This window comes from Ovis canadensis, chromosome 12 (assembly GCF_042477335.2).
Source record: "Ovis canadensis isolate MfBH-ARS-UI-01 breed Bighorn chromosome 12, ARS-UI_OviCan_v2, whole genome shotgun sequence".
Lineage (NCBI taxonomy): Eukaryota > Metazoa > Chordata > Mammalia > Artiodactyla > Bovidae > Ovis > Ovis canadensis.
Window position 1 is genome coordinate 74,335,379 of NC_091256.1, and position 58,340 is coordinate 74,393,718.

General features: G+C 44.2%; 2 protein-coding genes and 1 long non-coding RNA gene across 6 annotated transcripts; 1 reads left to right on the plus strand and 2 right to left on the minus strand.

Moving 5' to 3' along the window:
* Positions 1–10,270: 10,270 nt before the first annotated feature.
* On the minus strand, positions 10,271–21,155 carry GLUL (glutamate-ammonia ligase). 3 transcript variants are annotated; one of them, XM_069546221.1, is made up of 8 exons: positions 20,662–20,929; positions 19,536–19,894; positions 17,859–18,037; positions 16,356–16,517; positions 13,647–13,793; positions 13,126–13,253; positions 12,725–12,924; positions 10,271–12,191 (listed from the first exon to the last, which is right to left on the minus strand). In XM_069546221.1, exons 3-8 carry the CDS (start codon positions 18,022–18,024, stop codon positions 11,873–11,875), a joined length of 1,122 nt encoding a protein of 373 aa, XP_069402322.1. In that variant the 5' UTR covers positions 18,025–18,037; positions 19,536–19,894; positions 20,662–20,929; the 3' UTR covers positions 10,271–11,872. The 3 variants fall into 3 exon arrangements, with proteins under 3 accessions (XP_069402322.1, XP_069402321.1, XP_069402320.1); XM_069546220.1 differs by having other exon boundaries at positions 19,536–19,652; positions 20,662–20,918; XM_069546219.1 differs by lacking the exon at positions 19,536–19,894 and having other exon boundaries at positions 20,662–21,155.
* On the plus strand, positions 21,042–24,181 carry LOC138416660 (uncharacterized). Of its 2 annotated transcripts, XR_011247799.1 has the most exons (3): positions 21,042–21,148; positions 21,491–21,713; positions 22,818–24,181. It is a non-coding gene; the product is annotated as an uncharacterized lncRNA (long non-coding RNA). The 2 variants fall into 2 exon arrangements; XR_011247800.1 differs by lacking the exon at positions 21,042–21,148 and having other exon boundaries at positions 21,232–21,713.
* A 3,755-nt stretch (positions 24,182–27,936) lies between these two features.
* Positions 27,937–28,839, minus strand: TEDDM1 (transmembrane epididymal protein 1). Its single transcript, XM_069546222.1, has one exon. The coding sequence runs from the start codon at positions 28,837–28,839 to the stop codon at positions 27,937–27,939; it is 903 nt and encodes a 300-aa protein (XP_069402323.1).
* Positions 28,840–58,340: the final 29,501 nt, after the last annotated feature.

The following is a 58,340-nucleotide window of genomic DNA, read 5'->3' on the forward strand; positions in this document are numbered from 1 at the left end:
TAAGAACATAGAGGTTTTGGGGGAGTTCTCAGTCTGTATTTGTTCTGCTGAGGATTTGCTTTTTTCCCCTAAGTATCAATCGGGAGAAAGGATGACCTTTATAGGTCAGTTTTTAGGATTAGACAGGAACTAGGTTTAGTGGGAACCCATCTTACTGTGTATATATCTTCTCCAAACATTTTAACCCAGGTGAAATGTGGATTACAATGACCATCAAGGGCATCTTTGACAGGAAGGAAACCTCTCCCAGAAGGGCATGAAGGTTTGGGCTTGTAGTGGAGCTAATATGAATACAGGGGTTGCACTTGACTTTAGAAAGCCTATAGGAGCCCAGTCTGGGAATTCACTTTATATGCACATACACACTCTGGGGCTTTTTTGGTTCCTGAAAATGTTGCTTGTATCTTCTTGCCTGCTCCAGGTTCCCTGTATGGCTCCCAGAGTACCCGTGTGCTGTTGGGGATGGAGAAAGGGAAGGATGTGACCATATCACCCTTCACTCCCAATTGAGTGCAGACATTGAACGGGAAATCCTTGATTCCACTCTGTGACAGACAAGTGGGAATAATGAAAAACAGGAATCAAAGGAAGGAAACAAAAATAAATAAATAAAACACTTGCTCCCCAGGTAATACTTACTATTGTCTCAGGGCCGAAGTTGCCCATCCTGATATATATAAGGATTTGCCCACAAAGTCTTTGATACTCCTCCCCTCAAGAGCTGGAGCTTTTCCTTCTAAGCGTGGACCAAATTTATTTTATGTTTTATTTTATATATTTATTTGGCTGTGCCAGGTCTCAGGTGCTGCATACAGAGTCCTTAGCTGTGGCAGGTGGGATCTAGTTCCCCAACCAGGGCTCCAACCTGGGTCCCCTGCACTGGGCATCTAAGCCACTAGACCACCAGGGAAGTTCCAGGTGTGGAACAATTTTAGTGATTCACTTCTGGCATACAGAGCACGGCAAAAGTGATGGAATATCACTTGCAAGATTAGGTAATAGAAAGAGCATGTCTCCCATCTCCCTCTCTCTTCCACTTTCTTTTTTGCTTTACTCACTGTGAAGAACGACACGTCACGAGTGGCACTGTGGAGAGGCCCGTGTGGGAAGGAACTGCGGCCTCCTGCCCAGTCATGTCACTGAGTTTGGGAGCAGATCCTACAGCGCAGTCAGATCTTCACAGACTGCAGCTTGGACAGCTTGACTTAGCCTCCCAAGAAAGTCTGAGGCAGAACCACCCATCTAAGTCACTCCCAGATTCCTGACCCCAGGAAACTTGTTCAGTCACTAAGTCATGTCCTCCTCTTTGCGACCCCATGGACTGCAGCCCGCCAGGCTCCTCTGTCCATGGGATTTCCCAGGCAAGAATACTGGAGCGGGTTGACATTTCCTTTTCCAGGGGATCTTCCCAACCCAGAGATCAAACCCACGCATCCCCTGCTTGGCAGGTGGATTCTTTACCACTTAGCCTCCTGGGAAGCTATTGAGACAATGATGGGTAATACACTTCAATACTTTCAAAGTGGAGAGTCCCTCAGGGGTGGAGAGTACTGGGCTGATCTCCCTGGGGAAGATTGTCATCTGCTTTAAGACTCCTACACATAAGCCAGAGTCTTCAAACAGAGAGAAATTCTTGAACCTAGAAAAATGAGTTTTAAATAGGTTAAATATTCTTATTATTACTCATACTAAAACGTTGTCATATATTTTTCCTCCCCAAAGAAATGCTGTGTCAAGGTATGACTTGTTCGTTTCTTTCAGACTTCTCCAACATCGCTAACTTTTTAAATTCAGCTGTGAACATTGATCACAAACAAATAACTGTCAGTTGAAATCACTCGTCTCCCAAGAAAGCAAATTCAGCCCTGAACTGCTTCATTTCACTGTTGGACATGGTTTGCTGCACAGAATGATAAATCCAAAAGGAATTTCAGGGTTGTGCATAGCTTATCTCAGGCCAATTCTATTAGGATGGTGCCAATTTATGTACAAATGAATCATTTAATGCCAGATAATCTAGAGATCAAATTGCCAACATCCGTTAGATCATCAAAAAAGCAAGAGAGTTCCAGAAAAACATCTATTCTGCTTTATTGACTATGCCAAAGCCTTTGACTGTGTGGATCACAATAAACTGTGGAAAATTCTGAAAGAGATGGGAAAACCAGACCACCTAACCTGCCTCTTGAGAAATCTCTATGGAGGTCAGGAAACAACAGTGAGAACTGGGCATGGAACAACAGACTGGTTCCAAATAGGAAAAGGAGTACATCAAGGCTGTATATTGTCACCCTGCTTATTTAACTTATATGCAGAGTACATCATGAGAAATGCTGGGGTGGATGAAGCACAAGCTGGAATCAAGATTTCTAGGAGAAATATCAATAACCTCAGATATGCAGATGACACCACCATTATGGCAGAAAGTGAAGAAGAACTAAAGAGCCTCTTGATGAAAGTGAGAAAGGAGAGTGAAAAAATTGACTTAAAGCTCAACATTCAGAAAACGAAGATCATGGCATCCGGTCCCATCACTTCATGGGAAATAGACGGGGAAACAGTGGGAATAGTGGCAGACTTTATGTTGGGGGGCTCCAAAATCACAGCAGATGGTGATTGCAGCCATGAAATTAAAAGATGCTTACTCCTTGGAAGCAAAGTTATGACCAACCTAGACAGCATATTCAAAAGCAGAGACATTACTTTGCTGAGTAAGGTCTGTCTAATCAAGGCTCTGGTTTTTCCAGTGGTCATGTATGGATGTGAAAGTTGGACTATAAGGAAAGCTGAGTGCCGAAGAATTGATGCTTTTGAACTGTGGTGTTGGAGAAGACTGTTGAGAGTCCCTTGGACTGCAAGGAGATCCAACCAGTCCATCCTAAAGGAGATCAGTCCTGAGTGTTCATTGGAAGGACTGATGTTGAAGCTGAAACTCCAATACTTTGGCTACCTGACGCGAAGAGCTGATTCATTTGCAAAGACCCTGATGCTGGGAACGATTGAAGGTGGGAGGAGAAGGGGACGACAGAGGATGAAATGGTTGGATGGCATCACCGACTCGATGGACGAGTTTGGGTAAACTCCGGGAGCTGGTGATAGACAGGGAGGCCTGGCGTGCCGCAGTCCATGCAGTCGCAAAGAGTTGGACATGACTGAGTGGCTGAACTGAACTGAGTGTAGGTGTGTTCCCAACTGTCCCCTCCTTAGGGAAGGGAGGAGCCTGCAAGCCTCAGCTGCTTCCAGGATACAGATGATCATCCTTGAAGGCCTGCCTTTGGAATCAGGGAGAGGAGAAGATTTCTGGACCAGGTAATTAGGGGTTAACTGCATGAGTGAGGAAGCTCATATATAAATTATTAATGTCTAAGCTTAGTGCCCTCCCACCCCCAAAGTCACCCTCCACCCTAGGCTCCTAGCCACTTCTTTTAGCTACTGACTGACACTGGAAATGACCTTTCTGTTAATTCAACAAACATTTACCAAAGGCTTAGATGGCTAAGTGCCCTAAGTAGACTAGGCCAGAATGCACTTATGTAAAGATGTTAATAGGGTGGGAGTTTCTGATTCCTAAGCCTACCTAGGAATGAGTCTGGAGATAGGTTGTTTGGGGAGGAAGAACCCAGTACTTTCACTTTTTTATTTTTAAAAATATTTATTTATTTGCCTGCATCGAGTCTTAGTTGTGGCACACGGGATCTTGTGGATCTTTCGTTGCGGCACACAGACTCTCTCCAGTTGCATTGTGAAGGCTCCAGAGCCCACGGGCTTCAGTACTTGCAGTGTATGGGCTTAGTTGCTCCCAGGCATGTGGGATCTTCCTGGACTAGGGATCAAGCCTGTATCCCCCGAACTACAAGGTGGATTCTTAATCATGGGACCACCAGATCATACATTCATTCTATGATCCTCACTTGTAAAGAAAGCCCTGGGGAAGTGGATTCTCCTACCATACTGCCTCTCAGACTCCTTATCACCAAATTCAGACTTAAATTGAAGAAAGTAGGGGAAACCACTAGACCATTCAGGTATGACCTATATCAAATCCCTTATGATTATACAGTGGAAATAAGAAATAGATTTAAGGGCGTAGATCTGGTAGATAGAGTGCCTGATGAACTATGGAATGAAGTTCGTGACATTGTACAGGAGACAGGGATCAAGACCATCCACGTGGAAAAGAAATGCAAAAAAGCAAAATGGCTGTCTGGGGAGGCCTTACAAATAGCTGTGAAAAGAAGAGAGGCAAAAAGCAAAGGAGAAAAGGAAAGATATAGGCATCTGAATGCAGAGTTCCAAAGAATAGCGAGGAGAGATAAGAAAGCTTTCTTCAGCGATCAATGCAAAGAAATAGAGGAAAAGAACAGAATGGGAAAGACTAGAGATCTCTTCAAGAAAATTAGAGATACCAAGGGAACATTTCATGCAAAATGGGCTCGATAAAGGACAGAAATGGTCTGGACCTAACAGAAGCAGAAGATATTAAGAAGAGGTGGCAAGAAAACATGGAAGAACTGTCCAAAAAAGATCTTCACGACCCAGATAGTCATGATGATGTGATCACTAATCTAGAGCCAGACATCTTGGAATGTGAAGTCAAGTGGGCCTTAGAAAGCATCACTACGAACAAAGCTAGTGGAGGTGATGGAATTCCAGTTGAGCTGTTTCAAATCCTGAAAGATGATGCTGTGAAAGTGCTGCACTCAACATGCCAGCAAATCTGGAAAACTCAGCAGTGGCCACAGGACTGGAAAAGGTCAGTTTGCATTCCAATCCCAAAGAAAGGCAATGCCCAAGAATGCTCAAACTACCGCACAATTGCACTCATCTCAGATGCTAGTAAAATAATGCTCAAAATTCTCCAAGCCAGGCTTCAGCAATACGTGAACCGTGAACTCCCTGACGTTCAACCTGGTTTTAGAAAAGGCAGAGGAACCAGAGATCAAATTGCCAACATCTGCTGGATCATGGAAAAAGCAAGAGAGTTCCAGAAAAACATCTATTTCTGCTTTATTGACTATGCCAAAGCCTTTGACTGTGTGGATCACAGTCAACTGTGGAAAATTCTGAAAGAGATGGGAATACCAGACCACCTGACCTGCCTCTTGAGAAATCTGTATGCAGGTCAGGAAGCAACAGTTAGAACTGGACATGGAACAACAGACTGGTTCCAAATAGGAAAAGGAGTACGTCAAGGCTGTATATTGTCACCCTGCTGATTTAACTTCTATGCAGAGTACATCATGAGAAACACTGGACTGGAAGGAACACAAGCTGGAATCAAGATTGCCGGGAGAAATATCAATCACCTCAGATATGCAGATGACACCACCCTTATGGCAGAGAGTGAAGAGGAGCTAAAAAGCCTCTTGATGAAAGTGAAAGTAGAGAGTAAAAAAGTTGGCTTCAAGCTCAGCATTCAGAAAACGAAGATCATGGCATCTGGTCCCATCACTTCACGGGAAATAGATGGGGAAACAGTGGAAACAGTGTCAGACTTTATTTTGGGGGGCTCCAGAATCACTGCAGATGGTAACTGCAGCCATGAAATGAAAAGACGCTTACTCCTTGGAAGAAAAGTTATGACCCACCTAGATAGTATATTCAAAAGCAGAGACATTACTTTGCCGAGTAAGGTCCAGCTAGTCAAGGCTCTGGTTTTTCCTGTGGCCATGTATGGATGTGAGAGTTGGACTGTGAAGAAGGCTGAGCGCCGAAGAATTGATGCGTTTGAACTGTGGTGTTGGAGAAGACTCTTGAGAGTCCCTGGGACTGTAAGGAGATCCAACCAGTCCATTCTGAATGAGATCAACCCTGGGATTTCTTTGGGAGGAATGATGCTAAAGCTGAAACTCCAGTACTTTGGCCACCTCATGCGAAGAGTTGACTCATTAGAAAAGACTCCGATGCTGGGAGGGATTGGGGACAGGAGGAGAAGGGGACAACAGGGGATGAGATGGCTGGATGGCATCATGGACTCGATGGACGTGAGGCTGAGTGAACTCTGGGAGATGGTGATGAACAGGGTGGCCTGGTGTGCTGCGATTCATGGAGTCGCAAAGAGTTGGACACGACTGAGCGACTGAACTGAACTGAGCTGAACTGAACTGCCTCTCAATTCAGCTCCTAATATATCGCAAATTCCTTTCCAGAGACCAGACAAGCATTCTTTTCTTCCCCACTCTCACCGCCCTCTCTCTGTCCCATATCCTATTTCCTCCCTTCTCCCAGTATGATGCTGTACTTTATTATATAGCATTATTTGAGTAGTTATCAGAACAGCTCAAAAAATCATGAGGATCATATAAGATAATCATAGTATACATAGCAATAGGCCCATACCAGAAGTCTCATACCAGTCTCATGATGCTAGTGACGCTGTTAGCTGTAAGAGGGAGGGGAATGAAGAAGATGAATAATTTCTATTCACTTGACCCCCTCATTCCTGTTTCCACCAAAACACCGAAAAAAATAGTGCCTGTTTGGTCCCCATCAATTTTGGAGGTATCTTGAATGCCTCCCCATTTAATGTCAATAGAGCAGAATAGCGACAAAGGAGGAGTTATTCTGTACTTTCATTGAAAAAGGCAAGTGCAGAAAGGTTGCCATGGAGATTTTAGATTTGTTTTTTTGCAGCACCATTTGACTTGTGGGATCTTAGTTTTCTGTCCAGGGATCAGACCCATGCCCCTTGCATTGGAAGCACAGAGTCTTAACCAGTGGACTGCTAGGGAAGCCCCAGAGTTTAGATTTGATGAGTGTGCACCCACTGGAGTTAAGTCTGCAGATGTGCTGACTATGCCATAAGGTGAGCTGAGAGGAAGCTGAGACAGCAACAACCTCAAGATGATGCAAGTAACTTAATCTGAAATCCATGAGAAAAAGGATAGCTTGCTGAGGTCCAAGGCCCTCCTAAAGCAAGTCATCAAGTGAGAATAGGAACAACACAGGCACTTCCTCTGTAACATGGGGCTAGGTAGGACAATACCCGGTTCATATCAGGCAGTGAATTACAGATAATCAATTAGTTGACAGTACCCAAGAACCTCCTGTCCGTTAAGCACAGCAGAGGGTAGAATTAGAAAGGGTTGGCAGTAGAACTGTGCTTTGGGAATGATTATGGCCTGTGTGTCTTGACTCCCTACTCCTGGTGACAGTTTCTCAGACCAGTGAACCCGCTTGAATGTATACTACTACTGGAAGAGATATTCATAAATTCCTGTCTCCTTTGTAAGGTGCTATAGTTTTTGCAAAAGGTTTGTGTAGGATGCTTCTATTGTGTATCTAATGTGTACATATATGCATATGTCTCAACATGGTATATGTCTATATTTTGTATATGTGTGTATATCTATTACAAAATCAAGTTGATTTTTTCTTTTTTAATGAGTGGCTGGTGACTGAGCTAAAGGCTATAAAATGATGGGGCTCTAGTCAAGTCAGATTATTATAGTAGCAATTTACCTGAAGCCTTTGGAATGACATGATGAATTGCCATGACTCATAAAACAACATGAGGCTCTTGGCAGCCTGACTCCAGCCAGAATTAACCAAGCCAGCAGTCATTAAAAATTCAATAAAACGGAACTTCATCTTAGTGTCATGACCAGAGTTAAAACATAGCTAAGCCACCAAGATCTTATGGGTTTAACACCACCCAATAGAGCTATGGGCTTAGAGCTTCCAAAACTGATACTTGAAAAATAATTCATTAGACAAGTCCTGCAGACAACATGACAGGTAAGGATACAGTCCTGAGAAAGAAACAGGATCCTTGCCTGTTTTTTCAAGTTTACAGGCACAAAAGCTGTGTGAGTGACAGGCTTTCTTTGGGATAGCAAATTACTTTTCAGACTTTGCACTTCTGTCGGTGTAAGGGCCAACGAGTAGATGAAATTAACCTCAGCGAAGCCTTTGGTGAGATTTTTGAAACCCTGGCACCAAGTGTTTGTTTAGGAAGTTCTTTTATCTACTGGGTGTTCCCAGGTGGCACTAGTGGTAAAGATCCCACCTGCCAATGCAGGTTAGACATAAGAGACGCCTGTTTGATTCCCTGGGTTAGGAAGATCCCCTGGAGAAGGGAATGGCAATCCACTCCAGTTTTCTTTCCTGAAGAATTCCATGGACAGAGTAGCCTGGCAGTTTACAGTCCATAGGGTCACAGAGTTGGACATGACTGAAGCGATTTAGCACAGCACTACCATCCTACCCAGTAGCACAGAAATGATCCCAGTAGTAACCATCCAAGGAACTCCTTGGAATCCTCTATTAGCTCCTTACAGGCTTCCCAGGTGGCTCAGTGGTAAAGAATTCTGTCAATGCAGGAGACAAGGATATGATCCCTATGTCGGGAAGATGCCTTGCAGAAGGAAATGGCAACCACTCCAGTATTCTTGCCTGGGCAGTCCCTTGGACAGAGTAGCCCAGTGGGCTGCAGTCCATGGGTTCATAACAGTCGGACACAACTTAGTGACTAAACGATAATAATTCTTCTGTTAGCTTGTGTTGTCATTCAGCTCCTGTCCAATCACCGACAGGAAGAAATTAAGGGAACTCATCCTTTTGTGAATACTGGCCTGTCTCTTTAAGGCTGAAGGCTTGCCCATCAGTCTCCATTTAATCTATCACTGATAAAGTTATCAAGTAACCTAGTGTCTGCTAAATGAGCTATAAGAAAACACCTTAGAAATACAAAGGGATTGCACTGTAACGTGTAGGCCAAAGCTAACTCTACCTAAGAGGGTGGAGAAGGAAATACACTGGTTGTTTCCACCTAGATCCTGATGACATTAATTTAGAATTCCTTTTCTGCCCTTTTGAGAATTGGTTACAGTGAGCACAAAAACAGCATGCTTGGCTTATTTACTCAATGTAGTGCTTGCGCTGTACAGAGTATGCCAACCCTCCCACTGCTCCCAAGAACCGTGGGGTGTGTGTGTTGGGGGGTGACCCAGGGAAGGGAAACTGACTTTGGCTGGGGAGAGGGAAGCAGAGTTTCAGTTAAAATAATTATCAGCAAAACCTGGAAAATGCCGAGCAAGAGGGCACTCTTAATAATCATGCTGCAACATGGTGCCAACTGGGACCACACCCAACAAACAAATAGGTAAAGATCATCCTACTTTGAAAATTAGGTGAGGACCTAACCTTCCAAAGGCTTCCTTCATAGCTCAGTTGGTTAAGAATCCACCTGCAATGCGGGAGACCCCAGCTCGATTCCTGGATTGGGAAGATCCACTGAAGGGACAGGCTGCCCACTCCAGTATTCTTAGGCTTCTCTTGTGACTCAGCTGGTAAAGAATCCACCTGCAGTGCAGGAGACCTGGGTTCAATCCCTGGGTTGAGAAGATCCCCAGCAGAAGGGAAAGTCTACCCATTCCAGTATTCTGGCGTGGAGAATTCCATGGACTGTATAGTCCATGGGGTTGCAGAGTCGGACATGACTGAGCGAACCTTCCAAAACAAGAAAAATGTCTAGGATTATGTAAGACTGGAGTGATACACACTTGCACAAAGAAAACTCATGTCTAAATCTGCTGTTAACAGGCTGCAACTACCTCCAAACTGATAGAGGACACCATCTTTTTAAAAGGTAATTAATTACTACTGCCTACAGTACCTGGCACCTTACAAAGTGAAACTGTTGGATGAGTGTTTTTGCTGGAGGTATGTGCACCACAGAGGATGGAGCTCCTACCCAGCTTGATATGGAAATAAACTCAGGTAGGAAGAAGCTGAAGAATTTCCAGGGAAGGGGACAAAGAGCAGAGGCATACAGGTGTCTCCAGAGCCTTTGGGGGCATCGTGAACAGCTCACTAGTGGAGGGAAAAGCGTATCAAGGGATATCTGGGGCTGGCTCACCCTCAGAGCTAGGTCAGCCTCGGAAGGTTTTAACCAGCGTAGCAACGTGGTCAATATTTGCTATTTAGATGAATCACTGGCAGCTGGGCAGAAGATGAAATGAAGTAGGGACAGTGAGACCAGTTGCAAACAGACTAGGCTGCAATAAAATCAAGCCAGTGCTCAAAACGTGATAGTGTGATAGGCCAAAGGCAAGCTCTGGAGCACACACAGGGAGAGGGGGGTTGGGGTTTGTACACTGCTGCAAACTTTTAGGGCCTGGATAGGCCTTAACCCAAACACCCCAGATTCCCAAAGCACAGGATGGAGCTGGTTGGCAATAAGCCTCAGGAAAGATTCTTTAATTCCAAAAACAGGTATACCATGAAGTGGCATATAGGGACTTAAAAGAATCACAAGTCAGGAGAGATCTTATAAATCAACCTAACATTTATAAGAGCTGCTCTGGGCAGTTAGCACAGTTTGTTTACAATGAAGAGTTATCTAACTCTGAACATACTGTACATGGCAATTACAAATCGTCATGGTTAAGAAAAAAACCACTGCCCACTTTCCGCACCCAACACAAAATAGCCAGAAACAGTAAGGAAAATGTAAGGACAAAGGTGGGGTTTGTTTTTATTATAAAAGAGAAAAAAAATAGTAACTCCTCAGGAATCTTAATTTCACACTCAGAGAACAGACACCAAGATACAAAATTACAACTGTTTGGACTCCAGACTTGTCCCATCTCCTCCAGAGCAGAGATGGGGAGGAGACAGCTGAAGCAAACAAGCAATTCTGTAAAACAAAGACTTAGAAACCCTAACAAATATGATTAAAATCTAAAATTCTGTTTTGCTTAAAAAAAATTTTTTTTTTAATATTATCAAAAGGCCTGCTTTAGTGACATGCTAGTCCCACCGGAAAATAACCCCAATACCCCCTTGTCAGTAACATGCTCAAGTTGACCAGCCAACTCCTATTTCCAAACCCCTGTGTGTACAAGTACATGTGTGTCTTTTAAACCTGGGGCTCAGGTGATGGCTACTGCTATCATGGGCTTCCACCTGTTAACCAACCAATGTCAGCCTCCCCAGAAGGGCAAGCAGGGCAGAGAGAAGCCCTGAAGTGGTAGTGAGGGAATATCAGCCCCAAACAGCCAACTTTTCCAGCACAGCCTCTCCCATCCCCATACCCACTCAAAAGGAGATCCTTATTTCTAACCAGACTATTTGTCTCAAATCTGGGTTCCCCATAACCAGAATGGCTTTTTCTCCCTAAAGAGAAAACACACATTTATCTGCACACCCATATATATAATTTTTGTTTTTACATTTAAATATAAAAATACTACTCTGCTTTGTGTTATAAATGGAGGACCACACAATGAGAACTTTTTCTTTTAAGGTAGGGCTATCCATCCATTTATGTGGCGCCTGCCAGGGCGTTGAGCCCCAGGCAAGGGCAGCACCACACCAGGAGATCTAGGGCATTTTCCTACCTGACTTCCCACCCTTCCTTCCCCCCTAATTCTCACTTTTGATAGAAAGTTGGTTACAACCTTGTAAGTAATGGAACTTCCCACCAAGAAGGGAAATCCTAACCTAACCACAGAATCCAGCACCCCTGTCCCCCACTCAGTAACCACTCAGAAAGAGTCCTCCCCATCCCTTCACAATGACTGGGCTCTCTGTCCAGAGAGCTATGCCTATTGGACAAACACACCTGATTAAATGGAAGCAGTGGTTATGTTTCCCCACCCACCCTCCCAACTAATGCACTAGGAAAGCTTCGGTGATAGGAAAAAGAAAAGGGCAGGGGTAGGTAGGTGAAGTGATTAAGAACTTGACCCCTTCGATCCTGACCAAAGAAAGCAAGAGATATTAACTGGGTGTGAGGAATTAAAAAAAAAAAAAAAAAGACCTTGATATTCCACCCTTTGAGTTATAGCTATTATAACATTGAGAGGGGCGAGAGTGGGAGTAAGATGTAGAATTAAGAGGGGTTTCGAGGGCTGCAAGTCTAGTCCACTTAGTTCTTGTACTGGAAGGGCTCGTCGCCGGTTTCATTCAGAAGACATGTGCGGATGAGGGCTTCCGTCACGGCGAAGGGGTCACAGTTGGCAGACGGGCGACGGTCTTCGAAGTAGCCCTTCTTCTCCTGGCCGACAGTCCGGGGGATGCGGATGCTAGCACCACGGTTGGCCACGCCGGCAGAGAAGTCGTTGATGTTGGAGGTTTCGTGGAATCCAGTTAGGCGCCGGGCGTTGTCCAGGCCTCCCTTGGGATCGTAGGCTCGGATGTGGTACTGGTGCCGCTTGCTTAGTTTCTCAATGGCCTCCTCAATGTACCTGGAAGAAACAAGTCAAGATGAGGGTCCAACCTGCCATCAGGAAACCTGCCCTTCAAGAAGCAGGTGTGGATCCAAGAATGGCGTGACTCATCTACCAAAGACTGTTTTCCAGGCTCCAAATGCCCAAAACATGGCCCCAGGAAAAGATTCTCCACAAAGGCAGCACCCTGCCTTACAACCTATGTCTCTTAGTGCTGGGCAGGCAGTAGATGTCCCCATGAAACTCTCTCCCACCCACAGCCATTAAGCTCATTCAGAAGCTTGTATTGTTACTAATTTAGTTCTTACTAAAGATTTTCAAAAGCATTCATCTGTGTCAACTTTCCCCATCACCATCCTCTTGAAGAGTATTTTGGGGGTACTTTCCAAATAGGAACAAAATGACAGGATCAGAAGACAGTTTTTGAAGCTGAGTATCAAGAGCTAAAGGCCCCAACTGGGAAGGCAGCTTACTCATCCCCAGTATATCAAACCCCTGGCAGGTATTCTTGCAGAGAGAGTGCAATGGCCTCCGCTGGAGGTGGCACTCACTTCAGACCATTCTCTTCTCGCATGGCCTTGGTGCTAAAGTTGGTGTGGCAGCCAGCACCATTCCAGTTTCCAGGAATGGGCTTAGGATCAAAGGTGGCGATCACTCCGAAGTCTTCACACACACGATGCAAGATGAAACGGGCCACCCAGAGATGATCGCCCATGTCGATTCCTTCACAGGGTCCTATCTGGAATTCCCACTAGAGAAAACGAGAAGATGGGCTTTGAAAGCAAAACCAGCTGCTCACCCCAACCCAGAAGCTGACACTTGCCCCCTGCTCATCTCTACTCCAAGCCACCTTGAGGGCTTTGGGTTAAGGAGTGAGCACCACAATAGCCCTTCCTAGCAAAATCCCTTACATGCCTCTAGGTGGGGCAGGTGGTGGGCTAGAGACCTTTACCTGTGCAGGCATGACCTCGGCGTTCGTGCCCCCGATCTTGATGCCGGCGTACAAGCAGGCCCGGTAGTGAGCCTCCACAATATCCCTGCCGTAGGCCTTGTCCGCTCCCACACCACAGTAGTAGGGACCTGGAGAGGCATCAAGATGGAAGATCAGGAGGCAGGATGTCAAGAAAATTCCTATCTAAGTGAGATGCATGGCCCAAAGTCAGAAGTCACAAAGTTCTCACACCTTCTCCTGGAATCACCATCCCTGCCTTTACCGGGAGGCAGATGAGTGGTGTGCAGTGGGCTCCTCTGGGTTAACACCACGGTTTCTGTGCGATGTTCACATCTCAACATCCACTATTTGGATTTAGGTAACACAAGGGCTAACTCTCTACAGTATTATTTCAGCCAGTCTCAGGGATATCCCCCTAGCTTTTTGGTCTACAAGGATTCACACCCATCTCCAGAGAGACTTCCCTTGGCAATTAAGCACTTGGGGAGAAGCAAGATTCACCTCTCGCCAAGGAGACTTACCTTGGGGCCCAGGAAAGCCATTGGAAGGCCAACCAAAGGGGTGCCCATCAGTACCCATTAGGGTATATTCCTGCTCCATTCCAAACCAGGGGCGCTGGTTGCTCACCATGTCCATTATCCGTTTACAGGTGTGCCTTAAATTGGTCTCTAGGAGAAAGAGTGGACACGCTATTAGAGATATATGGACAAATGCACTGAATCCCCGTGTTGATGGGAAGTGGTCCTCAGATTCCAGGTACCTGAGATGTTATTTACTGAACTGACCCAGGGTCAACCTTTAGGTGCCCCAGTCAGTGTGAGAGGGGATGATAACAGAAGCTATGGTTATGTATCTGTAGGGAGACTCTCAAAAGGCATTATTTATAACTAAACTGGGTCACAACAAAGTCACATGGGAGAGGACCCAGAGGACACAGCAAGGGTTCACCTTATCTGCAAGCTGGCCCCCTCCCAAGTACCAAATGTCAGGCACTTGAACCCTCTATTCACAGAAGAACTGCTTCTAGCTGTTAGACCTATTCATGGTTTCTCAAGCATTTACAGCCTAATCTACAATTTTTATTGAGAGAATCATTTGTCTAGTCTATCAACAGCCTTACATTCCCGGTGAGAAGATACAAAGTGCTAATTTCTATAGTACTGGCATATGCCAAAAAAACCCAACCAACCAAAAAAAAAGGGCGACAAGCTCAAGAAAAACTTCTATGCTAGAACGGATCTTTATAGATTATTATTGGCTGTTTCACTATGTTCAAGAACCATTTTCAGACCTCTATGATATGCAAATGATACCACTCTAATGGCAGAAAGCAAAGAGGAACTAAAGAGCCTCTTGAGGAGGGTAAAAGAGGAGAGTGGGAAAAGTAGGCTTAAAACTCAACATTAAAAAAATTCAGATCATGGCATTTGGTCCCATCACTTCATGGCAAATAGAAGGGGAAAAAGTACAAACAGTGACAGACTTTATTTTCTTGGGCTCCAAAATCACTGTGGATAGTGACTGTAGCCATGAAATTAAAAGATGCTGCTCCTTGGAAGGAAAACTGTGATAAACCTAGACTGTGTATTAAAAAACAGAGATACCACTTTTCTGACAAAAGTCTATCTGGTCAAAGCTATGGTTTTTCCAGTAGTCATGTTTGTGGGATTTGGACCATTAAGAAGTCTGAACGTCAAAGAATCGATGCTTTCAAATTGTGGTGCTGGAAAACTCTTGAAAGTCCCTTGAACTGCAACAGATCAAGTTAGTCAATCCTAAAGGAAATCAACCCTGAATGTTCCCTGGAAGGACTGATGCTGAAGCTGAAGCTCCAATTCTTTGGCCACCTGATTTAAGGAGTTGACTCATTGGAAAAGACCTTGATGCTGGAGAAGATTGAGGGCAGGAGGAGAAGGGGATGACAGAGGATGAAATGGTTGGATGGCATCACTGACGTCAATGGACATGAGTCTGACCAAACTCCAGGAGACAGTGAAGGACAGGGAAGCCTGGTGTGCTGCAGCTCACAGGGTCACAGAGTCAGCTGCATCTTCCTAATAACCCTGAGATGGGTATTATAAGTCTCCCTTTTTACAAGTGAGAAAATGAGGCTCAGAGATGGCAGGGAACCTGCCCGGGGTAGGCAGCAAAATCAGGAAACCCTGCCTGTCTTGACTTCAGAACTCAGGTCTTTCACCATAATTTAATGCCTCCTAAAACAGACTTTTTGGGGGGCTTCCCTTGTGGCTCAAATGGTAAAGAATCCACCTGCAGTACGGGAGACCTGGGTTCCATCCCTGGGTTGGGAAGACCACCTGGAGAAGGGAAAGGCTACCCACTCCAGTATTCTGGCCTAGAGAATTTCTTGGACTGTATAGTACATGGGGTCACAAAGAGCTGGACACAACTGAGCGACTTTCACTTTTCACTTCAAAAGCTCTCTGGAACAAAAAGGCAACCAGTATTTGACATACAGTTCTTCTCAATCATTTACACATAACTCAATCCTCTATAAACAATTTTATGAGATGGACTTTATTAGTTGTTCCATTTTTTAAAATTTATTTTTTAATTGGTGGGTAATTGCTTTACAGTGTTGTGTTGGTTTCTGCCGTACAACAACGTGAATCAGCTATGTGCTGTGCTTAATCGCTCAGTCATGTCCGAGTCTTTGCAACCCCATGGACTAATAGCCTGCCAGGGTCCTCTGTCCATGGGGATTTTCCAGGCAAGAATACTGGAGTGGGTTGCCATTTCCTTCTCCAGGGGATCTTCCCGACCCAAGGATTGAACCCAGAATCATACAGCTATACTTACTATAGCTGTAAGTATACATATAGCACCCTCCCTCTATCCACCCCCCAATTTTAAAATGGGGGAAGTGACAAGTATAGGGGACAAAATAACTTGCCCAAGTTCATAGAAAGTAAGTGGCAGATCTAGAAATCACACCCAGCATTAAAATCTACAGGCAGGAGGACTGTGACATGGGGCACTCCTCCAGCAAAGATTTAGAAGAATCCAGTGTGGTTTTCTGCAGCCAACAGTGGGAGGATGGACCACACAACCTCTCTCAACAAGGAAGTTCAGGATGGGGAGATGCATGTCCAGTCCTTCAGACTTCCCAGTTAGTTCTGGGATAAGCTCGTCTTCCCAATACCGATTTTGGAATATCCTCCCCACCTGACTTTACAATTCATGGATTAGGATTAAGTCTATCCTATACACACCTGCAGGCTTTCGGTTGTACTTGAAGACTTCACAGAACACCAGCTTGTTGGGGTCCTTGCGGAAAGGGTCCCGGAACATGGCAGCAGGGACAAGATACATATCACTGTTGGAGCCTTCAGACTGAAAAGTACTAGAGCCATCAAAATTCCACTCGGGCAACTCTGTGATAAAAAGAGACGGGGAAATTAAAGTTGCAAGCACAGGAACTTTTCAGGGAGGAGTACAGCCTCTCACTTACCTTTTTATCTCTAAGGATCTACACTGTCTTGTCCAGAAAGCCAGTGATGCATGACTGCTGCTAATAACAGGCAGACCCTGATGTTTGCAGGTTGCCCCACACTCCTTTCTCTTCCAAGTAAGACCATTGCATCACTTTTTTAAAAGAAGTACCAATCACAGAAACAACCTAAGAATAATGTTTCCTCTGTAAATAAGTCTACTGGACACCCAGGAGACAAAGTGGACATTTCTAGTCAGTCAGTCATCATTTAAATAATTGAAATCCAGGAGAAATAAAGACTCTCTGATAAGCCATCTGTGTTGCTTATTTCTTTCACTTCCCACCCCCACCCCACACTGTGTAATGGACAGTCCCAGTTCATGTGGTGTCCTTATTTTAACAGATAAACAGACACTAGCAGGATGACTTATTCAAGGGTGCTCCCACGTAACTTATCCACACTATGTTTTTTTTTTTTTTTTTTTTTTTTTAGTTTTTTCACACTATGTTTTAAAGGTGAGTTCCTTCATCTCTCTCCAGTTGACTATGAGTTCTCTGAAGGCAGAGACCAGACTCTCATCTTATACTTTCAGGGCCCGTGCAATACCTGCCACATAGCAGGTACACACTATATGTTTTGTATTATAGCCATTCATTCATTCACTCAAATGTGAGCATTATCAGAAGAGTAAGCTATCCTAAATCAGGTAAAAGATGATGGACCTCAGTCCCTTTCCAGAAGGAAGGCAGCTATGGTTTGTTCTAGACCAAAGAATAAAGACAAAATCATCCCAATTCATATAATAGCTTCTGTAGGATAAGCAATCAGCCAGATTAAGAATTCTTAAAGTGCATCAACTAAAAACACATGATGGTAGCTCTACTTAGAAACCACTTTTAGGGTGTTTGCTTTATATCTAGAACCTACGTAACATTCAAAAGAGTTTGTAAAACAGATGGAATAGTCAGGTTAGAGCTGTGGTTTTCAAACTGGGTTCCTAGGGGTACCTTAGGTCAGACTGAGATGGGATGCCCAAGTCAACAAAGTTCCCAATGCCACTCCCCCCAGACTTCATCTTTTTTCTTTAGATATGCAAGACTCAATTTAAATAAAGGGGTCCATTGTTAATGCTTGGAGGCAGTGTAGGAGCTTAATGTTGACTGAATAAAGTCTGTAAAGTCCTGCCTTAGAAATGCTTTACATCAGAATAAAGAGGCCAGATCTAGTGGCTTGGTCTCAGGTTGCCACCCAACCCCCCCTCAATTTCGCCCAGCCTCTCACCTTCTATACACTTGGGTTCAGAATCCAAGGTTCGGGTCTTGCAGCGCAGTCCTTCTCCAGTACCGTCGATCCAGATGTACATAGCTTGGACTTTCTCGCCCTGAGGTAGGGCCATGTACACCTGCTTGATGCCTTTGTTCAAGTGGGAGCTCGCCGAGGTGGCCATGGTGGAAGGTGTTCTGAAGAGAGAGAGAAAAAAATAAAATAAGAACACCAAGTCTAAACAGATCCTCTGCAGGAATAAGGACAATTAAATCAAGAAGTCACAGTGGGAGCGGCGGCCCCTCCCTTTGGAAGTCACACACTCAAAAGTACAGTACATTTATTTAACTTGCTTTCAGGGAGATTAAAGTTTTATACTGAACAAAAGTCTCCTTATTCCCTTCCTCAAGCCAGAATCTAAACTTTTGAGCACTAAGTTCTATTTTTGCGGTTTGTCAGAGGTAGAGGAATTGTTTCATTTTTCATACTAAGATACTGGGGGGCAGGGGGGTGGTGAGCCCAAAACAAAATATGGAAGTTCAGAAACAGTCTGCAGAACAGACATCTATCTCCAAGTAAAATCTGGCCACAGAAGGGCTTAGCTGCTATGATCTCTTGGTTAAGTTCTCCCTTTTCCTTACACCCCAGAGGATGCCTCAATAAAAAGTTCTTTTGAAGATTCCTCCACCCTTCCAAATAAACAACCCACCCCATTCCCATTTAGCTGGAAGGAGGAAACTGGGGCTAGCTAGAAGATTTAAGAGTTGGTGGCTTCCTAACAACGACTAATGTGTACTTTGGTGCATTTGATCCAACCTGGATTTTAAGACATACACTGGCATGACTTCCATCAGTTTGAGGCAAAGTTCTCATTTCAGAGAGTAGACTTAAGTTTGAGAGTGACCAGATTCCACCAGAGAACTTTAAGTTAATTAAGAAATTCCCACTTCTAAATCAAAAAGATCTGGGGTTTCAAAAGCTGAGGCCCGCTAAAATCTGTGAGCCACCACCGCAAAACCTCTCAAAGAAGAGACACTGAAGCCACAGAACCAAACCCCAACACAAAGAGGAAACGTCCTACCTCCTTCCTCCCCCATTGATCGCCCAGGGTGGCTGGAGAGGGAACATATTGTTCTCCTCCAATGACTTGGGCAACTTTCTGAAGTACAGTGGCAAAGTTTCTATGGGCAACCGTCCATGTTTGCCCAGCTGAAAACAACTGCTTCTCCCTGCAACAGCCTCACCCTTCCCCTCCGGGAAGAGAAGCTGTCTGTCAAGTTGTGTTAGCAGACAATCTTTGCCGACTCCCTCTAGACTTGGTCAGTCAAATCCCACTCCTTATGCCCATCGCCCATCCCGGCTTTAAAAGCCAGTAGGAGCAATCCCAGACCCTTTCAGCTCCCAGCTATAACCCCATCCCTGGCTTTCCTCTCCCACCGGTTACCACCTCCAATTTCAAGTCACACTTTCTCCCTTAAGCCTCGGGGGCCTACTCTTTTCGGTGATGCCAACTCGGTTCCGTGACAGGTTGGATGCCAACAGCCGCCTGCTCTATCAACTAGTGCCGCCGAGATGTCGAGATTTTACGTGGTGGGGGGGGGGGGGGGGGGGATGGAGGGCTGGGATTCTGCGGTCCTTAGCGGTTTCTTGCAGCTGTGGTGGGAGCAGGGTCCTGGATCCCTGCTCCTCACTCACCCCAGCCAGGTAAGATCAAAGGTATCGATGATGCCCTCCTTGGCCCTTCTCCTTTTGGAGTGGCGTTCGCGCCTCTCGTGGGTCTCCGGCTCTCGCTGGTCCACGCACCGGAGCTTTCTGGGCGAGGGAGACGGAGAGGGAGAGGGAGTCGAAGCGCGGTCGGAATCGCACCGGGTGGAGCAGGAATACGAAGGCTCCTGAGTCGACTTGATCTTGACTCGCGGTTTCTCTCCGGCATTCACCGAGTAGGCGACGAAGCCGAAACAGTTGGAGGGGGACCCCGAGGACCGAGATTCCAGGTCGTCTTCATCTTCGTTCGCGTTCTTCTTCGCGGATTTGCGGCCGGGGGAGCATCCCCGCTTCCCGCCCCCAGGGTAGTTGGGAAAATCCACTTTGAGAGCAGCCCTTTCCCACTGAAACGTCCCAAAAGTCGGCGCCCCGCCCCTTGGGCCCCCGTCTGGATCTCAGGGCGTCGCCAAGGGGGCCATACCCCTCCAAGGCCGGGGTGGGGTCGGGGGGGGGCGGCAGCTGGGGAGTCCGCCGGAGGGACAGCGCGCCGCTGCTGCCCCTGTCCGGCCAGCCAGGCCTCTCCCCCCGCCGCGCCCGCCGGCCACGCCGCGCTCCCGGGCTCCCCATTGTTCAGTCACAGGGGTAGACCCCGCGGCGGGAGCGGGCGCACCACCGACTCTCCCGGCACCCGGCCTCGGCGCCGGCAGCTAACCGCGCCCCGGGGCCAGCAGCCGCGGAGAAAGAGGGCGAGGCTCGCGCAGGGGGACCGCTCCATCCACCACGCACGCCCCACGGCCGAGCGGGGGGCGCCGGGCCGAGCGGGCTCCTCGGCTCGTCCTGCCCAGCGACCTCCAGGGGCGGCGCTTCAGGCCGCCAGCAGCTGAAGGAAGATCAAAACAACTCCCCGCCCTCCGCGAAGCCTGGCGCCCCACCATCGCCGACCCAGACCCGCGGGCAGCGAAAGCAAGCAGGAGCCCTCCCCTCCCCCTCCCTCCAGGCCGGGGCGCAGAGTAGGGCCAGGAGGTGGGAAGAGGCCAAGACGATCGGTCAGGGAGCGGCGGCCGGGCCGGCGCGGCACACTTCCGAGCCCCCTTCCCCGGGCCGGCTAGGTGCTTACCTAGGCGCCGAGCAAAGCGGCAGGGCGAGCAGGCGGCGAGAGCGAGGTGAGGAGAAGAGTGGCGAGGAGGACCAGGAGGCGCTGCTTAGACAGCCGGCTCTTCTCCCATTCTCCGCTCTGCAGGGCGGCCCGCCGCCCCGCACGCTTTATCGGCGGCCGGGGCCGCCCCCGGCGCCCTGATTGGTTCCCAGAGGCCCGGAGCCCGGGCGGATCAGCTGATGCACCGTCCCGGCACCACGGCCATTGGGCGAGCCGCCGAGCGGGCGCCGCCGGGTGGGGGCGAGCGGACCCGGGAAAGAAAGAAAGGGAAAGGGCGGTGGGGGAGGGGACGTGGGGGGAGGGGCGCGAGGCAGGGCGGGCCGGCGGCGGGCGGAGGGCCCGGGGCCTGCCGGGAAGGACCCCGCCGCCGGGGCTGCAGCGCGCCGCCGCGCCGCCGCCTGCCTGGCCCTGGGCGGTCCCCGCGTGCTCTCCCCCGCGGCGCCCCCAGGTCAGATATTCTGAGGGAGGATTCTTTTCCCAGGTCCCACTGCACGCCCCAGAGGAAATTCCAACCCACAGGCACCAGCTTTTGCCTTTCGTTGTTAGAGAACCTCCACTCCCTTGCCCGGCCCTCAGGTCCTGCTTGAGGTTCGGGGGGGTGGGGGTCGCAGTAGCCCCGGGCTCCCCGGTGCCTGGGCCGGCCTCGGAGGGGGCGGCGCAGACAGGGGGCTGCCGGAGGTAGGCCGGAAAGAGCCCCCTGGCCGGCCCCCTCGGCGGGTTTGGGGATGTGACCTGGAGTCTCCCATCTCCCGTTTGTAGTGAACGCGCTGTGTTTTGTCTCGTTGCGTAGAGAGGGTCCCGGCGGGCGGAGACACAGAGCCGGCCTCTGCCACACCTGAGGCAACTCTGCAGCCTCTCTGGACCCAAGTTCCCTTTTCTGCAAATCAAATAAAACGGTTCAAGAGAGGACCTTTAGAGCCGCGCAACAGATTTGAAATCCTCTGTGCGAACTGTTTCCCAAGGACAGCTGACAGGGGATTGAGGTCTTGGCATCTCCCCCTTTGAAACCTAGGGTACGTCAAAAATTTAAGTTCTGTCTGGTGTTGCTTTTCATGTAATTTATTGAACGTCTTTGAAATCTGGAAAACGAGAATCAGTACCCCTTCCTCTTCTCTCCTCAGAGCTGTATTAGGATAGTTGAGAAAATGTGTGTGTGAACAAAGTCTTGAAAGGGATGTTTGTCAACAGATACACAATTTTATATATATGTATACAACACACATAAATATAATGTCTTCATTGCTACCAGTGATAAGATTTAATCATACTGTTTTTATTGCCTGAATCCTCCTGACGGTGTCTAGCCTTTATCGCACCTTTGGAGCGCCCCAGTATATGAGATTTTCTGTTTGAAAACTAAGAAATCATGTTTCTTTGGAAGAGGAAGGGAAGAAGTTTGCTCTTCTGGTTATTTTTTGTACCACAAATATGGAAAAGAAATGTTGCCTGTGACCACACACATAACTTGGCCTCTTTGGTCAACATCCCTCCCCTGTGGGAGTGTGGCTAACACTGCAGTGCTTTAAGATGACAGACTCAAGGTTCATCTCAAACAGAAACTTTTGGTATGTTTCAGACAGGTGACATTCTGGACCAGGTAAGTCGCCTTGCAAGTGTGAGGTATTCTGTCCTTAAACTTGCACTTAAACTTGTGATCCTTCAAATGATGGTTAAAGGCTGGGCTTCAGATCGGGCAATGTAGGTTCAGATCTGGGTTTGACTTCTTACCAGCTTTATATTCAGATGGATGCTTAGCCCTGAAGCCTCAGTTTCCTTGGCTACAAATTAGGCGTAACAGCTACCTTGTATATTGTAAGGATTAACTGTGATGGCACACACATACAGCAATGCTAGAAAGCAATAATTGTAATTATTATAGGCCAAGATAATCTGAAGGGATTAGATTATTTCTTTTCCTGCCATAACCCATGAAGTACAACTTTCTAACTCTGGGTATTGCGCCACCATTAGTTTTATGAGAGTGGGTTTAGATCTGATCACAAAGTGAGCTGTCTTCATTCCATCTATTTCTGTGAAGTCTTGAGTTTAAATGGTTGAGGAGGGTGTGTTGGGAGGGGAAAGGCCATGTTCTTGTTTTAAAAAACGTTACTTTTCAGTTGCCAGACTGCCAGAAGTGAGCCAGAGCCTTCTACTGTACTGGTCACTGCCAGCACCCGAGGTACGGATGGCGCACGGAATAGAAAATAGAAAAGTAAGAGGCAAGCACAGTTCTTAAAGCTTCTAGTATGTGAGTCAGCCTGCTGCCCTGGCTGGTGTCTTAACCTTCCTTATTCATCTGTGTGTCCCCCAGAAGTGTCCAGGGGGGTCAATAACTGGTCGATAACTGATGTTTGTTGACTACACAGAACTGACAGCGGCACCATCAAGAGAACATGTGCTTTGAGCTGCTTTTCCAAGAGTGGAAATGGATTTGCTTTGATCCATTCATGTGACCGGGGGCATACTTTGTGAGGGTTAGCAAGGTAATACATGACCACTGAGTTTTTCAGGCAGAACAAGAGGCCTTGTCCTCCTTAGTCAGCCCCCTACTTACTTAACCAAACTGAATTAGGACCCAAATGAGTTCAAGAACTATTCAGGGAAGCTTAAAAGAGTATGAAGGAAGAAAAAGCAGAAGAAAGAGCTTAAACTAACTGGTTTGCCCCCGGAAACCCAGACTGGACTTTTAGAGAAGTTGTAAGGAGAGTGGCCTGTTTCATCCAGTTTGACTTTGCTGTGTCTGCTGCGCTTTGTTCTCTTTCTCCTTCTTCCCTAAATTGACAGCCACCCCCAGTCTCCTCCCGCTCCCTAAAAAGCATTAGAGCATTTGAACCATGAACTCTTCTGTCTCCTGGTATACTCAATATCAAAGTAGACAGGGGATTCTGTTTCATGGGCTTTGAAGCCAGGCTTTTTTCTTTTAGAGTAGCTGTGTCCAAGGGATGGGTGGAGTGGAAGAGAAATATCACAGGTCAAAATTTGGTTCCAAATCTACAGAAATGGCTGGGGACTGAAAAAAAGGACTTCTTCAGTGTTCTGCTGCTTGAAATAAAGGCCTTGTTTGGGGTGGACTTTACCTGTGAGTTCTTCTCTCAATTTCTTTCTCTTTTAAAGGACCCAGTCTCACTTTGCAGATCGTAAACCCTTAATCTAGTGACCTGAGTGTGCCTTCCTGGGACCTCTGTGGTTGGTTGCCATGCACTCACTAGAGACAAGATTTGGGTTAAGGCTCAAACATACTCAAATCTTTAAGCAGAACATGTAGTTTAGGAAATGGAGTTTTTCCAACATTTGGATGATTTCAGTAGGCAGTGAACAAAACCCTTAACTCATGCTGAAGAGACAGCTGAGACTCAGGCTTGAGGAACACCCTGGAAACCCAACCCCGCATTATAAACTTTTTCTCTTTTTAATAAACCAGCACCAGTTCTTTCCAAAAGAGTAGACCATTGTAAAATCTAAAAGCAAAACAAAAATAAAAGGAAAAGAAGCAGTCTTGGAAGCTGATGTCATTACTCTTAAAGCAAATTTGGGCGAGAAGCTGCAATTAACCAAGCTTTCGGACTTGAAGCTACATAAGTAAAGAAGGAAAGACCAGGTTTCACCTCAATTCGGTATTATCTAATACTGAACCCAGAGGAACTGTTCTTTACATCCTTTCTGATTGTTGTATACTCTTAAGCTCAGGTTAGGAAACAATAAGTTGAAGTCTCAGCTATTTTTGTTTAGTCTGAATTGAGTTTTGTTGAAGGCCCCTTGAAACCATTCAAAGGTAGAGAACACTTAGTTTCCCAGCCTACACCTTACAGTTGAAGGTTTAGGTCTTGAACCTTACCCCAAATCTTACCTCTAAAAGGAAACTGCTTGGAGAATTGGGAGGAATAAGTTCATCTTAGCTAATGACATGGTAAAATAAGTCCTACCGAGAAAATTATAGCCATGCCATCCTAGAATTAATCTTTACATCATTTTAGCTTAATGGTGAGAAAGCTGAGGGCTTACTCATTTACAGCCTCTTGCTTGAATCACCTTAGTGCAGTATTTCACAGCCTTACATGCTTCCAAGTACAGCTCCCTTGAGAGCCTTTTTCTGTTTCCCTTCCTTCAGCTTTCTAAGGCTGGGGCTGATGCATTCCTGGGCACCACCTCTAAGCTCTGAAATCCCTACTGTACCCACAGTGCAGGGACCAACCCGTTTACCTCTGAGTCTTTCACTGTGGCTTCCCCCGTGCTGCCTCACATAGTAGACATTCAGTATATTCCGGGGCGGGGGGTGGGGTTGGGGGATTGCTGTATGACAGATTCTTTTTAAAAGGAATCTTCGGAGATAATTTTGTGTGTTTAATAACCTGTTTCATGGTTTTGTGAATCTGGGATTTTTATAGATAAGTGTCATTCCTGTTTCTCAGTGTATTGAGATTTGTATGGATTTATCTTTATTCTCTAGATTAATTGGAACATAATTGAAGCTTTAGGAAATTTAGCATTATGGTCAAAAACAACTTGGATCAGAGTATGTCCTTTAGTTGGTGCGCCTCTCGAAGATGTCCTCAGCTGGGTCCACAGTCCTTCCTCCCTCACCCCCATCCCATTAGTTGATTTGAATCCCTGTTTATTTCACATTCGCATGCCAAATTTTAACAGGAAACAAACAGCCCTTGGGTATGTTTTCTGGATACTTGGTTCTGTATTTTTCCTGACCTCCTTTCCCCTCCCCCAACTTCGTTTGAACCGGTACTTGGGAGACTTGTTTACTGGGTTGGAGAGTGAGAGGCTTGGCTGGGGGTGATGCGGATGTAGTGCCCTCTGGTGGAATTTTGTGAGAATTGCAAATTTCTCCACATAACCTTAGAAGTGTTTGGGAAGTCTTAGCTGGCCTTCAAGGCTTCTCTGTTACATCTCAAATACTATATAGTAAATTAATAACATTCAAGTTTATTATCTACACTGGATATTTAAGAGATAATATGTTGGGGATATCAACTGATTACTTGGTTTATCATTATAAAATTTGATCTCAAGTGACTAGAAACGGGCCACTGGCAGCATCTGCTTTTTCATCATCTCCCATCAGTGTGTATGAGAGGTAAAGAGAAAAGGAGTTCCCGCACAAAATGTAATTGAAAAGAGTCTAGGAACCAAGAGTTAAGCAGAAATAGCAAGGATCAGAAAACTTGGTCACAACAATTCTTACTCTCAGCTCTCACTCGGATCTGAGCCCAGACATTTAAGGCCTAGCTAGAGGTTGAGAGCTTGCCAGACTTTCACTCCCAGGGGAGACTTCGGGGTGGTCATGGACAGAAAGTGACAGGCGCACTCTGGGGGGTCTATAGAGTATTTGTACTATGCTTCTTGCTCCAGCTGGGCTTTCTGGCTGACTTTCTTCCTTTATTTCCTTTCTTTCAACAGTTTATTTATCTGACTGTGAAGGGTCTTATTTGCAGCATGTGGGATCTTCATTGCCTCATGCAGATCTTTCATTGCTGGCACCACAGACTCTTTAGTTGCGGCATGCGGGCTCTCTGGTTGTGGCACATAAGCTGCAGAGCACACAGGCTTCAGTAGTTGCAGCATGCAGGCTTGGTTGCTCCAAGGCATGTGGAATCTTAGTTCCTCAAACAGGGATCAAACCTGCGTCCCCTGCATTGCAAGGTGTATTGTTTACCACTGGGCCACCAGGCTAGTCCCTCAACAATTTTATTTTGAGGGTCACTCCCTTTTCCATTGCCATTGGCGAAGTCCCCGTGGCCCAGAGGACACAGTCACTGGCTTCAGTCAGACACACCTGCACCTGAATTCCTGTTTTGCCTTATACCAATTACAAGACTTGGACAACTCAGCCTGCTGAGTCTCAGCTTTCTAGAGGTTCCTTATAGAAACACACGTGAGGATTAAAAAAATAATAACAGAGTAAACATTTCAGAAACAGCTTGGTGGATTTCCTTATCCCAAGAATGAGGAAGAAAGTGGGCCCATTGCTAAGGAGGTGACTCAGGCTTTAGTATTGTTGATGTCTTCCAGAGGTTCCCAGAACCTTGGGTCTGTCCAGCAACACATTTTGAAGGAACAAGAATGTGGAAATTCTGGAAGCAAATAAGCCTTTATTAAGCATCACCTATGGTACCTATTTGGTGCGTACATAGGAAGTTATGTAACTTGGCTATGACAAAGTCCTTACCTCTTAGGAGACTACACTCAAGTTGGTGAGGAAAAACCTACCCAGGGAAAATGATTGCAGAAACAGAACAAAGCAAAGTGTCAGCCGTGTGAGCAAATTAACAAGGCAAGTGTAACATAAGTGCTGAGGAGTTCCAGAACAAGGGAGTCAGTAGGAATTCTTGGAGAAGGCCTCCTTGGAGGTGCTCAGTGGGATTGGGATGAAGGTGGCTTTTTTGCTGGGTGTCAAAGAACATGGCAAAGATGTGATTTTGGAATGACTTTCTGTGAGATGCAAGACAGTGAAATTTGCCACGACCCAAGGGGGACAGGATCTAGTAAATTATATGTACCGTGGTAGTGATGGTGACTGGGATATGAGTACTAAAGGAGGAAGTTGGACAGAGATTGGACATTTGAATTCTATAAAAATGTTAAGCCTGCAAATCTGAAATGTCACCATAGCAAAGCATGAATAAAGTTTTACTTTATTAATTTGAATTTGAAATGAAGCCAGGCATTAGAAAGTGTCGGGGTAGAGGGTGGGGGAGAGTACAGTTGGCAAAAGTGTCATTTCAACCAATATAAATTATAAATTCTGTGTATCTGACTTTCACATGGTGGTGCCACTTTGCTAAGCATGCAGAAGTACCCACTATTTTTTGTCAGAATGAGACTTGAATGATGCTAGTTTTGAGCTGTGAGAAATCAGTATTCCATCAGGTAAAAGGCAGGCAGTCACTTGTGCCTGGAGAAACATCTGGTGGTGAATAACGGACTTTCCTCTCACCCCTTCATAGCGCTCCCCCCCCCATTGCATTCTCTCCCCCTATGGCTCTCCTTGCACACTTCCTCTTACTCCCATCCCCTAACCCCATCAATCCTATCAGTTTCCCCTTCATGTCTCCTCAATGATTAGATGTTCAGGGACAGGAGGTGCGCTGGCAGATGGAGACCAGTGGCTTTCCTTCATGGCCACTATGTCTTCACCAGGGACCAAAGAAGATATAGTGCATGTCTGGGAGAGCCCACAAGAGGGTAGATGGGGTTGACAGTGAGCCAGGCATTCCAGGCCCTGTCTCAAGGTGAACTCTTTGAAAGCAGAGCCTGGTCATCTTTCTCTGACTGCTCCACTTCCTGTAGCAATTGGTAGAGGGGTCTCCTGGGGTATATGTAACATGGAGCTTCTCTGGACCCCGTCAGCTTCCAGCTAGGATAGTAGCAACGATGCCAAAAGGAAGATACTCCATAGATTCCCAGCAGACACAAAGCGTTGATCATTACATGCCAGCAGAAGAAGGTGGTAACAAACATGATGTCACTAATGTTATCGTCCTCCCACGGGTAGCCAGAGACTGGTTTGTACAGAATGAACCCTGCCTGTACCAGCCAGGAACCCATCATCTGAAACAGAAAGGTCTCGATCACAGCGAGTTGAAACGTGTCAGGAGCCCACAGCTTGGCGGTGAACACCAGCATCAGCAGCAACACCACCAAGATGAGCAGAGAGTGGACGTGCATCTCCACCCCCACGGAGTCCTGGACATGCGACACCAACAGCAGCAGGAGCACATAAAAGGTCAGCACCAAGATCCCTTTTTCTAGGGGCACACAGCGCTGAGGCAGCAAGTTTTTGCTCAGGATGTCTATACAGCCGTTGAGGGTGAGGAGGATGAACATGGTGAGGTGCTGCCACTGTTTGGCGTACATGAATCTTGGTGGCAGGTCCCTGTTCATCAGTGTCAACCCTCTCTCAACGCAGCTGATCTCATATGCCATCAAGCCAAAGCCAGCCAGCATCTTCAGCAAACCTCTGTGGGACATTTTCCACAGCCTGGCCCATCTCCCCTTATTCTTGGGAGGCAAAGAAGGATCCGGGAAAGAGTCGCTGAATATCACAGCTTTGGAGACCACTACTGCTCGATACAGTCCATATGCGAGTAGGAACAACCCTGGATACACGTGACCGATAAAGGTTCCCATTGAATCACAAATCGATCTAATGAAAGCGAGAAGAATAAAACCCAGGCACGTCCTTCTAGGGCCACCTCAAGGTCTGGACTTTGGATAGAGTTGCCTTCCACCAACTTTTATCATTTCGCCCCACCCACCACTCCCCCACAGAGAGGAAATGCTTCTTGAAACAAGCCTACAGCTTTAGTGGCATAAAGCCTCATTGTTCCATTCCATTCTGGAACACTGGGAACTAACTGGCTTCTGCCAAAGAAGAAAGCTGGTGAATGTGCCTTTTAGGGGGCCCCCTCTAGGGCCCTTGGGGTGCTTCTGGTCATACTTGTCCCTTTCTCCCATGGCTTCCTCCCCTGGGACTGCCTACCCAGCACTCAGAGAGAGGAGGATGGAATGGGACTAGGGGTTGCCATGGTCTCAAGAGGAAGCCTGAGCACTTAAAAATCCTCGGGTGTCCTTCGGCACCTCTCAGACATAACTCTGGCCCAATCACAGGGTTTTCTTTCTGGACACATATTTAAAAACATTTGGATACATGATCATATTTCGCACCTATCTGGCTTTTCTATTGTTCTTTTATAGACTTGCTTTGAGGATCACCAAGAAAGCTTGCTTCCTCTCCACCTCTTATCTCTTTACATTCCCATAGTTGTCTCCCTACATCAGCATTTAATAGCCATAGGGACTTCCCTGGTGGCTCAGATGGTAAAGTGTCTGTCTACAATGCGAGAGACCCAGGTTCAATCCCTGGGTTGGGAAAATGTCCTGGAGAAGGAAAAGACAATCCACTCCAGTACTGTTGCCTGGATAATCCCATGGACAGAGGAGCCTGGAAGGCTACAGTCCATGGGATCACAAAGAGTTGGACATGACTGACTGACTTCACTTTCACTTTCACATGGTTCTAAAATGCTGCCTTTTTATACTGATTTTAGGGACTGGATATTTTGTACTGTGTCAACCTGACTAAGCTTGAGCCATGTTTCCCAGAGTTACCTTCCCTATATGGTTTGAGATTGAGTTGACTGCAAGAGAAATTTACACAAGAATCTGAAGATGAAAGTAAAGCAGCAACCTAATACACTCTAAAGGTATAGGGTACCAGGTGCTCCTACAGCTCACACATTCAGTTACTGATCTGCTCACCTTGGTATGGGCAGCCAGGCCTATCGCTCCCTCAGCTTCTCCTTGTGTAAAGGACACAAGCTTCTGCAAGCCACCTGCCACTGAACTGTGAGGTGATGAGAGGAAGACAAGCTATAGCCTGTCTTCACAGGTTGCAATTTGTCCTTGCTCTTTCCCAGTTTTTTTCTGACTGCTACCACACAGAGATGAAAGCACTGCCAGCCCACCACACAGAAGAGAGCCAAAAGCCTTCCATAGACTTCTTCACTCCAAATGTGTAAGGTCTAATGTCCTTGAGAAATTCATATTCCCATGATCCATCTCTAACTGATACAAGAAATTAAAGCATAATCCCTAAAATGCTGGTTCTGTTGAGAGGAGTGACTCCAGTGAGCTGGTGTTGGCCATTTGGATTTTAACATGGATTAGCCCATCAGTTTCATTTATCTATGACTCCTCTAGTGTCTAATGCATCTCAGAAGACAGAGTCCTAGGTATTGGGTAACAGCCAGCTGAGTATAAGGAAGAGAGAATGATGAAGAACAAAGTACAGGGAATGTGATGCCTACGATGGTTTTGGGTTTATTGTAGGAGGTACAAGCAATAGGAGTTTCTCTGGGGGTGATAATTATGCTGAAGGAAGAGGAAGTTCTCCCCTCAACATGAACAGTCCTGACCTCACAGTCTGCATAACTATCCTTCTTTAAGGTACAAGCACTGCTGTGGGGCAGAGAGGCAGCACCTGTATGCTGACAGTGCCCCTAGTGAAGAGGAGGAGAATTTACATGCAGCTTGCAGCACTGCCTCTGAGACCTCACTCCTACCCAACTACCTGTACATTCTCAAATCTAATCAATACCAAACAAAAAGTTAAATCTTTCTGCCCTTGAGGATGACAGCAATTCAGATTTCTTCTTGCTATTGAGAGATTTGGTGGGGCTAGGGATTTGAGCGTGAAAGTAAATTAGGAAGAGCTTAATTCTGCTTTCTGAGTGAGTTTGGTCTTTTAAAATTTTTAACATTAGGTATGTTTTATTCAATGTATAGTCATTGTATAAAAATGAGGTAAAATACATTCACAAAAAAAGAGCACTGCAAGTCATCTGTAATTCCATAATCTGGAGGTGACAACTGTTTTCTTTGAGATATAGAAACACCATTCTAAGAAGGCAGCATGAAGAAGTGAAAAATGCATCAACTGGAAGTCAGAAATCTGAGTTCTCCTTTGACTTGCTGCATGTCATACCTTTCACCTGAAAAGAAAAATTGTGTTGAACTTAACCTTCTATTAAAGTGAAAATAATGGCATGAATATTTTTGCACAGAAAGGAGAATATTTATCTCCTGTCTCCATCTCCCTTCTGGTGAATTATCAAAACCCTGTGAGAGCACCACAGGGCTCAATGATCAGAGGAAGGAAATCCAAGGGGGAAATCTGAGTGGCACTTCTGAAGCAAGTCAGGAGGCAAGAACCCCAGGGATTGTCTTGGGTTTTGGGATTTGATCTGGGAGAAGCACAAGATGTATTGCTTTTCTGCATATCCGCAGGGCTGGGACAGGAAGCACATGGTCTGCAGGCCTCAAGGGGAGCCGCATTTGCTCACTCTTACTGTTGCTTCTACTACTTTGAGGCTGTGATCCTAGTGAGCTGGGAGCAGCAGAGCTTCCTCCAGCTCCCACACTTTCCTTGACAGTTGTTCCTGGCAACTGTGAGCCAGAGACCAGAGGAGGACAGAAAACAGCAGCACTGACCCAATAGCAATGTGAGGTTGAAGGTGGCACATATGAGGACAAGAAGCCCCACTTCAGGTCCCGTCCGGTTGCTCAGGCACCAAATCTGCATGTTTTTCATTACAACATGAACATCCTGATCAAGACTTTGAAGATAAGAATCGCCCACCCCAAACCAGATACTGCCCATGAGTAGCCAAGAAGGAAGCCAAAGGTAGTGAATGATTAGCAGAGCTGGCAGACAGCTCCAGGGTTTGTGGACACTGAGTGCCTGAAGAGAGTTTCATGAGGAAAACTCAGGTTGACCACAGGAACCCATAGAAGTCCTCAGCCTGGTTGTTCTGTGGTGAGACTTCCCTCAGATCTGCACCCCCCACCCCAGCCACCACCCCATGTAACTGAAGGCCCCTAGACACAGCCACTGCCATTTGTCTGGCATGAAATACCAGAATGAGCCAGAATGCCTTCAGAAATTCAGTAAATATGAATTTACTAACTGCTGTGGATTCTACTGAGTACAGCAGCATATAAAAAAGTATATGATGTTAGTCATCCTCAAAGGGCTTACCATTTGAAGGCACACATCTCTACACATACACACATACTCTCAAACCAAACATTAGGGAAGTATTTAGACTATCTTGGTTCTATAGTAATCAAATGTCACATAGGTAATTTTAAATGTTCTAAAACATTTGATAAAGTTCAACACTTATTGATGATAAACTCTTACCAAAGTGGGTACAGAAGGGAACATATCTTAACATAATAAAAGGTATTTATGACAAACCCACAGCTTACATATTACTCAACAGTGAAAAGCTGAAAGCTTTTCTGCTAAAATCTAGAACAAAATAAAGATGCCCACTCTCACCGCTTTTATTTAATGTAGTGTTGGAGGTCCTAGTCACAGTAATCAGGTAAGAAAAAGAAAAGTTACCCAAAGTAGAAGAGAATAGGTAAAATTGTCACTATATGCAGATGACGAGATACTATAAATAGAAAACCATAAAGATTCCAGAATTACTAGAACTGATAAATGAATTCAGTAAGGTAACAGGATAGGATAAAGATTAACATGCAGAAATCTGTTGCATTTCTTTGCACTAACAATGAAATATCAGAAAGGGAGAGGGGAAAAGAATCCCTTTTAAAATCAAATTAAAAAAAAAAACTTAGGAGTAAACCTGACCAAGGAGGTGAAAGGCCTATATGCTGAGAAATATAAAACATTGATAAAGGAAACTGAAGATGATACAAAAAAATGGAAAAATGTCCCGTGCTCTTGGAAGAATTCATATTGTTAAAATGGCCATATTACCTAAAGTAATCTATGTATTTAATGTGATCTTTATCAAATTACCCATGACATTTTTCACAGAACTAGAACAAATAACCCTAAAATTTATATCAAACCACAAAAGACCCAGAATCACCAAAGAAATCCAGAGGAAAAAGAACAAAGCTGGAGGCATAACCCTCCCAGACTTCAGACAAGACTACAAAGCTACAATAATCAAAACACTGTGGTATTGGCAGGAAAACAGACATATGGGTTAATGGGCAAGATAGAGGGCCCAAAACACCCATGATCAATTAAGCTTCCACAAAGGAGGAAATAATATGCAACGGAGAGAAGACAGTCTCTTAGCAAGTTGGGAAAATCTGGACAACTGCATGTAAATCTATGAAGTTAGAACACTCCCTCACACCATACACAAAAATAAACTTAAAATGGCTTAAAGACTCAAATATAAGACATATGACATAATAAAACTAGAAGAGAACATAGGTGAAATATTATTAGTAATGTTTTCTTAGGTCAGTCTCCCAGGGCAATAGAAATAAAACCAAAAATAAATAAATAGGACCTAATTAAACTTAAAAGCTTTTGCACAGCAAAGGAAACCATAAAGCAAAAAGACAACCTATGGCCTGGGAGAAAATATTTGCAAATAATGTGACCAAGGGCTTAATTTTTCAGAATATACAAACAGCTCGTACAAGTCAGTAACAAAAGAATTAAACAGCCCAATTTAAAAAAGGCATTTCTCCTAAAGAAGACATACAAATAACCAGTAGGCATATGAAAAGATGCTCAACATCACTAATTATTAGAGGAATGCAATCAGAATTACACTATTTCACCTCACTCCATTCAGAATGACAATTATTAAAAAGTCTACAATTATGCTGGAGAGGGTGTGGAGAAAGGGAACCCTCCTACACTGTCAGTGGGAATGTAAATTTGTGCAGCTACTATGGAAAACAGTACGGAGGCTCTTTTAAAAGCTAAAAATACAGTTGCCATATGAGCCAGCAACCCCACTCCTGGGCATATATTTGGAGAGAGCTATAATTTGAAAGCATACTTGTAACTCAATGTTCATAGCAGCACTATTTACAATAGTCAAGACATGGAAGCCACTTAAATGTCCAATGACAGATGAATGGATAAAGAAGATGTGATATATACATACAATGGAATACTGCTCAGGCATAAAGAAGAATTATTGCCATTTGCAGCAACATGGATTTAACTCAAGACTTTCATACTAAGTGAAGTAAGTTGGAAAAACAGACAAATACCATATAATACCCTTCATAAATGGAATCTGAAATATGATACAAATGAACTTACTTACAAAGCAGAAACAGACTCAGAGACATGGAAAACAAACTTATGGTTACCAAAGGGGAGAAGGGGTGGAAGAGGGATAAACTAGGAGTTTGGGATTAGCAGATACACACTGCTATATATAAAACAGATAAACAACAAAGTCCCACTTATAACTCACAGAACTATATTCAATATCCTGTAATACACCATAATGGGAAAATATGAAAAAGGATATATACGTTATGTAACACATATAATACATATACATTATATGATATATATATAACTGAAGCACTTTACTATACACCAGAAACAGACACAACGTTGTAAATCAACTATACTTCTATAAAAAATTTTAAAGTAAAAAAATATTTTCTAACAGCAACATTAAAAAGATGAAATTAGTTTTATAAGATATATTTCTCAATATGTCCACAATATCATTTCAACATGTAATATAAAAGTTATAAATGAATTATGCTTAATAAATGAAGTATTTGATTCCATATTTCATATTAAGTGTACAAACTCGTGTTGTGTTTTACACATAATGGCACATTTCATTTCAGACAAGCCATGTTACATGCTCAATAGCTACATGTGGTTAGTGGCCGCCATATTGTATTATGTAGATTCAAACAGTATAGAATGACAAGTTGAGTGAATTTTAAAGTTTTAGTGAAAAGAACAGTTCCTGGTGGGGGTAGAAGTTTGTTCAGAAATGGTATCTAGACAGCTACACTATAAACTCAATGGTTGTAGGATTTTAGTATGGTGCTGAACATCTTTTAATTTACTTTCTGTTTGCAAGGGGCACTATCATGATCATCACCATCAAAAAATGACTACAACTCACCTTGCTGCAAGGCAGAAACCTACTGCAGGAAGAGAGCAAGCCAGAGGTGGGGCCTTGAGCAAAACCACACAGGGAGTGGGTCTGTGGAAATCAGAATAAGGTCAGAGCCCATCTGTTTATGTGCCAGATTTTCATCTTAATTTCAAATACGCATTACTAAGCCTTGGGCTTTGTCACTAACTTACCAAAACAAAGCCATGAGAGATGGAAACAACATTCTTATTTCTAAGTTTGAAGGGACATATTTGCTTTATTTATCCTGGCACACCAATTCATAATTCTCCTCTTTGAAATTTCCTATAATAGGAGCTTTATACCTCATTGCATAACCATGGCTTAGGTTTCACAGTTGGTATAATAGATTTCAGGGTGATCACATTTCAACAGCTGTTTTTTTTCTGAAAACTTTTAGCAAGGTGGCAACACATACTCACATTATCTCTGTTATACCTATTTCTTCCTTTACGACTATGGTATTAACTCTCACCCATGGCTGAGGACAGAACTCAAGAACCCTGAGTCTGTTCCTCCATAGATCAATCCTTTTCCACCCCAGAGTATGCATCCCCAAATTAGGAGTTAACCTTTGTGCTGTCTTGTGAAGGATTCTTAATTCTGCAATTTGGGAACCCCACTGTAAACTTCAAAATTCCCTGTGAGAGATGCGTCTGTCTCACCATTGAATATTCTTGTTTTCCTCCCACACTATAGGGTGTTGCTGGGGAGTTGCCACCCAGCCAGGGACCATGTTACCTGAAAATTCTGTGACTGAGTCTGGGCCAGTGGGATGTGTATGGAATTGCTATACACCGCTTCAAGACATGGCACATAGAAACCTCTCTCCTATTTTTCACCCTTTCTTTTTCCATATCTGCTGGCTAAATACAGAAGATTGTGAGGCACTAGAGAAGGACAGGCACTAGAGAAGGCCAGAGTCACAAGATAGGAAGAGTCTGACTTCTGAGATACTAGGTGAAAGGCTGCCTATGCTACTGTGTGCTTAGTCAGTCAGTCGTGTCTGACTCTTTGTGACCCCATGGACTGCAGCCCGCCAGGGTCCTCTGTCCATGGGGTTCTCCAGGCAGAAATACTGAAGTGGGTTGCTATTTCCTTCCCGGGGATCTTTCCAACCCAGGACTCGAACCCAGGTCTCTTATCTCCTGCATTGGCAGATGGGTTCGTTACCTCTAGCACCATCTGGGAAGTTGATCTACTAACTAGAAATGCTGGCATTTAGAGTGTGGGAGAAATAACCTGTGGTGGTAAGCTGATGTGATTTAAGGGTTTATCTGCTTTAAATCAATTAAGCTACATTGTCTACCAAGCCTCCAACAGGCCCACTGGGAGCTGATATAAATGTATCTCTTGGCCATCAACTTTGATGTGCAAACTACCTGAAGGGTGAAGTTGGTTGCTCCCAACTCCCTCCTCGCCTTCAGTATCCCGAAGTCTAGAATTCTCATGTACCCTGTCCATGCCACAGTTTTTGAGGCCAGGAAAGTGAATTCTCAGTTTCCCTGGAACTATGGCTAGAGAGCACAATAACTTGATGGTCCCAAAGCTTCTCATTCTCATTATGACCTTTGCTTCATTTTGGACACAGTCTTCCAATAATAGGGCCACACATTTTAATGAGGTACAGTGTTTCTCATCATTGACCAGTGTTGGATAAACCTTCACCCCAAGGACTTCCCTGGTGGTCCAATGACTGAGACTCTGTGCTGCCAATGCAGGGGGCCTGGATTCATGGTCAGGGAACTAGGGGCTTCCCAGGGGGTGCTAGTGGTAAAGGACCCCCCGCCAATGCAGGAGATGTAAGAGACCTAGGTTAAATCCCTGCGTCAGGAAGATCCCCTGGAGGAGGGCATGGCAATCCACTCCAGTAGCCATACCTGGAGAATCCCGTGGACAGAGGAGCCTGGTGGGCTTAGAGTCGCCAAGAGTCAGACACGATTGAAGTGACTTAACATGCATGTATGCAGGGAATTAGGTCCCACAATTAAGAGTTTGTTTGTTGCATGCTACAATGAAGATCGAAGATCCCAGTGCCAACCCAGCACAGGCAAATAAATAAATATTTTTAAAACAAACAAGCAAAACCCACTTTACCTGAAACTAATGCTACCAGTAATTAGTTTTTTACTGCTGTGCCACAAATTAACATATAATTAGGAGCTTAACCTACACGAATTTATTATCTCACATTTTCCATGGGTCAGGAATCTAATATGGGTTAGTTGAGTCCTTTGCTCAAAATCTCATCAAGCTGAAATTAAGGTGTTAGCTGGCTCAGGATCCTCTTGCAAGCTCACTGGCTGTTGGCAGAATTCAGCTCCTTGCTGTTCTATCTTGCTGGCTGTTAGTGACTAAAGGTTTGCCTACACTTCCTTGCCATGTGACCCTCATTGGAAGTTTACAGCTTGCTTTTGTCCAGGCCAACAGGAGTGTATCTCCTTGATGATTCGCCTTGTAATGACCTCACCTGACTAAGTCAGACTTATTCAGGACACTCTTCCTTTTCACTAACGTACAATTCAACTGATTAGTATCATAGAAGTGATATTCCATTATATTCTGTAGTCCCACTCACACTCAAGGGGAGGAGATTATACAGAACATGTATACCAGGGGCAGGAATCTTGGGAGCCATCTAGAATTCTGCTTACCACAGCATCCAATCCTCCTTTTTGTTCATTATTGTAAGTTGCAATATAATTTGCACATCTTTGTGTCTTTCTCATTATTATATTATTATATTGCTAATACCTTCATAGTAGTAGTAGTGTTAGTCACTCAATCCTGTCTAACCAGGGAATTTTCCCGATGCAGCGACTGAACTTGAGTCTCCTGCACTGAAGGCAGGTACTTTACCATCTGAGCCTTTTAGTACCTGGAAAATAGCAACTCTTTTAGGATCTTTTTTCATTGAATTAATTAATCCTTTGGTCTTCTTGATTGAATTTGGATGACCCGCTTAATGTGTTACCTGCAAGATTACAAAATTAATCTCCTTCATTGTATGTTTACTTTGGTGAAATTCATTTGTAAAAATTTTTCTCTTTTCATTGTTTCAAATATCTGGGAGTAAATTCTGTTTAAGGCTTCTGGCCTCCAGTGCAATTACTTCACTGGTGTTTCAAATAGAGTGCCAGCAGGAAATAGATGGCAACCCAAGCAGGGATAGTTCAAGGAAGGCTTTAATTTTTATTATTATTTTTTTTTTTCTGAGTTGTGTGGCCTGAGGGATCTTAGCTCCCTGAGTAGGGATGGAACCCGCACCCGCTGCAGTGGAAGCACAGACTTTTAACTAGTGGATCACCAGGAAAATCCCAAAGAAAGATTTAATAAAGGTACTTCTCTTACAGATGTGGATAGGGTATGTGATGTGAAGTGAAAGTCGGATCAGTCGTGTCTGACTCTTTGCGACCCCATGGACTGTAGCTCACCAGTCTGCTCTGTCCATGGAGTTCCCCAGGCAAGGATACTGGAGTGGGTAGCCATTCCCTTCTCCAGGGGATCTTCCCAACCCAGGGATCGAATCCCTGTCTCCTGCATTGCAGGCAGATTCTTTACCATCTGAGCCTCCAGGGAAGCCCAAAAAGGAGAGCTGAGTAACCACAGCCTCTCGGGCCCAGGGGACATGAAATGAGAGAAGTTCCTCGGTATGTGCAAGGATAGCGTTGTGGGTTGAATGATGGCCCCAAAGAAGATATTTTCAAGCGCTAACCCCAGAGCCTGAGAACGTGACCTTACTTGGCAAAGGGCTGTTTGCAGATATAATTAAAGATCTTGAGGTAAGATTATCCTAGATTTAGAGTGGGTTCTAAACCAGTGACAGATGAGCTTCTAAGAGAAAGGCAGAGGGAGGTTTGAAACACAGAGGCACACAGAGGCACACAGAGGAGCAAGGTGAAGGTGGAGGCAGACAGTGGAGTGATGTATCTGCAAGCTAAGGAACGCCGAGGATTTCCAGCAGCCATCAGAAGTTAGGACAGAAGCGTGGGACAGACATTCTCTGAGAGCCTCCAGACAGGAGCAGCACTGACTGCACCTTGATGTTGGACTTCTGGCAACCATAACTGTGAGAGCATAAATTCCTGTTGTTTTAAGCCACCAAGTGTGTGGTCATTTGTTATGGCAGCTTAGGAAACTAATACTGATTGTGTTGTGGTGGAGGGGTACAGCCAGCCTGAAGTGACCCCAGAGATAGAAGCTAAGAGAATAATACCCCAATCTCACTCTTATTTCCATCCTCCTACTGGGGCTAGTCATTGGCCAAAAGCCAGAGGATAAGTGAACTCAGTGATGTGTAATATACAAAGCCAGTCTCCTGGGAGAGGAAACAGGATAGAGGAGAAAAATGAATTTGAAGGGGTAAATTAAAAGTATATGGCACACCTCGTTTTAGGTTATGGTAGACTAATCATGGATCCTGATTTGTCTGGAGGAGTTTGGTTTTTACCTGTTGTTTCAGTGGAAAAATTAATTTTGTATTTTTTCTCTCTCAAGTGTCCAAGGTTGAGTGATAAATTATATAATCACACTAATTATAGGTTAAAATCCAATTGGTTCATTATTCAAATGGAGATAAAATCAGCTGTAGTGTATGTTAAGCAAGTCACACCTATCAAGATGTTTTTTCTCTTGACTACCCTATGGTCCTAACCATTCTTGACAGCTGTAAGGAGAACTTTTAAGACTTTCTGAAGTTAACAAGAATACACCTGTCTCCAAAACCTGCATCATATGCCCTGTATTTCCTGCATTTAACTTTTTTCTCTTCATCTTGGAGATCTTTTCATGTCAGGACACAGGTCTCCCCTATTCCTTTTAACTTCTACATTGTACCCCATAATTTATTTACCCATCCTGCTATTGGTCAACATTTATTATTTAAAGTTACCTATGAGCACAGTGCTTCAGTACCTGTTCTTGTACATGCTTTTTGTGTAGATGTGTGAGTATTTCTAGAATATACACTGTATCAGCGTTCTTAGCTACAGACAACAAGAATCCATTCTGGCTAGTTTAAAGGAAAGGAATTCATTATAGAATCATTAGGAAGGCTGGAAAAAGACTCCAGGTTAAGTCTGAAGGACTAGAGCCCAGAATTTCACTGTCAGATGGGCTTAGGTTGTTGCTTCTGGCACTGACCTCAGAACTACAGGGCAAATCAGTTTGGTGATGGACAGAGGTTTCCATCTTTGACAGTACTCTTGTTACAGAACAGAGACCTCATATGGATTCAGTTTCCTTACACTGCTCAATTCTGAGTTGAAGTATTAAGTGGGTGTGTCTAATTGGTCACATACCTGGACCCTCAGTTCAGTTTGGTTCAGTCAATCGTGTCTGACTCTTTGCAACCCCATGGACTGCAGCACGCCAGGCCTCCCTATCCATCACCAACTCCCGGAGTTTACTCAAACTCATGTCCATTGAGTCAGTGATGCCCATCCAGCCATCTCATCCTCTGTCATCCCCTTCTCCCACCTTCAATCTTTCCCAGCATCAGGGTCTTTTCAAATTAGTCAACTCTTTGCATCAGGTGGCCAAAGTACTGGAGTTTTAACTTCAACATCAGTCCTTCCAATGAACACTCAGGACTGATCTCCTTTAGGACTGACTGGTTGGATCTCCTTGCAGTTCAAGGGACTGTCAAGAGTCTTCTCCAACACCACAGTTCAAAAGCATCAATTCTTTGGCACTCAGCTTTCTTCACAGTCCAACTCTCACATCCATACTTGACTACTGGAAAACCATAGCCTTGACTAGACGGACTTTTCTTGGCAAAGTAATGTCTCTGCTTTTTAATATGCTGTCTAGGTTGGTCATAACTTTCCTTCCAAGGAGTAACTGTCTTTTAATTCCACAGATGCAGTCATCATCTGCAGTGATTTTGGAGCTCAAAAAAGTAAAGTCTGCCACTGTTTCCCCATCTATTTGCCGTGAAGCAATGGGACCAGGTGCCGTGATCTTAGTTTTCTGAATTTTGAGTTTTAAGTAGAGTTTTAAGCCATCTTTTTCACTCTCCTCTTTCACTTTCATCAAGAGGCTCTTTAGTTCTTCTTTTTCTGCCATAACGGTGGTGTCATCTGCATGTCTGAAGTTATTGATATTTCTCCCGGCAATCTTGATTCCAGCTTGTGCTTCATCCAGCCCAGCATTTCTCATGATGTACTCTGCATATAAGTTAAATAAGCAGAGTGACAATATATAGCCTTGACATACTCTTTTTCCTATTTGGAACCAGTCTGTTGTTCCATGTCCAGTTCTAACTGTTGCTTCTTGACCTGCATATAGATTTCTCAAGAGGCAGGTTAGGTGGTCTGGTATTCCCATCTCTTTCAGAATTTTCCACAGCTTATTCTGATCCACACAGTCAAAGGCTTTGGCATAGTCAATAAAGCAGAAATAGATGTTTTTCTAGAACTCTCTTGCTTTTTTGATGATCCAATGGATGTTGGCAATTTGATCTCTGGTTCCACTGGCATTTCTAAAACCTGGACCCTAGCTGACTACAAAGGAGGTGAGGGGTTAAAAGTAGATACCTATCAGGAAGGCAGGCCTGTCAAAATGGAAATAATCAAAATATTGGGAGGCTATTTCAAAAATGTTGTTAGGTTCACATGGCAAATGTCCACAGCAGGTAGCAGGAAGTGGAATTGTTTGCTTGGAAGATCTATGCATTTTAAATTCTGGCACACCAAATATCTGTCAAAGTGACTTTAAGAAAATGTGGACCAATTCATATTGCTACCTACATTATATGATAATTCCTTTTAGTTGTTGAGGCAAAACCTCCTCACTAGAGACACAGAACAAGGCACAATGTATCTGTAACAAAAGAGAGAAGAGCAAAACTCAGGCTGTCTACTCTCCTCTCTCTTGCTCTTGTTGTTCAGTCACCCAGTTGTGTCCAACTCTTTGCAACCTCATGGACTGCGCCATGCCAGGCCTCCCTGTCCCTCTCCATCCCCTGAAGTTTGCCCAAGGTCATGTCCATTGCATCAGTGATGCCATCTGGCCATCTCATCCTCTGATGCCCTCTCCTCCTTCTGCCCTCTTGCTTGAGGGCTCTTCAAGTTTTGGGATATATATATAGCTAACTAACTTCTACCTACTTTTATCATCTCCTTATGATCACTGCTCCCAGACAGAATGGAAAGTTCTAAGCAGGAGTCTATACCTTTAGTGAGCGGGTTCTCACTGTTCCATTCCACTCTAGCGCACTGAGAACTAATTGACTTCTGCCAAAGGAGGAAGATAAATATTTCCCAGTGTGCACCTGTGAGAATATATGCGCTCATGAGGTCTGTTTGAGTCTTTGAGATGTTTCTGGTTACACTTGTCTTTCTCTCTCATGGCTTGCTTTCTTCTGCTACTGTCCAGTACTTAGAGGAACAGTGGACAGGTGCATGAACACAGAGATTATCCGGAAAAGCCCTGGGTTATACTAAAGCATTTGCACATCATTTAAGATCCCTTACTCATTCTCTGATCATATTGAAAGCATAAAACTTTATAAACATATGGGAGTGTGCTCACATTATACATATTGAGTATCTATCCAGGCTCTTCATTTTTCTGTAAAAGACAGATTTACGGGACCACCAAGAAAGCCCTTTACTTGCCCCTAAATCTCCACTGGACAATAGATGAACCTGAAAAGCTACCTTTTGAGATTAATTTGGATATCAGAGTATTATTTCTTATTAACATGCAAATATGTTGAGACAAGTAGATTCAGTGAACAACTTATATTTAATATGAATTAGCTCATCAACCTTATTCTCATCTGCTGTATGTCTAATACATTAAATAGGTAGAAAGGGTTCTAAACACTAGGAGATATTCATCTGCATTTGTAGAACTGTGTTCAAGGTAAGAGTCTTCTTGTAAGGGGGATAGTGAAGATCAAGGTACAGGGAATGTGAGGCATGCCCTGGGCACACCAAAAGTTCTAGGTTTGTTGTAAGAGGTACATGGAATAGGAGTTTCTCTGGGAGGGATAGTGCTCTGAGAGAAGAAGTCCATCATTCAGCGTGAATGATGGTGACATCAAACAGTCTTCTGCATAATCAATTATCTCTCCTTACTGTATAAGCGATGCTGTGCACAGAGAGGCAGCACTCATATGTGATAGCACACCTAGTGGAGAGGAGGAGATTTTACACCCAGGTCACAGCACTGCCTGAGAGCCTTCAGTCTTATCTTTCAGCTTCTCCCTTTCCTGCACCTCTTTAATATCAGAAAATCTAATCTATCCATGCTCTTGAGGGTGAAGGTCATTGCTTAACTGAGGGAGAGTTAAGAAATTTTCACACAAATCCCACTTTGAGTGTGAAATCACATAGAATTGTGTTCAAGGTAATAGTCTCGTAAGGGGGATAGTGAGTGTGAAAATGCTGTGGGAGAGTTTAAGATTGCTTTACAAAATGCTTGCCTTCCTTATTCCATTTTAACTTCAAACTATTTTCTTTTTCTTATGCAAGTGTGGCATAGATTGGCTAACAATTCATCACATTCATTTCCTTTTCCTTTGCTGATAAACTACATTTTCCACCTGTTTTAAAGGTGGATGCAGCGTTGCAGTTGGGCCAGTGGAGTTTGAATGGAAATAACATATATTACCTTCTGGTCACATCCATAAAATCCTTTCTCACATACTCTTCCATGCTATTTTCCTTTCCTCTGGATTTATACAGAACATCACAGCTTATTTGAAAGTCTTATGGTGATGAGGTTGGAGGAGCCACATGATGAAAGGAACAGGTTTCCTGGGATACTTCTTTTAGCAGGCCTGTACATTGCTCAGAAATACTCATTTTAGACTACATGTGGTCAAGGAATAAACCTTTTTTTTTGATTAAGAAATGGAAAATTTTCACATTGTTTGTTATAGCAGCTAGTTTACCTGAACTAATGCAAAACTTATATGTAGTCTTTATAGGAAAATTGTAAAAAATCAATAAGCAAAAATTAGAGAAAAAATAAGTAATTCCAAACCTAATGATAACCACTGTTTATATTTTACTATAGAATCCTAGCTTTTAAGAAGGCAGCATGGTGAAATGGTGGCGGGGGGGCGGGGGGGGGCGGGGGGGGAATGACTGGAAGTAAATCTGGAATCCAGTCTTATTTTCCCCCTAAATACCAGAGCTTTAGTTTCTCTTTAGAAAAAGGAAAGAGCTTTGTCATCTGTGTTATTTAAGGAGGGGAGGAAGGATGCAGGGAAGGGAAGGGTAGGGAAGGAAACAGAAGAGAAAAGGGAGGGAAAGAGAGAGAAAGAGGGAGGGAAACGTGCAGTTGTAGCCTAGAAGGGAGTGATTTTGTCACCCCACAATTTTTCCTTCTTAGCTCATGATCAAACACTCAGACAACTTCGAAGAGCTGCACTCTCAGGCAGAGGAGGTACAGTGACATGCACATGACACTGTGATGAGCAAACAAGGGGGCAGAAATCACTGGTACCCTCTTTGGTTCTTGCCTTTGCGCTAGGGAGTTGTTGAGCTGCTCGGAGCAGAGGTGGCCTTCTGTGCAGCAAAGGCCATTGCTCCACCAACTATTTGCCATTAGCAAAGAGCCAGTGCCCTTTTCTGAGTAGTCCCATTCTACCTAGTTGGGACTGCAGATGTCAAAAAATCACTCATAATGAGATCTCCAGCACATCAGAGCTGTAGGTCTAAGTGACATAGTGGGCACTGAGGGATAAGCAGACACCACTCATCTCCTGACCACCATATTTATCTCCACCTCTTGGCCATTTCTGGAAACTGTGAGTCAGCGGCCAGAGGATGAGAGAGAACAGTAGCACTGGCCCAGCAGCAATGTGAGGTTGAAAGTGGCACGTATGAGGACAAGGAGCCCCACTTCAGGTCCCATCCAGGTTTCTCAGGCCCCCGCCTTGGCCAGGCACCAAAGCTGCATGCTGTTCATTAAAACATGAACATCCTGATCAAGACTTTGAAGATAGGAATCGCCCACCCCACACCAGAGAGGGCCCACGAGTAGCCAAGAAGGAAGTCGGAGGTAGTGAATGATTAGCAGAGCTGGCAGACAGCTCCAGGGTCTGTGGACACTGAGTACCTGGAAAAAGTTTCATGAGGAAAATTCAGGTTGACCACAGGAGCCCACGGAAGTCCTTCATGGTCTGGCTGTTCCACGACAAGATTCAGCCTCAGACCTGCCTGCCCTAGCCCCCACCCCATGTTCTCAAGGGGCCCCAGGCACAGCCACTGCCATTTGTCTGGCATGAAATATCCAAATGAGCCAGAATGCCTTCAGGAGTTCAGTAAATATGAATTTACTAAATCTTGACTTCAGAAAGCTTCTGATATAGTTAAAAGTATAGTAGACTCAGACATGCACAGGAAATACACAACATATACATTAATTAGAGAATGTTATGCTGAGTGATGCATAGAGTGCAGGTTAGAATAGTTCTTTGCCATGACAGGAGTGTTCCTGGGGGAGGGTCAAGGTTAGTCAGAGTCACTGGTCAGTATGTCTCAGAAAACTATCAGAAGCTCAGGGAAGCTTTTAGTGTCGAGTTCTTTCAAAAGTCTTTATACCAACTTTAGAAGAATTCTTCATTTCTTATCGTTGCAGGGCCAATATGGCTAAGAACCCAGTGCTGTACTGGCTGGGTCGTAGAAGAGCAGGGCCAATTAAATGCCTGCCCTACCAGTCTCTGGGGGTTTCCCCAGGTGGCTCATTGTAAAGAATCTACCTGCCAATACAGGAGACCCAGGTTTGACTCCCCAGATCAGGAAAATCCCCTGGAGTAGGAAATGGCAACCCACTCTAGTATTCTTGCCTGGATAAGAATCCATGGACAGAAGAGTATCCGTGGACAGAGGAGCCTGGTGGGCTACAGTCCATGGGACCACAAAGAGTCAGACACGACTGAGTGACTGAGCACCACCAATCTCTAATGATAAGATTGGCTCACCTGTGGGGGAAGGAATGGGACCCTGAGATTTGGGATGGGGGAAATAAGTGAAGCTGAGAAATTTGAACTCCCAAATTCCATAGGACCTCTCTTTCTGATAGAGGAAAGACCTATTCCCACCTGAGAGAAAAGGTCTTACCCTGCACAGATAACTTTCAATGGCTATATCCAGGAGGGATCCATCATCAATGGATGCCAGTCTTTGTAGGACCTACTCCCACGACTCTTATTGCTTTTGTGTCCATAACAAGAGTAGATCCTAATACAGGCAAGAATGTATAAGACCCGGTCTGGGGTGAGAGAGGAAATCAAGACACCAAAAGAATCATAAAAGCTCACCAATCAGCCCTGGCCAGAGTGTGGGAAATGTGAATGTGGATGAATTCTAAAGGTGTTTGACGTGTAAAGTGAAACTGAAGAGTTGATAGGGCCACATGTGAGTTTACTTTCCTGAGATTCTAGGCTCAATATGTTCCTTGAGCATCTGGGAATGGTATAAATAGTTGGCCGGGTTGGCCAGTTGAAACCTGGGCTCAATGGTGGCCTACAGTCAAGCTACGTTGACATATTGGAACTGCCCTGGTAAACTCTAAAGAAGCAGTGCCCAATAGAACATTCTGTTAAGATGGGAATTTTCCATAATCTGTGCTGTCCGGTATGATAACTTCTAGCCACTTATGGCTATTGAGTACTTGAAATGTGGCCAATACAACTAGGGAACTGAATTTTTAAATTTTTAAATTAATTGTTTATTTCTTTTTGGCTGTTCTGGGTCTTCATTACTGTATGGGCTTTTGTCTAGTTGTGGTGATCTGGGGAGAAGTCAATGGCACCCCACTCCAGTACTCTTGCCTAGAAAATCCCATGGATGGAGGAGCCTGGTAGGCTGCAGTCCATGGGGTCTCTAAGAGTCAGGTATGACTGAGCGACTTCACTTTCACTTTTCACTTTCATGCATTGGAGAAGGAAATGGCAACCCACTCCAGTGTTCTTGCTTGGAGAATCCCAGGGACGGGGGAGCCTGGTGGGCTGCCGTCTATGGGGTCTCACAGAGTTGGACACGACTGAAGTGACTTAGCAGCAGGGGCTACTCTCTAGTTGGCGTGCATGGGCTTCTCACTGTGGTGGTTTCCCTTGTTTTGGAGCACGGGCTCTAGGGCACATGGGCTTCCATACTTGTGGCACATGGGCTCAGTAGACCTGGTTCCCAGGCTCTAGAGTACAGGCTGAATAGTTGTGGCATGTGGGCTGAGTTGCTCTATGGCCTGTAAGGTCTTCTTGGATCAGGGATTGATCTCCTGCATTGGCAGGCAGATTCTTTACAACTGAGCCACCAAGGAACCTTGGAAACTGAATTTTTAATTGTAATGAGTCTAAATCTAACTAGTCAGATATGGATAGTGGACATTCTATTGAATGGTGCAGCTCTAGTGTAAAGAGACTGAAAGCTCAGGAAATGTCAAAGAGACTTTTTTCCTTTCTGGCCACACTGCACTGCTTGTGGGACCTTAGTTCCCCAGCCAGGGATTAAACCCAGGTCCTCAACAGTGAAAGCACTTAGCCCTAATCACTGGACTGCCAGGGAATTCTCAAGACTTCCTTCTTTATCTGAATCCATTCTGGCTGCATCCCATGGGCTTTAAATCATGGAGTGCTTTCATTGTCATTCACTTCTGGATAATTTTTCATTTTAATTTAATTATATTTTTTCTTGAACCTAAAAGTTATCTAGAAGACCATGTTTTAATTTCCAAAGAAATTATTTCTTTTTTATTTTGTTATCTTTTTTATGTTGATGTTATTTCTGCTTCTTAAAAATATGCTGGTTTTCCTTCATAAATGTTCCATGGGAAGTATTGAAATATTCTATATTCCTGTTAATTTTTATATGATATATATATGATGATTTCTGAGATGAGCATGTTGTGTTCTTTGACTATGACTCCAGATTTGTTCATTTTTCTTTTTATTTCTATCAGTTTTTATTTTATGTATACAGATGCCACAGTGTTAATATTAATACATTAAAATTGATAATTGTTTTATCTTCTTTGTGAATTGAATAGAAAAGAGAAAATATATTTGTCCCTTTTAATTGTTAGTGATTTTCATCTTTAGTTTTGTTTTGTCTGATGTTAGTATTGTATATCTACTTTCTTTTATTATTTTTATAATCTACTTTAATGCCTATGTTTTCAACCTTTGTGCCATTTTTTAAGCATATGTCTTATAACCACCATATTGCTTGACTTTGTATTTTAACATGTTCTGAAAATCTGTTACTTTGACAGAGGAATTTAAGATACATTTATTGTGATCATTGATATACTTATTTTTAGAATTTTATCTTATGCTTGTGTTATTTCCTTTTTTCATCCTAACTTCTATTCCTCCTTTAAGAAGATTTCCATAGGACTGAGTAACGTGAACCGTGAACTTCCTGATGTTCAAGCTGGTTTTAGAAAAGGCAGAGGAACCAGATATCAAATTGCCTGCATCCGCTGGATTATGGAAAAAGCAAAAGAGTTCCAGAAAAACATCTATTTCTGCTTTATTGACTATGCCAAAGCCTTTGACTGTGTGGATCACAACAAACTATGGAAAATTCTGAAAGAGATGGGAATACCAGACCACCTAACCTGCCTCTTGAGAAATCTGTATGCAGGTCAGGAAGCAACAGTTAGAACTGGACATGGAACAACAGATTGGTTCCAAATAGGCAAAGGTGTACGTCAAGGCTGTATATTGTCACCCTGCTTATTTAACTTCTTTGCAGAGTACATCATGAGAAGCGCTGGACTGGAAGGAACACAAGCTGGAATCAAGATTGCCGGGAGAAATATCAATAACCTCAGATATGCAGATGACACCACCCTTATGGCAGAAAGTGAAGAGGAGCTAAAAAGCCTCTTGATGAAAGTGAAAGAGGAGAGTGAAAAAGTTAGCTTAAAGCTCAACATTCAGAAAACGAAGATCATGGCATCCGGTCCCATCACTTCATGGGAAATAGATGGGGAAACAGTGGAAACAGTGTCAGACTTTATTTTTGGGGGCTCCAAAATCACCACAGATGGTGACTGCAGCCATGAAATTCAAAGACGCTTACTCCTTGGAAGAAAAGTTATGACCAACCTAGATAGCATATTCAAAAGCAGGGACATTACTTTGCCGACTAAGGTCCGTCTAGTCAAGGCTCTAGTTTTTCCTGTGGTCATGTATGGATGTGAGAGTTGGACTGTGAAGAAGGCTGAGCGTTGAAGAATTGATGATTTTGAAGTGTGGTGTTGGAGAAGACTCTTGAGTGTCCCTTGGACTGCAAGGAGATCCAACCAGTCCATTCTGAAGGAGATCAACCCTGGGATTTCTTTGGAGGGAACGATGCTGAAGCTGAAACTCCAGTACTTTGGCCACCTCATGCGAAGAGCTGACTCATTGGAAAAGACTCTGATGCTGGGAGGGATTGGGGGCAGGAGAAGAAGGGGACGACAGAGGATGAGATGGCTGGATGGCATCACGGACTCGATGGACATGAGTCTGAGTGAACTCCGGGAGATGGTGATGGACGGGGAGGCCTGGCGTGCTGCGATTCATGGGGTCGCAGAGAGTCGGACACGACTGAGCGACTGAACTGAACTGAACTGAGTAACTTACATTTATTAGAACAACACTATTTGTTGTTATTAAACAACATTTATTAACAATAAGTGTTGTTATTGGCAACACTTTACTGTGCTTCTACATTCTCTACTCTTACTCACCTCTCTGGCTCCAGCTTTGTAAAACTTTGCAAACCGTCCTGCTGAATCTTGGAACCTGGACGTGATTGACATACAGGCATGTCAGATAGGCAGAGTTGTCCTTGCGTTGTCATGGCACCAATTGTTTACGTGACAACTTCTGTTCTTTCATTCCTCAAATAAATGAATTTTCATATATGGAATTTAATAAAAACCAGGGCCTTACCCCACCAGTACTTCATTCAGAGCAGTAGCATCTAAGATAGCCATTATTGGTTAGTATCTTTTTTGTCTGCTAAGAAAACATTTTGAGACATCCTAAGAAACAATAAGATGAGGTGGTTAGTAGTCCAGACCCTGGGCCTGCTCTGCCGTGGTTGGAATCTCAGCTTTGTTACCTTCTCTGTTGTCCAATAGTTATAAGATATCAGTCCAGTAAGTTAACTTCTCTAGGCCATGCTTTCCTCATATGAAATAATGTCAATTATAGTATCTCCCTCAGGATTACTGTGAGTATTAAAAGAGGTAATACATGTGAAAACATTCAGCACAATACTTAGCATATAGTAAGAACTCAGAAAATGATAAATGATATATATTTTTTTGGCCTCACTATGCAGCATGTGGGATCTTAGTTCCCTGGACAGGGATCAAACCTGTAACCCCTGCAATGGAAGCTGGGTGTCTTAACTGCTGGACCACCAGGTAAGTCCCAATAATGGATATTCTTAAGAGTGATCTTAGTCCATAGCCAGGACTCAAAACAAAGCTATTTTCACACAAATTGGCATTTTATGAATCCCTCCCTGAAGAAGAGCTGTGGAACTTCTTGAAGATTCATGACATCTCTATGAAGAGATATATCTACTTCTGATCTTCTTAGCATCCCAAAGCTGACTGAAGATGTATATCCATGAACAGAGGGGCCAGGGTTTAAACAAGTGCTGCATGCACTGGCCTCATCCTGATAACCTCTGCCCTCTCTGTACGTTTTGTCTGCAATTGCTGGATGAAGAAGGCCTAGCCTGAATGAAATATTCAATCCTGGATCTTTTCATGTCCCAAATTAACATTAATGAGCAAACAGGGAAAGATCAAGAGGGCTGCAACTGGGACTTAGGGGAAACTTTGAAGCAGAAGCCAGGAAGGGGTAGATGCCCTCTGGAAATGGGCCAGCGTTTGCTTTTGATGACAGCGAACCCTCAGATCTCGTTCATTTGAGCTGAATACAAGGAGTTCTGGTACCAGCATACCTGAGATTTCACCTTTTGCAATGCCTCTGTGTTCCTCATTCAACAAACATCTGTTGAATGCCTACTACGAGCAAGAAATTTGCTCTAATGCTTTTATTACATGTCGTAAGTAGTACCAAGATGACTAAGACACTGTCACAGCCACAAGGATTCTTTTGTTCTAGCAGAGGAAATAAGATGTACACAAATGGCCGTGTTATGGGGGGATTGTGACATGCCAGAAAAGAGGTACAAAGTTCCATGTGATTGAGGAAGAAGCAACTGTTTCCACCTTGGAAGGAACCAAGAACTGCTGTGAGCAGGTTGTTAGATGGGAACTATCCTTTTAAGACTAGTGGGGTCTGGACCAGTAGAAATGAGCAGTGGTGTTTCCGGTGGAGTGCACAGAATGAGCACTGACAGGGCAGTCCAGGGAGTGTTCTGTGAATACCAAGTTATACCTACCCTGTTTCTTCTACCTATGTTTTCATGGGGAAATCTGAATAATCTGAGCTCAGCTTCCCCATGGGGCCAGTTCTGTATATTTCTCGAAAGAATTGTAAAGATTAGAGGGCTTGTGGGAATTCCCTGGTGGTCCAGTGGCTAAGACTCAGTGCTCCCAGTGCAGGGGGCCCAGGTTCAATTCCTGGGCAGTGAGTTAGGTCCCACATGCTACAACTAAGTCCCAGTGTAGCTAAATAAGTCAATAAATATTTTTAAATAGATTAAATGGCTTGTAATAGGCAAGTGTGTAAATCATTGTATATGCTTGAATAGTGGTAATTTGTGTCCCTCGTGCCTGTTTCCGTTTCTCCCCTTCATTCCAGGCCCTAAGCTGGTGAAAAGCAGATTCCCAGGAATTTCTACTGGGACATGGAATTTTGAGGGCAAAAAAGGGAGGGATCTGCAGGTATATACTGATTTTAAATAAGGAGGTGTAGGATTGCCGCAGGCAGTCCCCAGCAGAGGCAGTTCTCTCTTTTAATCAAAGGACCCTCGTGTCCAGGTTAGAACTGTTCCCATCTTGTTACAAACTCCAGGATATCATGAGTATCTTTTCCAAGTGTATCATCACATCTACATCATCACTTCTTTCAAAGACATTCTCTTCACTGTTTCCCCAGTCTTCTCGTTAAAGACTTTTCCAGAAAGGAGCTTAAGAATCCGTCAGCCGTTGTGTTCCTAGCAGAGGTGGTCATCTGGACTTGTCTCAAGAGTAATAGACCTCATCTGGAGCTCTGTCGTGTCATTTCCCATTTTTGGTATTCAATTCAACAATCACTTGAAATAAGATCTTAACTGTAGCTTACACCTTTGCCTCTGTAAGCTTCAACAGAGACTTCAAAGGCCAGTAATACAACCATGTTGGGAAATCCCATTGTCCTTCCAAGGGGAGGTGTGGGAACCTCTATGCAAGACTTTCAAAGGGAAGATTTGGAGTCACACTGCTGCCTTTTGCCCATCACCCAGCTGTAACCCATGTAAGAAGTTAAGATTGGTGAGAGATTGGAAAGTGGGGATTTCTTTGCAGAGAATATCAGTGAGAAAGCATAAATTCCTTCTAGCTTGCTCCCTGACATGTTGAGCTCACTCAGCCAACTAGAGGCTGTGCTATCACCATGCTGTGTTAGGAGCGGTGGGAGTCGCAAAGGTGAATTGGCCCAATACTTGCAACCTGGGAGCTGCTAGGGAACAGGAACACCTTTAATAACATGCACACCCTGAAAAGCCTGACAGTGATATTCCAGTGTCATGTAGGGAAATGGAAAGGAGATTCTCTTACCATCTGGAGCTTTTGTAGTAGGGGATCTGAGTCAGGGCAAGTAGCACAGGTGGAGCAAAGGCATTTAATACAGACAGAACTGCTTGAGACAAACAGGTATACAAGAAAGCACAGGAATGCTTGGAGATCAAGATCATTAAGGCTGTAACTGTGTCAATGGGAATAAATGAAAAATGTGGTATATTTTAAAGATAAAAACCAGAAAACAAATTCTTTACAGTTTGCAGAGCTTTTGGGGATATCTTACTAAGTTTGACAATTACTACAACCCATGGGATAGGCAGGGAATGCACTTGTTTAACAAATGAAATAACTGTTGGTCAATGTTATTCTCTTAACCAGTAGTACAGGGCTAGTTGACGATATAACTAGGATCTAACCCGAGGCTTCCTGGTTTAAGGTTTCATTTGTTAGTTGCTTCATGGCATTTTATCCTCTCCTTCCACACATGGTATGAGCAGTTCAGTTCTAGCAACTATTTCAAATTTTACTTCTGCAATTATAGAGGTGTGTTGTGAAGATTACACTGATTCACTCATTCAACACATTATTACATTTTAATGGGAGAAGATAGATAATAAAAGATAAGCAAGCAATGTATGTATATATTGGATGCTGGTAAAGTCTAAAGAGAGAAATAAAGTAGAGAAAGGGAATAGGGTTCACCAGACCTGTGAGAGGTTGTTGTTTTAATTCGGGTAATTAGTGAAGACCTATGTGATAATGGTGACATTTGAGTAGAGATGTAAAAGAAGTGAGGTGAGCTAGTGAATCCTTCACAAACCTGGTTCAGTTCAATTGCTCAGTCGTGTCCAACTCTTTGCAACCCCATGGACTGCAGCATGCCAGGCCTCCTGGTCAATCACCAACTCCCAGAGTTTACTCAAACTCATGTTCATTGAGTCAGTGATGCCATCCAACCATCTCATCCGCTGTCATCCCCTTTTCCTCCCACCTTCAATCTTTCCCAGCATCAGGGTCTTTTCAAATGAGTCAGCTCTTCACATCAGGTGGCCAAAGGATTGGAGTTTCAGCTTCATCAGTCCTTCCAATGAATATTCCAATGAATATTCAGGACTGATTTCCTTTAGGATGGACTGGTTGGATTTCCTTGCAGTCCAAGGGACTCTCAAGAGTCTTCTCCAACACCACAGTTCAAAAGCATCAATTATTCAGTGCTCAGCTTTCTTTATAGCCCAGCTCTCACATCTATACATGACTACTGGAATAACTATAGCTTTGACTAGATGGACCTTTGTTGGCAAAATAATGTCTCTGCTGGGGAAGGGACCAGTTAAGAAGATAATAGTTATCCAGGTGGGAATTGATACTGGTGTGGACAAGGATGAGAGAGGTGAAGATGGTGAGAAGTGGTCAGAGTTTGTATGATATTTGAAGGTAGTGTCAAGAGGATTAAGAGACTGATTAGATGTGTTGTATAACAGAAAGAAAAGCATTTAAAAGAAAAAAAAAGCCAGCACCAAAATTTTTTAGCCTGAGGAACTGGAAAGATGATATCCAGAAATATTGTGATACAAAGGATTTGGGGGAAAGACAAGGAGTTTATTTGGGGACACTTTAAATTTGAGATGCTTGTTGGATGTTGATGTATTGATACTGTGCTCAGTCATGTCCCACTCTTTGCGACCCCATGGACTTCAGCCCTCCAGGCTCCTCTGGAATTCTCCAGGGAAGAATACTGGAGTGGGTTGCCATTTCCTACTCCAATCAAGTATTGATGGCAATTGGTTATAAGTATCGGGGGCTCAGGGAGAAGTCAGGACTAGAATACAGAAATGAAAGCTAGCATATAATTCTACTGCTTTTCAGTGACATGATTCTCAGGAACTGTGAAGGATGTGAGTTTTAAGGTCAGCTTACCACAGCCTAATGGTAGCTGACAGAAGACATGAGTTCCTGGGGTCACTGACAAGACCTTGCTACTCTCAGTAATATCAGTAGACAGAGTACCCGCCTTTCCCTGCCCTGTTCCCTGACTCTCAATTCCCTAAGGCAATGTGGAGAGGGCCAGAGGGACCTGCACACACACAGTGGGTTGCATGACAGGAAAACAACCCCAGGCTGAGGAAGCCTGAAGCTTTTGTAATAAGCAACAAGCGTGCCTAGCCTCTGCTCTGAGACAGACCCTATCTGTATGTTCCAAAGCTGTTTGCTACACTAATGTCCTTGAAAAGACAGTCCACATCTCTGTTCATGAGCTGTTCAGACATGCAGAAGACCGCAGAGAATTCTCCCACATGGTGTCACTCCCAAAGGAGCATTGTGGAAATCTTTATGGGGCACTTTTTTTTTAATGATTGGGGGTGCTACTGGCTTTTCATGAGCAGAATCAAGGACTATTCGATATCCCGATGTGTGTGGACCAATATCACACAAAGAGAATGATCTCCGGTCCCACACAACTGTTACTCTCTTGTCAGGCATTCACTTAAGTGAAAAATTATAATTATTTGAATTATTTGAAACTAGACTCTATTTCTGCTTTACAAAATATTCTTTTTAGTATGATAATATACATTTAATATTTAATCATTTAAATGAAAGGAACATTGTACTTTTGCTTTGCACAAGATTTTATCAAAAGTTACTATTTGGGGAAAAAATACATTGTTAGAAGCAAGACCCATTATTTGAGTAGCCATCCTTATATCAGGTTACAGTTGCAGCTAAAACAATTATAGTAATTGTAAGTGTGTGTGTGTGTATTCCACCTTTATTTCATAAAGTCAAAAAGGATGAGATAGATATTTTTTTGGAATATTATCTAACTTCTCTTAAGTAAAACTTACCCTTTATAAGAGGACATGATAAAGTCAGATGCTTGTATCAAATCCTGTTGAAAGGTCAACAAAGAAGAGGACTGGAAAGTGACCATTGGATTTAGCAGCATAGAAATCATTAGTGACCTTGAAAAGAACAATTTCAGTGGAGAGGTGGGGGCAAGAATCTGTTTGAAGTTAGTTCAAAAGAGCATGAGAGGACAGGAATTGAGACATGAGTTTAAACAGCTTCTCTGAGGGGGTTTCCTATAAAGGAGAGCAGAGCAAGAGGATGATTTGCAACATACATATCTCAGTGCCTGGCACACAGAAAAGGCTTTAAAAAATGTTGGGTAAAGAAGGTCATGATGACTTAATGGAAGTGCTCAGTATTGGTTGGTTTGTTATAGGGAAGAGCCAATTTTGACTACATGTTGGATCTGTTTCTTTGACTTTAATCTTTGCTTCTCATTGCTTTTGTTATTATAATCATACATAATGTCCTGCTTGGGGAACCCTGCCCCTCTACTTAATTGTTAAACTAAAATGCCTTTGTTCAGAACCCTGTACACCTGTGGAAGGGGCTATAGGAAGGGAGAAATTAACACACTCCCTCCTCCAGACTGGCCATTCTAGGAGATATTTGTAAGGTTAATGGCTTTTTTTAATTTTACTTCCTCACTTCCCCCTCCCTGTTCTATAAAAGAACCTGGCATCCAGACCCCAACAAGATGGTTATTTTGAGACATTAGTCCACCACCTTCTCATCTGCCAGCTTTCCAAATAAAGTCATATTCCTTGCCTCAACACCTTGTCTGTAGACTTATTAGCCTGCTGTGCAGTGAGCAGAGTGAGCTTGGACTCACTGAATAAGAGCTAATGAAAAGAAATGCAGACATAGAGGCTGGTCAGGAAAGGCTTCCTGGAGGCTTGTGAGTCTTAAAACAAATGATGGAGTTAAGAGGGGAGGATAGAGGTGAGAAGGGATTTCAGGCATGAGCCAAGGCACCCAGAGAGGAAGAGTTGGGCAGGGGAGGGGACTGCCTGCCAAGCTAGGGAGCTTTGGAGGAATAGCTAGGTTTGACTAGAGAGAGCTGGAGATAACAGAAGACCTTGGATGCCAGACTGTAGCATTTATTTTGGGTCTGATGAATCAGTAGGGAGCCAGAGATCTTGAGCAGTCAGGAACATAGTGGGAGTAAGGCATTAATTGTGTTTCTCAGACTATGTGTTACGCTTCTATTCCAAGTGTTGAAGTTGGGCAGGTTATAACTTGTGCTGCCAGCAATCTAATGAAAAGCACATATTTTAATGCGAATCCAACCTTTGGCTTTTTCCCTGAGTTAGGTCCATTCTGGGAATACAATTCTGGGAAGATTAATAGGAAATAGAAACTCACCAGGGATCTAAGGAGGGTTGGGGAGGAGTTTTTCCGAATGAGTACATTTGATGCTGGCTTTAAAACAGACTGTTTATGCAGAAAGCCAGGCAGTGCTGTCAGCTGGTTGTTAGCAGCAGGTGCTGGTTTCTCAGTCAGGAGCCTAGATGCCCTAACAATGCCTCTTCATTTCCGTGAATCAGGGTGAGAAAACTGCAACCCAGCTGGTATTTCAGAAGTAGGGTTATTCATCTTGTCACGTGTAGTATTGAGATTCTGATCAGGCAAGATGGACACAGTCCAGTTACCCAGAGAATGAGTGATGAGGGTCAGTCCAAGAGTCAATGTGGCCCAGGAACAAGTACCAGGCTATGGTCCCGACTCAACCTGGGTTTAAATCCCAGTCTTTCACCTCCTGCCTATGTGACTGCTGACAAGTCCCTGAACCTTAATTACTTTGTCTGTCAAATAGGGAGGATGCTTATTGAAAGGATCTGCTATCCACAGAGTGTGTTGCATAGAAGGTTTATTAGTGCCATTAGTTAATGTTTAAATGCCATCCAGTTCTGAGGAGTCGATAAATGATGGAGTAATGGAGAACCACAAGAGAGAGCAGCAATACTATTTGGCCAGAAGGTGACAGCTCCATCTAGTTACCACTTAGCTTCAGATTATAGTCTCATCTTCAGTAATCTTATTTTTTCACGTGGCCCAAGTTGTAAGGAAAGCTCTCACAGGAGATTGCAGTCATTGCTGAATTCTTTAGATTGTTAGATTATTAGATTATAACTCAATATCCTCTTTTGATCCTGGGGCTTTTCACATAGAGAGATTAGTCAAGTGCATAGCTAGAAGGAAAGAGCAGGCAAAAAAAGTGTTTGTAAACCTGTGACGTTGGGCTCTGACAGCAGCTTGGAGCCATATACAAGTCTGTAGAAATCTAGCTTTCTATTAGATCATCAGCTGCTGGCTGGGGTGATGGAAACAACCAGAAGTATCTCCACAGGTGTTAGGGCCTTGCTTGACTCACTGCACCATGGGAAAGTTGCAGTGGCAGCTGCATACAGGGGTCCATAAAAATTCAACATGGCCAATGAGGAGGTGGGTTTGTCCTCTTTACCTGGAAGGGAGTTTGACTTATTCTTGAAGTGTCACTCTGAAAGCTGGCTGTGGGAATGTGGGGGCAGGACTGCTTCTGTGCCTGAAGAGAGAATAGTGGAGAGACAGCCATGCACAGGGATGTGATCTGAGGGGGCCTTCGCTAACCTGCTCCCCTTCCTCCTTCCCTGATGCCACCAGCAAAATATCTGAATTCTGCCATTG

Excerpts from the sequence above, each read along its gene's own strand:
- GLUL (XM_069546219.1), bottom strand. The coding sequence starts at position 18,024 with ATGGCCACCTCGGCGAGCTCCCACTTGAACAAAGGCATCAAGCAGGTG. Across the intron at positions 13,254-13,646 it reads TGGCTTTCCTGGGCCCCAAG|GTCCCTACTACTGTGGTGTG; the intron begins GTAAGTCTCCTT and ends ATGCCTCTCCAG. Across the intron at positions 12,925-13,125 it reads CCGAGGTCATGCCTGCACAG|TGGGAATTCCAGATAGGACC; the intron begins GTAAAGGTCTCT and ends CGTTTTCTCTAG.
- TEDDM1 (XM_069546222.1), bottom strand. The coding sequence starts at position 28,839 with ATGGGAACCTTTATCGGTCACGTGTATCCAGGGTTGTTCCTACTCGCA.